The sequence below is a fragment of the Saccostrea cucullata genome, unplaced genomic scaffold, assembly GCF_032062105.1.
Source record: "Saccostrea cucullata isolate Sc308-1 unplaced genomic scaffold, CSIRO_AGI_Scuc_v1 ctg5745, whole genome shotgun sequence".
NCBI classification, from domain to species: domain Eukaryota; kingdom Metazoa; phylum Mollusca; class Bivalvia; order Ostreida; family Ostreidae; genus Saccostrea; species Saccostrea cuccullata.
The window spans coordinates 1-52,429 of NW_026932449.1; the positions used below are offsets into that span (position 1 = coordinate 1).

Below are 52,429 nucleotides of genomic sequence, written 5' to 3' on the forward strand. Positions count from 1 at the left end.
TAGTTTTTAAATTAATAATATTACATACATGTAATATCAGATTAGTCTATTATGCAATATCAAATTAGTTTTAATTGCTTTTCATCAAATTCATTTTAAAACTTAAGCTAGTCAACAAGAGCTATTTTTAATCAAACAGGCTTACCCATTTGCCCAATACTCAAGGGATATATATAACACCAATGCTCTGTCAGTTAACTCCTGGCACTCAAAACCCATTAATTTCTCTCTAATTTGACATGCAATTTTCTGTTATCAAAATTCTTCTTGACCAGTGCTTGATAATTACACTCATGGGAGAGGCAGGATTTCTCTGACATACATTATATTTGTTATAGATTGCTGTCAAGAATATGCTTAAAAAAAAATAAGTATTTTCTTGCTTTAACACTTTTTTAATAAGAACAGTGCAATACTCTTACATTATTTGGGATATGTAAATGAATAGTAAAAAGACATATTTTTTTAAAAAAAAATTCACTTAAATTAAAGGTCACAGTGACCTTGAAATAGGTCGCGACACACCTTCTACCTAAGATGCATAAACTGGCCAAGTTTGATGATTGTAGGTCTTATGGTTTTCTAGTTATGGGCCGGAAAGGATTTTTCCATATTTGGCTATAACTTCTTAATTAAAGGTCAGAGCGACTTACTTTTTGTGCGCGACACACCTTCTACCCAAGATGCAGCAGATGACAAAGTTTGATAATCCTAGGCCTAGTAGTATTAAAGTTATGAGCCGGAAACAAAAAAGCTAACAGACAGACGGACAGACGGATGGACACGAAGCCTATAACATAATACATCCCGTCTTAAGACGGGCGTATAAAAATTATTGTTTTTTCTATATTATATTATAATATATTCTTATTGAAAAAAAAAACTTTGTCAACTTTATAAATCAACACCATATTAGCAGAATTTTTAGCGGGGATTTATTTTTGTCATTATTAGCAAGGGCGGTGATATTCTAATTTATCACTTAGATATTCCATTGTATGCAAATTTCAATTCATCACTTACCAGTAGATTTTCCATGATATGCAAATTTTAATTCATCACTTAGATATTCCATAACATGCATATAACTAGAACTGTCCAATAGGGACAAATACCCCCGCTGGGTTTTTCGGAATAGGTGCCAATTCAGAAATATTTTATGGATCTAGTAAGAGGTGTTCACTATTGTCTAATAAAGTGCCCCGCCACAGCATGATACCCCCATCAAATATTGTTCGATAATCATAAATTGGTTAGGGTGCAAGAAAATCAAGTAACCTTGATTAACAGATTGACACAGATTTCAATGATCTAATTTCCATTTCTTATCATGCTTAAAATATTGTACATACATCTCTAAGAGACTTACAGTGTAGGGATTAATTAAAACAAATAATACATCATATAATTCTAAACTGGCTGTGTTAGAGCTTAACAAATATCCATCTGCAGATTTCAATTGTTTATTGCATATTTTATGAAATAATGGAAATGCTACAGTCTAATAAAAAAAATCAAAAATTAATTATTCTTTAGACTATAAAATTCTAAGTGAGACATGACTGCAATTTGTTGCAAATATATAAAAATTGAAATGTAATTTTTTTTTTAATGAACAAATGTATAATTAATTTTAATTATATTATTCAATACTAATTCAGTTTTAATCATACACTAAAACATCAATTTGTTTTAATTACATTACACCAACTGAAAGATCTTTATCTGAACTACAGCCATCAAGAACTCTTAATTAACACAAGCAACTATAAGGCCATTTCTTTTTGCCCAACTCCCAAGAGATAAATTAAGATAACACAGCATGATGCTCTTGTTAGTTAACTCCCGACAATGAACTCATTAATTTCCACCCTAATTTGACATGCACATTTCTGCTATCAAAATTTCTCCTTGACCAGTGCTTGATAATTATGCCCATGGGACAAACTGAATTCCTTTCAAATCATTAACATTTGTTACAGAATTTGCTGTAAAGTATATGATAAAAAATAAGTTTTTACTTAATTTAACATTTTTTATTAATAAGGATACAACTATATTTTTACATTTTTTAGGATTATGAAATTTAAAATTTTAAAGTCTTATTTTTTTTTTTTTAAAAATCACTTAAATTAAAGGTCACAGTGACCTTGAAATAGGTCGTGACACATCGTCTACCCAAGATGCATAAATTGTCCAAGTTTGATGATTGTAAGTCTAATAGTTTTCTAGTTATGAGCCAAACAAAATCACAAAATAAAAAAGAAAAAACGCCTGTAAAATGCAGAAAAATCATCCAATCATGATGAAAATCCCAGGTGCACACCTTCATATGGTGAATAATAAGTGTATAAATTTTCAGACAAATCCATCCAACAGTTTCTGAGAAACGGTCCGGACAAAATCTTGTCTACAGACAGACGGACAGACAGACGGACATGGTGATTCCAATATACCCCCCTAAACTTCGTTTGCGGGGGTATAATAAATATATCATCTAGATTCCAGAAAATGCATCAACTTACTGAGTTTTTCCGACTTTTCTTTCAGAATTTTTTCACAGAGGGTTTGAATATTCTGAACAATCAAAACTGTGTTGCCAAATTTTTCTACCTGGAAAAAATGAAAAGCAAAAATACTTCTCCTTACTATCAGTATAAATATCTTGAATATTTCTCAGGTTAGGACATAGAAATACAAACCTTTGGCTCTGATGAAATAAAATAAAAAAAAAATTCTGCAATTGCAAAAACAGATTTTAAGTTTATAAAATATTGTATCCATTAACAAAGCACATATAATAAATTACCAAAATATGTGTCATACAAGGGTTGTATTGAACAGTTTCTTTGAAACTGGGTTGGGCGCAATGCATGATGAAGGACAAACAGAAAGACAGACATAACAAACCCTATATACAATGGCTATATTCATGGTGAAGCATAAAAGAACAGACATAGACTTACTGATTTGTTGACGTTCTCTATGGTTCTCTCCAATCTGTTACAGAGGCTGACATCCAGAGGCTCAGGTAAATACTGGGCAGCTTTTTCTTGATCAACATCCTTCCACGTTAAAGGAGATAACTTATCTGGTTTCCTATGTGTAAATTTACAAAAAAAGTATAGAAAGATCTTTTCAATTTTAGTTAGTCTGATCTTATAAAAAATATGCCATATATGACTTTAACTAGAAATGACTTACTGAGCTTCCATTTCTAACACAACTTTATTGGAATCTTTCAGTAACTTCTCCCATTGGTCTGACTCTTCCTCCAGTCTGTAACAACATCAGTATTTATCATGTAATGAGTAATAAAGTTTTAATTTTTTTTACCAAAGTTATAAAGTGGTCTTCAGAAAATTTACTCTAAAGAATTACTCTTGTCAGAATTATTTTATGTCACAAAAGATAAATGATGAACATTACTACATACATGAAATATTCTGATACATGCAAATCAAGTCAAAAACAAAAGGTGTCCATTTAAAAGAATTCATTATTTATTTTATGGAAGAACATGTACATATATAGGTGCTTTATTGATTGTATAAGTATCATTAGAAATTGCTTTCTTAAAAATATAATCATGCCTTCTGTAATCAATCTGATATTTTGATATGTCTAATGAAATAAATTGTCAATGGCTGTGAAGATTTTTCACATACCTTTTGTTGTAGCTGATTAAGGCTTCAATTATTTCATCCATTTCTAAATTATGGGGGTTTTCTGTCAAAATTCTGAAAAAAATATCAAATTGACAGTAAAAGTAAATACATGTCGTTAATAACATATATGTACTGTAAAAGTACTTAATTCCACGGATTCATAATTCCGCGGAAACAAAATTTCTATTCAATCCGCAAGTATGAAATTACACTGATATCTTGGATTGTCATTTTATTTCCTTTATGAAACTGTAGTATGCTGTGACAAATTTCCGTGGAAAAATTGCGTTCGCGTAGATAGTGGAAAGAACAAGGTATGGTTTCAATACAAATTTTGCCCTGTGATTTTCTAAAAAATGAAACTGGTGTAAAAGTTGAAAACTTATGCTTTTCAAATAATTGAAATTCAATGCAGATAAATCATACAAATCATTTTTCTCACATGTGTTTTTAAATGCTAATTGTGACATCATAAACATGTGCATTTTCCCGTATTTTGTTCAAAAGTTGCAGAAGACACCAGTTTTCAATGGAATTTTCTTTCAGATAACATTGTCCACAGGCATTGCCCACAAAGATCTTGAGATATGTGATTTGTTATTGAATTTTGCACAAAATATCAGAAAATTAACATGGGCAACGGCTGTGGACACTGTTTTCTAAAGGAAAATCACCCTTGAAATGGGCCATTTTGAGGCTTTTTCTGTTGAAAATAGAGAAATGCTTCATATTAATGACGTCATATTTGCAGAATGGTAATCCTTTGTGCAATATTCTTTCCTGATTTATCACAGTCATATATTTAACTAATATTTAAGCCAGTTTCAAAACTTTTTGATGTCATTACACTTTTAGGGCGCAGTAAAGCGAAAACCATACCTTCTTCTTAATCCCACGTGGACAAAAGTACATGTACAGTATTTAAATTTGATAATCTAAGGCTATATTAAATTGAGATTCTGGTTCTCAGGCTCGCGCGCATCCATTTTGAGGTAGCCGCATTGCTAACTTTATTGTATTTTTGATAAAATAAAAAGTTGGTACTGCGGAGACCAATCTGGAAAAAAAGTTCCGTCATTTTTTCATAGTTTAGTATTCAACTATCACTTCCGGTAGCCATTTGCAGAGATTTTGGTCACTTCCTTTGAAAATACAATCGAAGACATTGCCTACGATGTTTACACGCTGATAAGCAATGGATAAAGCAAACAGACATGGAAAGTATATCTGTGAATAAAAAAAGTTATCTTTATCATGTTTATGTTAAAGAAAATTCGAAAATAAAAAAAGTACCTCCCTTATCTACTTTATTGCCAATAAAATGATAAATAAAATGCCTCCTGCCCGCATCTGCTTTGGAGAAAATTGGCCTGAGAACCAGAGCATTAAATTTAGATAGCCTAATTTCTAATTTAATTATTTGATTTAATTTTGAGATATATGCATTATTAACATACAAGTATTTAAACAATGACTGAGTATAATTTTACATGCCTGTCATTGTTACAAGCTTGTTTAAAAGTTCCATTTTCTTCTAATTCAGATATCTTTCTAAGTCCTTGGTCCAACACTGTAAAATACATTTTATAAAGTCTTGATCTTTAATGACATATATATATTACTACATGTATTACTGAAATAGTTTAACATCTTCCTTCTCAAATGTACAGCACTAAGCTGATTTTGATTACACTCTACAACTTAGTCTCACATCATCAAAGGACTTGTACTTTACAGGTACAGTCACTGATAGTAGTACTTAGTCCTATGTGTACTCTACAATAAGACCCCTGTTAATTTACACCTTACATGTTTTCTTTAAATCTTCAAGTCCTTCTAAGTTTGGATTTTCCTCCTCCAACTTCTGCAGTGTATACTACAATTAACAAAGAGAACATTTTGAACCAATCATGATACAGACTTTGATAATCAGAAAGTAACACAGAGAGTGGAAGCTTGAAGCACGATTTTACAAACCTCTAAGCATGTTCTGTGTAGGGCAGCTAGACGTTCTTCATCTGTTTTGTCTGGACTTATTATCTTGTAAAGATCTGTAGAAAGAACATATTTAATTAATTGATAATGAGAAGCATGAATAAAGAAGCTAGATATGGAAAGGTTAAAAAAAAAATTATGTCCTAGGACGTGTTAGGGATCAGCTTTCATACCTATTCATCAACAGTATGTCAGTAACTCAGTATTAAGAAATATTGTGCTGCTCCTGTATTTTGCCGCAAAGTGCAAGTTAAGTAAAAAGTAGGTAAAACGAGCTACCTGGAATAGGTTTAAATACAAGTACCTGTCAATAAAGTAGAAACAGTCTTTGGACTGGACTAATCTCTGGCAAAATATGTTCTTGGATTTTGATTGCATGGCTAAAAACCTGTTTCTATAATAACCAGGTCCAGTACAATCACTAGATTTAGCTATGTAGGTAGAATTGCCTATGTAGCTTTATTTACCTACCTCAGGTAGCTTTATTTAGGTACCCGGGTATTTCAATGCAACTTTTAACAATTCTTTTTCTTTTTATTAAAAAAAGACAAAAAATCAAAAGTAAATGACTATTAATATTTATACTAGGGAGGTTTAAAAAAACCCAATCCAAAGCAGATATAGTTTATACATTAAGGACCCTCTATACACCAGTGCAAAAGTTTTTTTGGACATTGAGAAAAATATATTGTATAAAGCAGTTAATATTAAGCTTATTTATTTAATTTTCACTATATGATGTGTGGCATTTACCCCTGGGAAAAATGTTCAAAGACAACACAGAATCAGTGAATACAAATCAATGTTAATTACTTCATTAGAGAAAATACATGTAAATAAAAGGTTCAGTTAATTGATTTTGGCCTTTAAAAATGTTAAGAATACTTGTATTCATTACAAATTGTGTAATATATTGTAAATTTCAATTTTTAGAATTTAGATCTAGGGGCAGATCACTCTAACTGCTGAAAAATACCTTAGAATCAGAACTCTTTAGTGTGCAGTGTAGAGAGGGTTCTTAAAGCATTTGTACAATTTAGAGCAAAACATGTAATTCTATTGTTTGGGTAACTGTTTCCTCTCTTATGTGTAGTAAGGCATGGATGAGTTTTACTTCACATCATGCTGAATAATTACCGATCTATTATCATGTTAACCAGAACTGGACTTCTTTGTAATTTCATTCAAGGAGTACCATATAATCCCTATTAACCGCCCCGGGCGCTTAGAAAATTGCAAAAAGGGGGCGGTTATTTTGGTATTCTCCTTATGATATCTAATGTCATATGTTAACTTCAAAAATCTTTTGAAAAAAAAAAATAAATACAAGGAACCACTAAAATAATGTCTAACTTTACTTAAAGTGAAGATAATCCACCCAAATTATGCTAAATTATTCATTTTCCACCGAGATATTGGGTAATAGACAAGTTTCATTTTCACTTTCTTCAATTTTTTTTTAAACCATTCTCTTTTATTTTAATCACTGTACAGCCTACAGGGGGCCCTTATTTCCTGACAATTGAAAAAGACCTAAGGGGGCGCTTATAGGGGCAGGGGCGGTTAATAGGGATTATACGGTAACTGTTTTAACTGTCCTATATAGCCTCAAAACTTTCAGAACTTTGATTGCAACTGCACAGAACAAGCTAATTCAGAGAATTCGTGTCCCCCGCTTAGGGAAAAAGTCGGCTCCCCCTGACTGAATTTGTAGAATTATTAAATGTATACATGTATACTGAAGGAAATAAAATACATGTATGTCAATATGCATATAAAGATTTGATTGCTTATTCTTTATTATGTGTATAGAAGATTTTTTCATATGGAATATTTATCACACTGTAATGATGATTTTATAACCTCATAAATTTTTCATTTCACATGCTGAATACTATCATTTAGTAAAAAAAAAAAGTATTTAAAAAAAAAAAAAAAAAAAAAGAACGATTCAACCGAGATTCGATCCCGGTACCTCTCACATTTGAAGCGAGAGACATAACCACTAGACCACAGAGTCGCTTTACGTGCAGTGAAGTATATGCAGAACCAAAGTCACATACATGTATATATTCATGTTTTCATGTTCGGTATTCTCAAAATTTTACACAATCCATGGTGTTTGATTTATTTAGCCTTTATTAAACAGTTCTAATAGATGTAATAAGAACACAAAGTCCGCCGAGAACCTGTTTTATACGCAATAACTCTCCTCATGCTCCTGCGCTAAAAATAGCGACATGTAATACTATAAATACTAATAAAACAAACGGGGCGGGGCACTTTGAGAGGGGCGAGAGACGTCCTAGGGAGTTTTGGTATAAAATTACATTGCATAAGCTCAAAATCTTCTTGAGATATCGCCCGGAAATGATAGTGTTACACACAGACAGAATGTATAAATTTACGACCTTGAACTTTGACCTTTTGACCTCAAAATCAATAGGGGTCTTCATTAGGCCACAGGGAGTTGTTATGTCAAATTTCATTGCAATAGCTCAAATGGTTCTAGAGATATCGTGTGGAAACGAAAGTGTTTTAACAGACAGAATTTGCTTATTTATGACCTTGACCTTTGACCTTTTGACCTCAAAATCAATAGGGGTCTTCTTTAGTCCATAGGGATTTGCTATGCTAAATTTCATTGCAAAAGCTCAAAGGGTTCTCGAGATATCGTGTGGAAATGAAAGCGTTACAGACAGACAGAAAGACGGACGGACGGACGGACAAACCCAAATTAATATCCCCCACTTTTCAAGCGGGGGACAAAAAGACATTTCTTCAAGAGTGATTTGCTCATGAATTGTTTTCAGATGAGTTCAAAGTTGAAATTGATCACTGCATCAAAATAAGATTTTCTGCACATCCTGAGAAAAATGCTTTTTTGTCCTCTGCTTGAAAAGTGGGGGATATTAATTTGGGTTTGTCCGTCCGTCCGTCCGTCTTTCTGTCTGTCTGTAACGCTTTCGTTTCCACACGATATCTCGAGAACCCTTTGAGCTTTTGCAATGAAATTTAGCATAGCAACTCCCTATGCACTAAAGAAGACCCCTATTGATTTTGAGGTCAAAAGGTCAAAGGTCAAGGTCATAAATAAGCAAATTCTCTCTGTTAAAACATTTTCGTTTCCACACGATATCTCTAGAACCATTTGAGCTATTGCAATGAAATTTGACATAACAACTCCCTGTGGCCTAATGAAGACCCCTATTGATTTTGAGGTCAAAAGGTCAAAGTTCAAGGTCGTAAATTTATACATTCTGTCTGTGTGTAACACTATCATTTCTGGGCGATATTTCAAGAAGATTTTGAGCTTATGCAATGTAATTTTATACCAAAACTCCCTAGGACGTCTCTCGCCCCTCTCAAAGTGCCCCGCCCCGTTTGTTTTATTAGTATTTATAGTATTACTTGTCGCTATTTTTAGCGCAGGGGCATGAGGAGAGTTATTGCGTATAAAACAGGTTCTCAGCGGACTTTATGTTCTTATTACATCTATTAGAACTGTTTAATAAAGGCTAAATAAATCAAACACCATGGATTGTGTAAAATTTTGAGAATACCGAACATGAAAACATGAATATATACATGTATGTGACTTCAGTTCTGCATATACTTCACATCTTGTAAAGCGACACCGTGGTGTAGTGGTCATGTCTCTCGCTTCGAATGTGAGAGGTCCCGGGATCGATTCTCGGTCGATCCTTTCTTTTTTTTTTTTAAATACCTTTTTTTTTTGACTAAATGATAGTATTCAGCATGTGAAATGAAAAATTTATGAGGTTATAAAATCATCATTACAGTGTGATAAATATTCCATATAAAAAAATCTTCTATACACATAATAAAGAATAAGCAATCAAATCTTTATATGCATATTGACATACATGTATTTTATTTCCTTCAGTATACATGTATACATTTAATAATTCTACAAATTCAGTCAGGGGGAGCCGACTTTTTCCCTAAGCGGGGGACACGAATTCTCTGAATTAGCTTGTTAAGAAATAAGATTGATTCGGTAGCTAAATAAAGCTACCTCAGGTAGGTAAATAAAGCTAAGTAGGTAAATCAAGCTACATAGCTAAATCTAGTGATCGTACTAGACCTGATAACATCGGAAAAATGTCTATGGTTTTATGGAAAATTACCAGTCGATATATTTCAAATAGTGTGCAGAGGTTTGATGCTTTTGGGGGAGATAAAGAAAATAAAGACAAAGAAAAAAGTGTCTGTGTCAGTGTGTGCCAGAGATAGGGTTCTGCTTGACAGAATATTGGCTAGCCATAAAATTTAGAATGTTTCTAGAATTACCCCGGTAGTTCTACCAAAACTGTCTATCCCAAAAGCACCGGTCCGTCAGACAAAACAGGTGAAAATCTTAATAGTCCGATGTACTAACTAGTAAAATCGGTCCGTTTGTCCAAGGTTTGTTTTGGTTGGGTTTTAAATTTTTTAATTTCCATTTCATCATATAGATGCTTTAACTAATACCAAAACACATTATTAGAAATGTTCTGTCGATCATAATTGTTAAACCTACTTCCGCCACGATGTTTCTAAAATATTTCGATAGAACAGTACCAGGGAAGAAAAAGAAATATTTCAGTTATAATCTAACGCCTTATTTGTTTATTGATTCATATATAAAGAGACATTGTTATGATCATTATATGATATAAGCTTTGGTCAATTGGACTCGTGAAAACTATTTTGGTCCTGTAAAATTGTTTTAACTGTCTGTCCGAATGTCCTGTGATGATTTTTCTTTTTCACTAAGACTGCCATGATTCGACATTTTTCTGCTAAATAATAACTTTCACCTTCTATGTTGATGTTCTAACTTTCACCTTCTATGTTGATGTTCAAACTTTCACCTTCTATGTTGATATTCTAACCACAGGAGTTCGCGTACCTATCAATTTTACCGCAAATTTCAGTAAATAAAAAAAATACGTAATCAATTTTACTGCAAATTTCAGTAAATAAAAAAAATACATAATACCTATAATAATAACTGCCAAAATTCGACATTTTACCGCTAAATAATAACTTTCACCTTCTATGTTGATGTTCTAACTTTCACCTTCTATGTTGATGTTCAAACTTTCACCTTCTGTGTTGATATTCTAACCACAGGAGTTCGCGTACCTATCAATTTTACCGCAAATTTCAGTAAATAAAAAAATACGTAATCAATTTTACCTCAAATTTCAGTAAATAAAAAAAATACGTAATACCTATAATAATAACATTATTGTTATTATTAAAGGTATTACGTATTTTTTTTATTTACTGAAATTTGCGGTAAAATTGATAGGTACGCAAACTCCTGTGTTCTAACGAACGTGGTAGGCAGGAATTAGCGACCAAGATGAAAGGAAACTCGCGTTAACACTACCATTAAAGCGGGAAATTCAAAATTTGATTTTAAACAACCAAGATAGAGGAATTATGTTGAAAATAAAAGTATGACAAAAATTCATCATATTTACAAAAATGACGGAAATACGTAGTTTAAAAAATGACAAAAATCCGTCGTTTAAAAAATGACAGATTTCAGTCACACCCCTGACCATGCTGACTGTTGACCCCAAAAATCGAATTCTACGGTTAAAAGTTTAGTTTAAAACTTCATTTTTAAACAATGTTTTTAACCGCATTTTCCAAAGAAATTAATAAATATTGTTTATTCATTGAAAAAATTGACAAAAAATAATTGTTAACGAATGCTTCGTGTTATTTCTTTCGGACTAAACCATTCTTCCATGTAAAAAAAAAACAAGGAAATGGCTTTGAAACTGAATTATGACCTTGCAAAATTACAGAAGCAACTGAATTTCTTAATTTATCTAAGAGAAAGAGTCACTAACCCTAATCTCTTAGACAGTATGCACGGACTAAGACATTTAGCCGAAATCCCGGGCAGATGCTACACTAGTTAGAATAATCTAACTGTGTCTCGGTACAGGCCCTCACCACAGTTAGAATACGTCCCATATACTTGCAATGTAGCAAATCGGAGCGGATCCGCTCCGAAACGATTTTGAAGAATATAAAATGATTTGCACTGGGAATAACTACCAAAATAATCAAAACAAACCTTCTTGAGATTGCTTATGCCTTTTATCCCAAAAAATAATCCATATAAATACGAAAATCCAATGAATTTTCTCAACGTTTTTCTCGCGATTCAAATTACCTGCCATGTTTACATTCGGAACTCTCTAGATTGTTCTTAATAAATGCACTATGCGAGTTATCGCCCGTGTTTCTTTCTGCTACATTACGAATACATGGAACGAATTCTATCGTTAAACCGGGTCCGTAGGACAATATCATTTTAACGATAGAACATTCTATCTAATGCTACACCAACCTTAATCAGTCAAATAGTAGTGTTAAATCTAAAGCAAACTAGCATGGCGCAGCGCCATGCCCCTTTCTCACGGCGCCATGCCCTTTTTTCCAGCTCCATGCCTTTTTTTCTAACCAAAAATTAATAAATATGCCTAGCAGTGGCAATATTTCTAAGCTGTACTGTTTATTTGGTGCATGCTGATAATCCCTTTGTTTATACAATCCAAGCAGAGGTGTGAATTCACGACAGGAAATCACTTCACGCTTGAACACAGACAACCACCTGACTAGGTAATTAACATGCCTCAGGCTGTCAGAGTAGAGGATTTAACTTGAGAAACTGTCATTTGATTGCATTGATTATGCAAGAATTAGCCTCATACAAGAGATAAATTAACTTGTAATTTATTATCTAATTATTAAACCAAAAGTAGAATAAAACGCATAGTTGATGAAGTCAACTGATATTTTATCTGAATAAAGGTAACTTACAATGAACAAAAACTGAATATAATATGACAAAAAGGCTTGAAAACAACAAATACGTATGAATGAAGTTAGTTTCTTTGAATGAATTTATAGATTTGACAAGCCGAGGGTCAGTGTTTCTAATTTAACTGTTTAAGACAGAAATTTTTTAAAACAAATTTATAAAATTTAAAGGCATTCATTTTTTTGTATGATACGTTTTCACTTGATCATGTTGGTATAATATTTTCCAAGTAAAGAGAATGGTCTTTACATTTATTTTTCAAGAAGCCCCCCCCCCCTCCCCTTCCCTGAAAAAAAATTTTTGTTAAAATTGACTGAAGTTTACAAATACATGTAACACAGTCCAAGCAGAAAAAAAAATCATACCTCCAAACTTTAATAATTCATGGTCTACTTTTGTTTCAGCTAGATTGTTACCTATAACTTTCTCTAGTGTAACCTTACTATTTTTTTTTTAATTCAAGAAATTGAATGTATGTTACCTTTTTTATAAATCATTTTGTTTCAATTATTGTTCTGCCAAGACCCTATCAAGGTTATTGGCCGCCATCTTGGACTGGGGGCAAACATTGGGGGCTGACGTCTTAATAAACAATGGCCGAATCGAGCTCCGCAGCTGACGATGCAGCGAATATAACCGCCGCGTATAATTTACCTGCGTCGTAACAAGTGTACCTAGGTGTGCAGAAGAGATCCCAAGGTAATATTAGTTATCCAGGTTCAATCAAGGGTGTACGGGGATTTACCCCGGGTTGTATTCCATACACCCTGAGGCCGAAGGCCGAAGGGTGTATGGAATACAACCCGGGGTAAATCCCCGTACACCCTTGATTGAATTCGGCCTCAGGGTGTATGGAATACAACCCGGGGTAAATCCCCGTACACCCTTGATTGAACCTGGATAACGAATTTATTTCCTTTGTACCCATAACAATGCTTTAGAGTGTGTCTCAACATATCGATTTGCTTTGTATTATAGAAAAACTATGCATTGTGACGTCACGTTTTATTTACACCCGGCTCAAGTCGGGTGCACGGATATTTACACCCGACTTTGTAACCAATCAAAGCTCGTGTTACAAGCTAGATAGGAAATAATGTTTTTTTTACCATAAACAAGTATTTTATCTTTGATTTACACTTTAATGACGTAAGTTGCATATTTACTCAAGGTTGTCAGAATCACGTGGTCGACGAAAACGCTTCCTGTACTTTGGAGGTCGGTCATGTTTTGCATTGCCATGGCTATATGCGGCATATTTCAGTACTGTAATTTTAGTGGTCTTAGGTGGAGATGATTTGGATGCTAGGCAATTTTTTTCCGAAGGTCTGAGACAAAATTTCATTTTTTTTATAGAGCTTTGAAATCGGCCAAAGGGGGGTGGGATATCGAAAAAATATAATGCATCGGTATAAGATGAGTTCTAATGAACAATATCCAAGATTGAACTTTATTTTGAATTAATATAATTAATATAGTATGAATAAATTATATTTTGTATATTATATATATAAATTAAGTGTTATTAATTCATTGCACCTTCACTGTACTTTACTAGTTACTAGTCATTCACAGGACAGTATTGACATTGTTTATACAGAAACTCTTGCAAGTACAACGGGGTCAAGAAATATGAAAGATATAAAGACACCTGGAAAAAAAGTATTTTTCCCCATGAAAATATTTTTTTTTTCATCACTGCAATTTTGAATACTTTTATTATAATTAAGAATATTGCCATAGCTATTTGCACAAAACTTTAAAATTGAGTGATATTTATATATATTTTATTTAACAATAATCAAAAGCCACGATATCCACGCATGGATTTTATCTCATCTTGATTAAATGTGGAGAAATCTCATACAGTCTATTTTGTGATAGAAACTGAAAGAGAGAGGGCTTTACATTGTCCTTTTGAATTTGCTGGGACGTTTTTTATGAACTTTAAATTAGCGCTCATGTACATATTTTTGTTGAAAGATGAAGTACACTTATTTACACAAATACTGATTAGCTTCAACTAAATAGTAAGGATTTAAATTTGCCATGGATATTTTAATTTTACCAATTTGACCAAGGTGTTTGCAGACTGACATATTTCTTGAACACATTATACATGTTATATTACATCTATTTGAAATACATGTACAATGTAAATACCTAGAGTACTTACTTTATTATATACAATCTCTTTGCATATATTTGCATGTATACTCAGAAAAATCAAATGCATGGTTTTTTTTTCAAAGTTGTTACAATAAGAGCTATTAAAAAAGGAAAGAAAAAAAAAATTGACATGATATTAAAACTTGTATTTTTATTTTAGCTTGTAAACATAGGTAATCAGAGATTACAGAGCTCACCTCAACGTGTGTTGTCTTTAAGTAAGGCAAATTAAGTCACACAATTAACCAACAAAAAGTATACATCCAAAAATGCAAAATTTATGCAATTTTGATACTTTGGAATAGACCTATATAAAAACTAAAAACCAGTTCTTCATCATGAAAATGTAATTAAAATCCAGCATCTGAAGAAAGATTGAGAGTTTTCATCCCTTGATGCATCATTTGTGCAACTGGTTTATATAAGCCTTAGTTTCTTGGTGATAGACTTGCACCCATAACTTTTACGAGGTCTTTTATCTGGAAAATGTATGTCGAATTCAGCATCTGAAGCAAGTCCATTAGTGTGCATCCTAAGATGTATCATCCATGCAAGTTTGGTCAACATAGGGCTTAAAGTTACTTGCAAATGAAACCTGTATAAAAAAATTAACCTTTCCACTAATCCAGAAAATGTAGGTCAGATTCAGCATCCGAAGCCAGCCTAGTAGAATGCACCCTTAGATGTACCATCCATGCAAGTTTGGTCATTATAGGGCTCAAAGTTACTTGGAAATGAATCCTGCACCATAAACTTTAACCTGTTTACTCGTCCAGAAAATGTAGGTCAGATTCAGCATCCGAAGCAAGTCTGGTAGTATGCATCCTAAGATGTACCATCCATGCAATTTAGTCATTATAGGGTTCATAGTACACTGTACCTTGAAAATGAAACCTTCACCAAAAACTTTAACCTGTTCACTCAACCGGAAAATGTAGGTCAGATTCAGCATCCGAAGCAAGGCTGGTAGTATGCATCCTAAGATGTATCATCCATGTAAGTTTGGTCATTATATGTCTCATAGTAACTTGGAAATGAAACCTGCACCAAAAACTTTAACCTGTTCACTCAACCGGAAAATGTAGGTCAGATTCAGCATCCGAAGCAAGTCTAGTAGAATACATCCTAAGATGTACCATCCATGCAAGTTTGGTCATTATAGGGCTCAAAGTATCTTCGAAATGAAACCTTCACCAAAAACATTAACCTGTTCACTCAACCGGAAAATGTAGGTCAGATTCAGCATCTGAAGCAAGGCTGGTAGTATGCATCCTAAGATGTATCATCCATGTAAGTTTGGTCATTATATGTCTCATAGTAACTTGGAAATGAAACCTGCACCAAAAACTTTAACCTGTTCACTCAACCGGAAAATGTAGGTCAGATTCAGCATCCGAAGCAAGTCTAGTAGAATACATCCTAAGATGTACCATCCATGCAAGTTTGGTCATTATAGGGCTCAAAATATCTTCGAAATGAAACCTTCACCAAAAACTTTAACCTGTTCACTCAACCGGAAAATGTAGGTCAGATTCAGCATCCGAAGCAAGGCTGGTAGTATGCATCCTAAGATGTATCATCAATGTAAGATTGGTCATTATATGTCTCATAGTAACTTGGAAATGAAACCTGCACCAAAAACTTTAACCTGTTCACTCAACCGGAAAAAGTAGGTCAGATTCAGCATCCGAAGCAAGTCTAGTAGAATACATCCTAAGATGTACCATCCATGCAACTTTGGTCATTATAGGGCTCAAAGTATCTTCGAAATGAAACCTTCACCAAAAACTTTAACCTGTTCACTCAACCGGAAAATGTAGGTCAGATTCAGCATCCGAAGCAAGGCTGGTAGTATGCATCCTAAGATGTATCATCCATGTAAGTTTGGTCAACATAGGGCTTATAGTTACTCGGAAATGAGACCTACACCAAAAACTGCACCAAAAAAGTTAACCTGCACCAAAAACATTAACCTGGTCATTCCTTTGCTGAAATTGCAGCATCTGAAACTTTGACTGGTACAATGAAACACACTAGCAACATCTTCCATGCATGTCTAATCAATATAGGACATAGAAGTACTTAAAAAGAAAACTGCTCCAAAAAACTTAACCTTAACCCGGGACGCCGACGCCGACGCCGACACCGACGCCGACGCCGAGGGTATCACATAAGCTCCCCCCAACTTCGTTGAGGTGAGCTAAAAATACATGTAATAATCATGATAAATAATAAATTTGTACATGTATGTAAAACTGTTTTCAATTGAGAATACTTGACTCTCTTTAGCACTTGATCATTGGGATGTCATGTGCTATATGTGAATGTGATTTACCCACATTTTAAAATTCAGCTCTAGATCTAGCTGCCAGGTCTGTTGAAGAAATTTCAGGGTGATGAAGGAAGGGGGGGAACAATTGAAAAGTAATGTTTTGACAAGCAAAAACAAAGTTCATATTAATAATTGGGGAGACACGACAACTTTATAGATAAGCTTATTGTATTGTGTGATGTGTATATATTGTATTCATTGGATTTAATTATTGAGGGGTACACGGTAACACCCCAATCCACAAATAGTTTCTTTCATGTCTACTTCATAAATTGCTAAACATTATACAGTGATCCATTGACTAGTGAATCAAAGAGTCTAATTTCACTAAAATTGTAATTTTTAGCTCTGCTGGTCAGAGACCAGAAGAGCTTATGCAATAGTATTGTGTCCGTCATCTGTCTAGCTGTCCGTCTGTCTATCTGTCTATCTGTAAACAATTTTTCAAAATGCTACTTCTCCTACAGTTTTGTTCTGATTTCAATATAACTTGGCACACAAGTAGACTATACTAAGATATACATAATTCTGTGCATCGGTCTTTATTTTGATGAGTGGCAAGAATCATTTTTCTATTTATTGCTGTTTTAAAGTTTCAAGTCCCAACTGCTACTTTTCTCTTCCTTTGTTTTAAGTATAAACCAGTAGAGCTACAGTCTCGACAGAGACTTCTGGTTTTTTCATACACTCCATATTTTAGGGGAGGGGGAAAGCAGGGGATTGTTGTACAATGATCATACAAAAAGGAAATTTAGGAATTCCTTGTTTTCTGCTGAAAGCAAATTTTTCACTTATTGTCGGACTGATTGATAAAGATACTGTATTATTTTTCCTTGTTTTTTTTCTTCAATCATAAGGATAGTTTGACTGTATATTCAATATAGTTTTCTAGTTATTAGCCAGACAGGATTTTTCCATATTTTGCTATAGCATCTTTGTTGCAAATATAAAATAATTGAAATATAATTTTTTTTTTCAATGAACACATATATAATTAGTTTTAATCATATCATACAATACTAATTTAGTTTTAATCATACTCTAAAACATCAATTTGTTTTAATTACATTACATCAATTGAAAGATCTTTATCTGGACTAGCCATCAAGAACTCTTAATTAGCACAAGCAACTATGAGGCCATTTCTTTTTGCCCAACTCCCAAGAGATAAATCAAGATAACATCTGCATCAGATCTAGAGATGCTCTTAGCTCCTGACAATAAACTCATTTATTTCTCTCTAATTTGACATGCAAATTTCTGCTATCAAAATTCTTCTTGACCAGTGCTTGATAATTAAGCCCATGGGACAAACTGAATTCCTCTCAAAGCATAAACATTTGCATTTTTTAATAAGCATACAACTATATTTTTACATTTTTTAAGATTATGAAATTTAGAATTTAAAAGACTTAGCTTTTTTAAAAAATTCACTTTAATTAAAGGTCACAGTGACCTTGAAATAGGCCGCGACACACCTTCTACTTTAGATGTATACGTTTGCCAAGTTTGAAAGCTCTAGGTCTAATAGTTTTCTAGTTATGAGCCGGACAGGATTTTTCCATATTTGGCTATAGCATCTTTATTAAAGGTCACAGCAACCTACTTTTTGTTCGCGACACACCGTCTACCCAAGAAGTATAAGTTGACAAAGTTTCATAATCCTAGGCCTAATAGTATTCAAGTTATGAGCCGGACAGGAATGGACAGCTAGACAGACGGACAGACGGACGGACGGACGGACGGACGGACGTGAAGCCTATAACATAATACGTCCCGTCTTAAGACGGGCGTATAAAAATTACTGTTTAAATAAATTTGTATAAATTATTTACTTTGAAGTTGCAATTTTGACATTGATATACACATGCAACATATTTTTAAATCATTGTATAATTTTACACATAGTTTATATTCTTATTTTTTGAATTTAATTAATTAAAACCTATTTAAAGTTGTCTAATAAAATAGCTAAAAACATTATATTAAAGTAAATATTATTTTTTAAGTATATTGGTCTATTTACAGATGTTTTTATGGGCTTTTATTCATTCAGTACTTCTCAATATTCTCATTTGGATCCGCCCGCGTGAGTGGTATAGATATTAAAGAAATTAATTTTAAAAAAATCATCCAAGTAACGATAAAATGTAAATGAGTGTTTTTATGCTTAAACCTTCTTTTGTTTTGATTTCCACAAATATTTTATGCTTAAAATGTAAGAAGAGGATAGATAGTAACGTAACATAAGCACTCTATCTCCGCACGTTTTACTTGATGCACGTTGTAATATTGCAGTTCATCTAAGGTAAATAAACACCAATTAATAAAGAAAATGTTCTTTTTTAGACTAAAATATGTTGCTTACAATACGTATACATTCAGTTCTAAATGACAATGACTGTGAAGCGATCGCTAGACGAAAATTGATGCGGTGCATCTGCATCAGCTGCCATTGTTTACGTTAATTACGATAGTCGCGTGATGCCCCCAATCCAAGATGGCGTCCACTAACCTTGAAAGGGTCTATTGTGTTGGCATTCTGTTCAAAAATGAATTGAACACAGATATATAAATTTAACTTTAAATTAATCTTTTTTTTCAAATAAAGATTTCAGCATGTTCACTATGAATTGATATTAAAAGTTATCAAACATGTTAAAGTATGTAAAAAATAGTAAATGTTTAAATTTCAAAGATTTTTACACTTGTTTAAAAAGTGCCCTCACAAGATGCTGTCACGACGCAAAGTGCCCTTTTGATTCTTGGATTACCATGCCCTTTTTAGGGTCTAGATTTAACAATAAATAGTGTGCAAGGACTAACCCTAATCTCTCGGATGGACGCAAGACTAACCCTAACTAGTCGAATACTTGTGCAAGGACTAACCCTTATCTCTCAGATGGGTGCAAGACTAACCCTAATCAGTGAAATAAGGTGCAAGACTAACCCTTATCAGTTGAGTGACTTATATGTTACTTCATAGTTCAATGAGTATGGGGTTCTTGCGGATCTGGGAACCAGTAAAGTAAAGTCTACCCACTGAACTGTCTTCATTTGTGTGTGCGAGAGCTTGACGGTGTGAATTATGATATACATCACATGTAGTTGATATATGGTCTATGCAAGCGCAAGCCAAGGAAGGATCTTACCACCAGATGAACTTATTTTTGCCTTCTCATACTGAAGTTGGATCCTACTGGCTGCTAAACTAGATCTTCTCTTACTTTTTCTTCTGTCTGACATGTTACAAAATAAAATTTTCTACAAAAAATCACACATCCATCGCTTTTGCGATTCGAAATGGGAGCCAAATTAATAAACCTACTTCCGGTTGGTATTATTGGGTAAGTCGGACAAAAGCTGAGTCGAATATATTGTGGACGACTGGTTGTCAAAATCAATCTCGGCGCGTCGATTTACCCAAATGGACCCAAATGGAACCCAAATGGACCCAAATGGACCCAAATGGAACCCAAATGAACCCAAATGGAAACACAAATGGACCCAAATGGACCCAAATGGAAATCAAATGGAATATTAAATATGTATTATCGTATTTTAATACTTATTCAAAATGATGAAAATAAATGAACTTACAGTTACAAATGAATTTTTTTATTATTAATCTCTAATATTGTATTTTGAAACATGAAGTTTTCATAGTATCCTATATACCGGCAAAATTATTTGGGGGTAGGGGGGGGCATGGCCTCCTCTCCCCCCCCCCTCCATTCGTTCCTACTGCCAAAGAAACTATCAAATATTTTTGTATTCAATTATGTTCAATAGTTATTACAAATAGAATTAAATCGCATTTTTAAAAATACAATTAAAGAAATTAATATTAAAATATTTTCTTTTTGTTTTAATTTCATTATTTTCTGTGTTTTAAATAAGTAAAAACTTGAGAATACGATATAATATATATATATTTTATATTCCATTTGATTTCCATTTGGGTCCATTTGAGTTTCCATTTGGGTCCATTTGGGTCCATTTGGGTAAATCGACGCACCCAATCAATCTTGGTGATATAAGCGCTTTGTAATTTTCGTAATTTTATTTTTGAGAAATTACTCATCAATTTCGGTACAGATATTTAGTTATTTAATATATATATCGGAACAATATTGTACGTATCTTTTTTATCACTTTGTTTTTAATTTTTTTTGTTATACTGATATCCTGGTTAAACATTTCTTGATTAATTAAGTGACAAAAGGTTATGAATTATCATCATGATCATTCCACAATTTGACCACATAAAAATTCAGGTGCCTGTGATTTGACTGTGTGTACTATGGTTAAAGAAATTTATATTTGTATTTCAGTTCTTGTGAGGAAAAGATGGACTGAAAAAGTCACATACTTGAGCACAAGTATTTGGTCTCAGAAGCTATATTTGCAGAAAATTGAACTGGTATGTTTAATATGAACAATATAATTGATCATGTGCGCAGTTTTCAATCTTCCTGATCATAATATAAAAACTGAGAAAAAAAAAATATTAGCATAATTAGGTGTGATCTGTTATTGCCAAGGTATTGGTATGTTGAATGCCAAAACAACCTTTGACTGAATTTACTTACATCCATTAAAATTATGTGTTCATGGTGTGGCTGTTAGGGTGAGTGCAGATACTAATTCAGTTTTAATTCATATTGGGCTCATTTGCTTTGCATAGACTCTGACGTCACATGATGTACAATCTAATTAAAATGAGATGTTAGATCTGCTTGCATACTCGCTACACTTAACATCCAACAACATCTCATAGAGGGTCACATCAGAGGTCAAATTCAGAACATCTCTATACTTTTCCACTTCAATTTCGTCAACAAATATACCATGATTTTGCAGGCGAAGATTTGATTGGTTGATAGAATTTGACCTCTGATGTGACCCTCTATGGGATGTTGTTAGATGTTAGTGTAGCGAGTATGCAAGCAGATCTAACATCTAATTTTAATTAGATTGCATGATGTAATATGTATCTTGCATTACCATATCGAAGTGTACACAGAGCAAATATTAATCAAAAACTTACTGGTCCCTGTGTATACCCTGAACACCTTGTTTGGGACTCGTGGCGATCTTCTAAATAACATTTGATCCTTTGATGTTTACTGAACATAGTACACAGAAACTGTATTACTTTGAAAATATTGATAGTGTTTGAATTATATACCGGTATACCTTTAGTATTCGAAAGGACTATTATAATATGCATTTTTTTATTTAAATTAACCTTTAGCGCATGAAACTTTTTTTCAAATGAAATTTTGATATTAATTTTAATATGCTAAATGGTAAACCTACAGTGGAAATGTTATTAATAAAGTCCAGAAAAGCACTATGTGAAGAAAATAAATTAAATTTAAAAATAATGTTTCCAATAATGGGTCACTTACCATGCTTACATGTATATTTTCCTTTTTTAATCAGATAAGAATTTACAAGCAATCTTTTTTAGCATGTTTCATCAGTCAGGGGCATAACTTAAACAAGTTATTTTCAAAAATAACTCAAATGAGTTATTTTTTTGTCTCAATGAGTTACTTCTCTTTGCTATGACCTACTTTTTCCCAGCCTTTGTAACTCAAACACGTTATTTTTCCAAAGTAGCTTCAATAAATAAATAACTTGTTTAAGTTATTTTGTGTCATTCCTCCCTAACTTCACATCCCGTGCACCAAAGGATTTTGCTCGTGTACCAAGACAAAAACAAATGTTTGACTAAATTTAAACCTTGCTCATTGCAGGAAAAGTGTTCAAAGTCTTGGGAAACAGTCCAGTCCAATACGAAAATTCGTAATATTACTAGTTATCGTAATATAAAACTTATATTACAATTTTTTGTAATGTAGTTAAATTACGAATACGCGTAATATAGCAGATTGTAAGAGACTATATTACGAGTTTTCGTAATCCAAGACAAATTCAAGAATTGCAAGAAAATGAGTGGTGCGTAGCAAAGTATTACGTCAGTAATATATCAGATTCCACGGCTACTGATAGCAGGCGGTCAGTTTGGTCAGTTACGCCTATCAGAAAGCATGGAAATTCAAGAAGAAAGTACCGCCAGCGATGGGTGAGTTGACAATTTCTTTTATTATTCTTTTATACGAATTTTCCCAAGGATAAGACCAATTTTCCAGTAAATTTCAATATTCGCTTAAGCATGTCACACTGGTCTATATCACCCGAACTCCCTACTTTTCTTCCGAAGTCTACCCTAAAAATCACACCCTCGTCTCATAATTCAACTGTTCGTGCAATTCTTATTGAAATACAAAGAAATCAAATCTCAGTAAGAGTCGTACAAGTTATCGCCCGTGACATCCCGTATTAAACGTCATACTTTGCTACCCGCCACTCAGTTTCTTGCAATGCTTGAATTTGTCTTGGATTACGAAAACTCGTAATATAGTCTCTTACATCTGCTATATTACGCGTATTCGTAATTTAACTACATTACGAAAAATTGTAATATAAGTTTTATATTACGATAACTAGTAATATTACGCTTTCTCGTAATCTTACGTTTTTTCGTAATATTACGAATTTTCGTATTGGACTGGACTGGGAAAAGTGGGGATTTTTTTTTTTATTTTATGATGAAAATTGGACATGTACACAATGTGGATAAAACCACAAAATAAGGTGTAAATGCTGTTTATCTCCACCTCCTCACCAATTCTCCATTGGAGTCGGTGAACTCCATCTAGTATTACATAATAGAAATAGAATCCCAAAATGCAATGCAAATTGGCAGGAAACACAAAATTTCCAAGAAATAAATGTCCAAGTAGGATATAAAAATAACTTATTTAAGTTATTTTTATAAAAAAAATTGTGTGGTTAAAATAATGTAAAATAACTTATTTAAGTTATTTTTTTAATAACTTGTTTGAGTTATGCCCCTGACTGTTCATGGTAATAAAGTCTTATTTATAAGGTTTGGGTAAACCTAGATATTTTTTTTAGTGAAATGTGGTTAACACAAAGCTCAACTCTCTTTTCATTTTATTAATAGATGGGATCCTGGGGATGAAGGAATTAAGTCTAATTTGGTTGTTACAGGAGTTGTTTTTTTAATCAACACATACATTAACATCTAAAACAATCTTTGTTTTAATAGTTGAATTTATAGTGTGATAAAATAATAATTTTTTAAATGGGTAGGGGTGTTTTCAAACAGTAAAAAATAAATCAATATATAATTGAAAAAAAACTTTTTACTACTAATTTTAAAATTGTCTCAAAATCCCCAATACAGGTAAAGTTTGACACTTGGGGTATTTCACTGTGTATTAAATCGCTTCCTGTGTATAGGAATTAGGAGACAGATGTCCCTGTAGACTGCTAGCCCCCAAGGCTTTCACACCTGTGCAGAATAAGCCCCTCCCTCACCTGGAATTTACCACCCGGTAAAAAATCTCTGCCTTTAAACACCCAATTTTATGTTAACGCCCCTAAAATCTACCTGATTCAAGATCAATAATTTACGGCCTGTCAATCATTAAAAAAACAAAAGCTTCTGATTTGATTGACAGGCCAGCTACTCGTGCTACTTGATAGTCTGAGTTTGTGTCTTTTGAAAACGATTGCCTGGTCACGCGTCAAACACTTTCATGTAGCCGCCTTGTATACACGGGGGTTAAAAAAAAGAATCTTGGTAATTTTTTTTTCAAAAACAATTGAGAGCAGATAATTAAAACATGACTTCATAAAATATTTGCTTTCAATCTCAACGGCTATATTGTATTTTAGGCGATATGTCGTCCAAGATATCTGCTGTAGAATTTAGAGCAGTCCGTGCACAGAAACGCTATTTGCCGATTAAAATTGGAATATGATAAATAAGAAAAGATATATTAGCACAAACGGCATGGATAAAAAATTCCTTTATCCAATGTTTTATCAATGTATATTTGAATACAATCTACACCATGTTCCGTTGTAATTGAAATGTCAGAAACATGTGTTTCGAGATTGTAACTTTTAGTTCGAATTTCCTAACGTCTGTCAATACCCAATATTCGAAGTTAAAAAGTGAATATATAAAGCCAAAGATCAATTCTTAAAAGTATAAAAGAAATCTTGCAAACAGTAAAAATTTTTAAACACACGAACACCCGGAAATGGTGAATATTTTCGACACTATTGTTGGTCAGAACGTAGGCAAAATATATACCTGCTGCACATTGTATATATGTTCACAAAACGGATAGGTCTATGAATGGAATATTTTATTATTCTTTTAAATTTTGATAGTTACACAAGTTTAATTAAAAAAGGAATGTTTGCTTTGTAGTTTTACTCTCTGTTCTTGTCTTTAATTTTACATTTTTTTTTTAAATAGAAAAACGATATTTCTTTATAACTTTTTTTCTTCATTAAATATCGCTGAAAGTAGAAATAAATAAACTTTATATTGAAATATTTCAATTATTTCAAGCAGTTTCACTCCGATTTAGACATGAAACACGGAATGTTGACCCTGATCACCAGACACAGACTTCCTGTGTAATGCTACGTGTATATAGATTTTTGACGTCTTGGGTATTGGGGGTCTCCAGGTAAATAACAGCACTGTTACTTGGACCACTCCCCCTCCTCAGGTAACCGTACGGTAAAAAAATTGGGTCTTTAATCTACATTTTATCTGCTATATAACCATTAAAATCCAGGCAAGTTAATTTTTTTCTCAACACGTCTTGTAACCATGAGAACGTAGTTTTGGACCACATGTAGCTATGGAAAAAAATCATTTGCATCAATGTGCAAAGTCAGAATTTTCACTAGGATGGGGTCAAAATAGAAGACCAAACTTTAACATAAGAATATAATTTAAAAGAATATTTAATGTAAACGTCTCTAATTATCTTTTAAAGCCATAATTAGTCATATAAATATGGAACATCTACATGTACTAAGTAAGTTACATTCTTATTTGTTCCAGTCAGGACCCCTCCCCTGCCTCTCCTGGGTAATGGTAAAATTTGTCAGTACATTGTAATGAAATGATCTCTGCTCTTCTCTAACCAATGTGCATGCTCAGTTGAGCAATATGGCCCATGGGCCTCGAATTAAACATTTACAAATGAAATGATTCTAGAGGTACGTACATGTATAAAAATTTGATATTTATTTTATAGGGGACATGGCAGACATTGACAGACCTATTACACAGGTTGCCATAGTAACAGATCCTGCTAGATGTCCTCCAGGATTTACTCTGGTAATTATTTACAGGATTTAATCTGGTAATTATTTACAGGATTTACTCTGGTAATTATTTGTATTATCCTGGTAATTATTTATAGACATTTAAATCTGACATAAAGCCAGTTTTTAGCTGTACTGGTCAGAGACCAATATGAGTATTGCTTATGGGATAGTAAGGTAGCTGCCTGTCCGTTCTGCATGACTGTGTAAACATTTTTCAAAATGCTACTCCTCCTACAGTTCTGGTATGATTTTGGTATAAATTGGCATAAAAGCAAGCAACACTAAGATACATAATTCAGTCCAAATTTTTTTGATTTCGATGAATGGTTTTGCCTTGGTAACTAAAAATAGAAATTTCTATTGAATACGTTCAAGAGGCAACTACTTCTACTGTTTTGGTCTGATTCAAAAATAATTTGGCACACAAGTAGACTTCAATATAAAATAGATTAGTCAGTGCATCAGTTTTTGATTTCATTGAATGGTGTTGCATTGGTTACCACAAATGGAAATTTCTTTGAAGTTTTAAATGCTACTCTTCCTACAGTCTTGGTCTGATTTCAGTATAACTTGACAGACTATACTGAGATTCTTTATTTTGGTTTTTGATTTTGATCTTTCCCAGGTTACTTAAAAAAAGAAATTTTGAAAAGTGCCTTCCACCAATAGTTTTAATCTTATTGCAGTGAATCATGCCACAAAAAGTGACTAAACCAAAGACCATTATTCTATTTCTTGCTGTTGCATAGTTTCAAATGCAAGTGCTACTTTTCTTTCTTTTGTTATAAATACAAATTGGTAGAGCTACAGTCTCATCAGAAACTTCTGGTTAAAGTATTATACTATGACGTAATCATGTATTTTGAGAAATGTTCAGAGTACATTGTATTATTTTGAGAATTGAATGTAAGGTAGACAAGTTATAGATCGACCGTACCTACGATTATTTTAGATTGACCGTACCTACGATCGTAAAGAGGATGCTGATTTATGGAGAGACGGTCTCTTCGGAAGAAAAGTGGTGCGTTTCCTCTGTGTGGAGAAAATGCCACCCTCACCGGTAATTAAAGTGTTTTCTAAGTTCTAATTCTATATGAAAATTTAAATATAGAGTAAATATGCTTATTTATTCAGCATGTTTAAATTCATTGATCCTAGATCCTAAAAAAAAACAGGAATGATATGCAAATACAATTCTGATCAGTCAGGGGCATGATGGAATCAAGTTATTTTTTAAAATAACTTGTTTAGGTTACTTCACTTATTTATGACTAAACAAAGAAGTAACTCATTTGAGTTCACTCTTAAAAAGTAGAATGCCTATCAGTTTTGCCAGAAAACATCAATGTGTTGAGTTTTCTGCTGATTAAAGATGATATAAGGCTGAGAAAGTTGTAAATATATGTACTTCTTTTAATAAAATCATCAGACTTAATATCTCCTCAGCAGATAAGATGATATTTTAAAAAAAAATCAAAGGAAAAATAATGACATTTCATGAACATTTCGGGGGTCAATTACACATCTTCCGCCAATTTTGCCAACACTGAGACTAAGAACTGGGTGCGGTATGTATAACAAGGCGGCCCTGTAAAATCGGCAAAAATTAAACGCACGATAACATTTTTTTAACTGTGTCAATTTATCGTTCAGGTTCCCCTTTGTGAAAAATTGGTATCAATTTTCTTCAACTCACGTGACTTTTTGTGTATATAACGTTCAAAACCGGTCAAATATTCGGGAATCACCTATTTTGGACGTTTTGCTCCTCTTCAAGTTAATATTTCGATGTGGCCGCATCCGAGTACATATGCGAAATTTTGCTGAAAGAACAAGTATACGTTGGTTACTAATATGCAAGAGAAAAACTAACTGTACAAAAGTGCGGCCACGTCCGTTTTTAAGAAAAACTGTAGTTGAAAATATTTCGTTTTTGGATAGATGTGACTTTTCCTCCTCATTAGAATATATACTTTAAAAGAAATTAAATATTGATGTCTGAATCTGAATGTGTTATCATCTAATCTATACTTTTACAGAAATTTATTGTTTAAATCTGTATCTGAATGTTATGAAAACTACCTAAACTTTTCTTCGTAAAATTTATCAAGGGACATTGCATGGAAATCAATGACGCAATACATCAAAACATGACGTCACAATGAGCCGGCATATGTTGAATAACCAAATTCTTCAGTCTTCCCTAATAAAATAATAATATGATAAATTTTCAATCAATATATACTGTGAAAAACAGTCAAACGACATTTTATATTTATACATGTACCTCTTATTAAAACAAGCGTCTCCTTCATATTGGACATGATATTGACTTTATGTTCAAGAAGAGATTTTTTGAAAGTTTTATTGAAAATTATTATGCAGCTTTTTTAAAATATGATTTAGATTATATATTTATCATGGTGAATGTTGACATCAGTGTTTTCAAGACAGATTTAAATGAAACATGCAATTCAAAGGCGGATCCAGGGCCGTTACGTCTCCCCCCCCCCCCATCCCCATCCGCCGTTTGATTTTTAAAAATTTATTTGTATTTTGTAAAACAAGCATGTAGTAATTTTTTCTTTTGTTTCCAGCATTAAACACAAACTTATCAGTAGATCTACACGTATGGTATGAGATATTCCGAAATATTATTTTACCGCCATGGCAATGTATTCTTAAATTCCAGCAAGGTGACGATTGGTTTTCTAAATCAAAAGGGGGGGGGGCACATATTATAGCAGATGTTCGTTCCCCGGCCCCTACCACGAATTGCTCCCAACCCCCATGAGGCTTCAACGCTGCTTCAGACACCCTGCCCTCAATACAACCCCCTCCCTCGTTATTAAATTCCTGGATCCGCAACTGTAATCTATAAGGATCGAGTTTAGATAATGAAATAATATTATTTTGACAAATATTGTATTGCTACAGTTGTGAGTGTTTTCAGCAATTTCTATGTAATTTTAAAAAGAAACATAATTCGATCAACTATTTATTTGTGTCTGAATATAGATTAACAGTTTCCAGTATTAATCAACTTTTTTCTTTACACAGACAAGTGAAGGCAATTTTAACATATGTGAGTCTGCTGTATATTTAAGAAATAAAAACAAGCATAATCATGCATAATTTTTTGACAAGAGACATGCTTTTCCCCTTCCGCTACATACAATCGATATATTTAGCTCGATTAGGACTTTTTTCAGAAATTAATTAAGTCATTTATAAGACATTAAATTGCTTTTTAAAAATTATCTGTGTTAAAACGAATGTATCAGACAAAATATTGTTATGATTTGAAAAAATTTCAACCAAATTATTCATGAAATAATACATTAAATATGTCATAGGATATCAAAATTGATACATTCATTCATTCATTGAATACTGTTTAACGTCCCTCTCCAGAATGTTTCACTGATATGGAGACGTCACCATTGCCGGTGAAGGGCTGCAAATTTAGGCCTATGCTCGGCACTTCCGGCCTTTGAGCAGGGAGGGATCTTTATCGTGCAACACCAAAATTGATACAAATGACATTCATAAGGGCTGGGGAGGAGGTGAGTGGTGTCCAGTCCATATCACCGTAGTGAAAATGGTACACATCAGATCAGAATTTTAAAGATGTCAACTTCCGTCTGTGATGATTATTCGTTCCAAAAAAAATATGAAAAGTATTTTATCGTTACTACAAGAACAAATGACGTAAAACATTGCGAAGACACCAGAAAGTGAATGTTTCCAAAGGAAGTGCGACAGGATTGGAATTGAAATTATAATTGTCACTGAAATCTATCAAATATCTATAAACATATATTTACATTAGGAGGTATTGTAAAGCATAATCAATATAAAAAAATGTCTATGTTTAAGCAGTTTTTGTCTCAGTAGATGTATAGTCACGTAAATGACGTAATAAATGTCAGCTGTTTGTTAGGTATATTTTAAAAGAATTTTTTTATTTAAACAACTTTCAAGGAAAAAAACAACTGTTTTGTTAGAAAGCTAATCTCGCTTTCTAATGGTAATTCGGGAACGACAAACCTTAAACTCTGTAAAAAAAAAAATGCACGCCGTAGTGACGGTGCACACACGACACAAAATAACATTAGTTTCCGTATATTAATAACATACATGTACCTATAACTGCAAAAGTATCTCAATATGTAGCTTATAAAAAGGTTAAATATTAATAAGAGGAGGGACTTGAACTAAGTTTTGATATTTTTAGATTATTAAGTGTTTTGTCATTCTGCATTTTGATTATTTGTATTTTGCTTCATTTAAATAGAAAAATTTAGTAGAAATGGGGGGTTGGGGGGTTGGTGGTACTGATTATCAAGATGTACAATTATGACTTCCATTGAACAAGTTTATATCAAGAATTTAATTTCAAAATAGAGACAGTCCTTTCCTATTTTCTGTTGATCTCCTCTCGACTTTGACCGTTGGTCGATCGTTTACAGCCGATATCAATGCAAGTGACTGCGCATTGCTTAGAAAACAAAACGCACAGACTTCTATAGCTGAGGTGGATAAACTATGTAAATCAAACACATAACATTTCAATATGGTATAATATTTATTTCTACAAGTCTAGGAAATCTTGCCTGTTAGACAGTACTACTATATTGTACTACTAAATTATGGGATCCCTTCCCATAAATTCGTGATTTTACCTCCCGCTTGAAAATCAGGAGGGTTATAGTAATCGATATGTCCACCCGTCTGTCTGTCTGTTACGCTTTAAGGGTACCCGTCTGTTATCCGCATATCTTATACCACTGAATGAAATTCAGTGGTATAAGATATGCCACTGAATGAAATTCAATGAAACTTTCACAGAATCTTAATAACATATTGCCATCGTGCACCTTTTATTTTACTTTTTGATCCGACACATGTTTTGGGTTTCTAACGGCAAAACATAAAAGAGAGGTACTCCCAAAGCGTAACAGACGGACGGACACCCCGATCTCTATATATATACCCTCCCACTTTTCAACCCAGGGTAAAAATCTAAAATCAAAGAAAATTGAAAGAGGCGTATCATATATAACCCCGAAATAGGGAGTAATTAATATGTTCATAAAAAAGACCCAACACTTATAGCGCCGTCATTTGTTGGAATGAAAGGGAGAGTTCTGTTAATATAGCTTTTTCGTTCATTGCCAAAAAAAATTTGCCAACTTCATAAAGTATACGTTCAATTTTTTAAGTACTCACATCATTTCATCTGGATGAATAAAGTTTCGTAGACTAGCGTGTTTGGTACAATCGTTTGTCAAAAAAAATAAATATTTCTGAAAATTATTAAATTATTTCAAACTATCAACGATGTATGATGAATTGAAAGATAGTTCAAAATGGTTTACTGGAATATTTGCAGGATTAAGTAAATAGTTCTCGGTTAAAAGAATTTACAGATTTCATTTCACGTAACGTTAAAATCAGTAACGTCGTGATGACGTCGTTACGTCAAAAGTCGTAACTATCGAAGAAAATGCACCATTTTCCCAAACCTCTGGCGGAAAAACGGTAAGAGATAATTCCAAAACATGAAATGATTTTGAAAGGACACATCGTGGGCATGTTTGTTAAAAACTTCAATCAAATTTAGAGACAGGGCCGCCCCGTTATACATACCGTACCCAGTTCTTTTCTAATAATCTTTGGACATTACTGTACAATCTCTAAGTCTTACATTTTTGTGCAAAGCTGTATATTTTTGTGCAAGAGTTCTGAAGTGAGGTGGGTTGAAGATGAAATAACAGAAATAAGTTATGATTTGTGGAATTTCAATGTGCTAGATTGTAAAGATAGATTACTTCTACTGTCATGAACGCTTTCCTTCTACTTAATAACCCAAGCACAGCATGAATAAAGCTTTTCAGATACCAGTAGGTTTACAATAATGAGCAGTAAAGTATCAGTAACTGGAATAAGTTACTGAAGAAAAGCATAATCAGGGAAAGATAACCCAAAATGTTGACATTTAATAACTTAAACAAATCATTTCAAAAATAACTTGTTTCCATGATGCCCTTGACTGCTGATACTACCTTGAAGTTGATAGAGTATAAAAATGTAATCTGTAGAAGTACATCATATACATGGACATGTAGGATTAGCATATGTTGTGTGAGATCAGAGTTAATAAGTCCTCCAGTTCATCTTGGATGAGGCTTTCTGTGTCTTTAATAACAGCAAATCAAATCTCACAAAGGTGGAATTTATTGTCCTTTTATACTCTCATACATGTAAATAGCAAATGACGAATTTTCTTTGAATTTTTTGGATGTTCATTAAATTACATTTTTCAACTAAAGCAAGAATCTTAGCTTTGTAATTGCATATTCTAGAGTATTTATCTAAATCTACAGTATTTGTCAGAGTTTGATTTCTTTCTCCAGGGTAGAGATATCAGTCTGTACAGAGTTTGATTTCTTATCAAACAACATATACAGTATTTGTCAATATCAATTTCTTTCCACAGGGTAGGGATGTACTGGTGGATGTGACGGTGATTGGAGAGAGAGACGCCATACCAGCTGGATTTACATGTGTAGATTTCACCAGCGATACACGTAAGAACATTGCTACCAAAAACACTTTGTTTATTTTTAGATTAAAGAACTCCATTCTGTAATGGATAATATCTGACAGCAGACTAAAATTCATCTTCCCAAGTCAAGAGTTTCTGATCTGCTCCCCTCCACATCAACCCTTGACCGAAAAGACGAAATTTTGCAGGGTTTATTGTCACGCCATCTAGTGAGATTACACATTTTGAACTCTGCTGACCTCTGCCATCGACCAATCAGAGTAAACAAATTCAACAAAGAATTCGAGATTATATTGGAAGTAGGTAATAAATTCAATTTAACTCAAAGAAAAAAGCTGAGACAAACCTTTAACTGGGCTATTTAATGAGAAAGACGTTATCATTGGGACTAAAACTGGCATGTTTTTCTTTTTGCAATTTTGTTTCAGGTTAAATAAAACAATGATTGTGATTGGTTTATGCAAACTAGCATGAGGCCAATCAGAGAACGTATTTCTTATCCCGTCAAACTTTGTCTATTCAATCAAGGGTTTATGTGGAGCGGAGTGGATCAGAGACTCTTGATTTGGAAAGATGTCTAAAATTTTGATGGAGAAATCTTTATTAATGATCTAAAATTGGAAAGTATTTGCAGACTTCAAGCATTAGATATTAGAGAGGTTTAGCAAGCTCACTTGTACGTGTACATGTACGTGTAAACTACAAGTCAGAATTACACGTACACGTTAACATTTTTTTCTTGTTTAGTAAAGTATAACCTGTACTTGTACTTGTACGTTTTTAAATGTAATAGTGGTTTACAATTTAAAATCATCCAAAAAGCAATGATTTTAATACGTATATCACCATTTTTATGACCATATTACATAAATATATGCATGAACTTATGAGGAAAAGATTTTACAGATTTCTTATATTTTTATTCGGTCAAAGCCTGTTTCGAAAATCTAGATGTTGTGATTTTAACTCTCTATAAATTATTATTTTTCAATTACTCACGTACAATTCTTTTATCAGTTATTTGCATTAAATATTCAGGTTTTGGAAAAACGCACCCTTTTTGAAAAATAAGCAGTAGTTTAAGAATTATAAGATACAAGTTTGGACTTACGTGTACTTGGCAATCTACACGTAACCTGCGTGAAAGGATACGTGTAGAAATTCGTCATTAGCAAAAGTGATGACGTAATGCACAGATTTCTGGTGCTACACGTACACGTAGGCGTACACGTTAGTTTGCTAAACCTCTCTATTTTCCCCAAAAATGACATCATAATTAGAGATATGACTTGAAGAAAATGATGTACATGTAATTCTAAAATTTCAATAATTTTGAAAGAAAATGCTTTACTGTGGTCTATCTTTGTGTGACTTATGAAGCTTTGGTGTCTATTTTTATTTTATGTATATCTTTTAAAAGGAAAATATCTGAGCACAGATCGCACTGGCATATAATATGTAGAATGATAATAATTATGTATGTGAATATAGTACTTAAACAAGTTTACGCTCTGTGAATACTAGCTCATGCAATTTTTGGAAATTTTGGCAAAAGTTTATTAAATGTTGCAGGTGAAAAGGCTGTCAAAAAGAAGATGCTTTGTGTGCGTTATATGTCCAGTGACTTGACCAATGATGCCATATGTGAACTAATCCTTCTAAGCAAAGGAGTGAGACGCCCCCCCAATGGTTATACACTGGTGGGGTAAGAATTCAGATAATGAGCTAAGAAATTGTGATGAAAAGTTAAATAGTTCTCTTACTGTTTAGGCTGAAAAGGCCAGTGCTTGATGTACCTTGATATGTAGAGTTAGGCCAGTGCTTGATGCATCTTGATTTGTAGGGTTGCATGAAGACCTCAATGTTTGGGAAATCTGATTAACCTGAGGGAAACTCATGTAAAAGCTAGTGACCATTGAATAAAATTTTAACTTGTTCACTTCAACTTGTTCAGTTATTGTAGTTTGGCAATTAATCACAGTGATTTTAATTTCAATACATCCACAATTTTTCATTTTATGCTATCATTATTTTTAAAAATGTTTCCTTGGAATTGAAACAATTTTTAGCTCACCTGAGCTGAAAGCAAAAACGAACTATTCTGATCACAATTTCTCTGTAGTCCGTCTGTCTGTCCATCTGTAAATTTTTCACATTTTCAACTTCCTCTCCAGAACCACTGGGCCAATTTCAACTAAACTTGCAACAAATCATCCTTAGGTGAAGGGAATTTAAGTATTTACAAATAAAGGGCTATGCCCTTATTCAAGGGGAGATAATTAAGAAATAGTGAAAATTTGGTGGCATGTTTTAAAAATCTCAAGAACCACTGGGTAGGGAAAGATGAAACTAATGTGGAAGCATCCTCAGGTAGTGTAAATTCAAGTTTGATCAAATCATGCCCCCGTGGGGTAGGGTGGGTTCACAATGGATGACTAAGAAATATAATATAGGAAAAATCTTTAAAAAATCTACTTCTCAAGAACAACAAAGCCTTGATTGGACATATTTATATGGAAGCATCATCAGGTAGTGTTTATTCAACTTTGTTCAAATCATGACCCCCGGGTGTAGGGTGGGGTCACAATGGATGACCAAAGTTTTACATATGAATACGTAGGAAAAATCTTTAAAAAATCTTCTCAAAAACAACAAAGCCATGATTGGTCATATTTTTATGGAAGCCATGATTGGTCATTTTTATAAGGAAGCATCCTCAGGTATTTTTATTCAAGTTTTTTTTCAAATCATGACCCCCGGGGATAGGGTGGGTCAAAAATGATAGTTCAAACTTAAAGGGAAAAAAGCCACAGTAAGTCAAAGAAATATGTAAACATTCTTTTTAGATTCAAGTTAATTCATATCATCCCCCCTTATACCTTTTAGGGGTAGGTTGGGATCACATGTATTTAAGCTTTTCAAAACTGGATTGATTTTTGCTTTTTTTCCTAGTCACAGTGCTCAGGTGAGAGATCTGGCCCATGGGCCTCTTGTTAGTATATGTATGGTTAAACTACATGTATGTGTATTACTTGAGGAGTGTTTCCATGAAAAGTTTTAATCATGATTAACTATAGTATATTTGAACAATTGCACAATTTCTAAGATTTGTTTTAAAAAGTTCTATTTAGGATTGGAATTATGTCTGACAATAACAACGAAATGCTCTGCTTTGAGCTGAATACATGTACTTACTTGAGGAATTGAGCAATTCAAGCATATTATATCTCTTATTAATTTATACTTTTTTTAACCAGAGAGCTGAATTACATGGGTCTGTGTTATAAAATGTCCAGCTTTCGTAAACCTGGGGTTCAAATGGATGCCCACCAAGGCCAGTCCAGTGAGCCCACCTTCCACACACAGGGCTACTCTACAGCCCAATCCACATCAATGAACATGTAAGTATTTATCACTCAGACGTACTCCATGTTACCTACTGGGCTATTCCACAAGAAACTCACAATAAGTAAATAACAGGATTTTGCTATCTTACACCTAATTAAAGTACACTTATTTTTTTCTGATATTTTCAGGTCAGGTCTGGGTTCTAATTTACCCTACAACCCGACTCCTTATAAGAATGGTCCATTGGAGAGAGGGACAAGTTTTGCAGAGACAGCAAATACCCTACAAGGTACCCCATCAGTGACAGTCATTTTATTTCTTACAACTAACTTATATGTTGTATATGTTTTAAAATTTTATTTTTGATTTTCAATTAATTTGATATTTTGATTTTTTAAAAGTGTTTCTTTGATGTTAGAGATGAGTTTCATGTTTTAAAGTGCACTTGTCAACATTCTGTTCTATAGACCAGCAGGCAGTTTCAGGTTGTTAGTCACTCTCTAGTTTAACATCTGGCTGATGCATGGCCTTCATTTATATATACAACTTCTCAATGCTCAGGCTGTCTTTATTTATTGCTTTACTAAATGTTTCTTTGACCTTCAAACTGTTGTTTTGTGTACATGTATGTTTACACATTTTCTCATAAATCAAAACTTATTGAATTTACATTTTAACTAAATTGAAAGCAGTATTTCTGGCACAGTACCAGGTTATTAATCAAAAACTTTATAAATTTGCCCTAACTTTAACATGTTAACATAGTAAACATAGTAAACATGTCCTAACATAAACAAAAAATTGTCTTTGCACATTAATAATACAAAAAAATTAGTTTCTGAGATAATAATATGCATATTTTACATATATTTAATCCAAAAATGCAATCTGCTTTGATTTGGAATACATGTTGGGTTATGAAATTTTTTTTTTATGCAATTGCTTTCTATCCAGCTTGATTAGTGAGCTGGCTGTAAATTTCTGAACAGCTGGCTTGAGCTGGGGGTAAATAGCATGATGTCAATCACAATGCATAGTATCGACATCACAAAAAGCAAATAACATTGTAGCACATAGTAAATCATAGTCTGAAATACCCCATTGATTGGACCTTTTACCCTGAGTTAGAGACTACCAGATAGTCCAGTGAAGCCCACAAGGAATTGATATGGTCCTTCAGCATAAAACCCAGGTTCAGGAGTGTTCTGCTTCATTTACATTGACCGAATCTAAAAAAAAAGTTTCAAACGACAAGTAGTCACTAACAGTTTTATTTACAATTTTTTAAATAGATGTTAAAACTTTCCTGATGTCATATTTTCTTTTGTCTGTTACTTTTCAAGCTTTAAATAGTTTTGATTATGGGGATTTAGTGAAGCTTTAAAACAATACATACTTTCTGTCAATTAATATTTCTTGATGTAATATACAAAATGATTCTTTCAGCATACTAAAATCTTCAAATCAGTTAAAAAGTCAAAGTGTCTTAATTATACATTGGTATAGAGTGTACAAAGGTTGTTCGAAAAGGTCGTGGACGATGTCAATCTTCGTTACACTACTTTTCAAGAAATTTAACATAAGCACTATAAAATGTGTAAAAATATTTGTTTTGTTCATATGTGAAGCTTCATTCCATTTGATTTAACAGAAATCGATTTACTTCATTTTATGATCAACATGTTTTGTGACAGCAGAGCACACCAACGGCAATGTAACGTCAAAAATAGTGTCAAGAATTTCTCAAAAATCCTATCCCTATACATTTCACACAGTATATAATCCACTACCTACTCATTAAAAACCCTTTTCTATCACTTGACATTTAGTTTTAAACAATGTTTCTTGTTGTATAGTTTCCTTTGTCAGTGTTGTAATTATGTTCCCCAAACGAAGTTGGGGAACATATTGTTTTTACTCTGTTTCTTATTATGTTCCCCAAACGGAGTTTGGGAACATATTGTTTTTACTCGGTTTCTTATTATTATTATTATTATTATTATTATTCTTTTTTTTCTTCTTTGTTCTCCGGTACTTTTTTGTCCGCGAGTGTTCTCAGAAATTGTTCACCCAATTGAGCTAAAACCTTTTTAGGGTTAATAGGTGTGTAGTGTAGGTGTGCAACACGAAGGTTATTTTGCGCGCATACGCATGCACGTGCGTGCGCGTGAAATGAGTGAATTGACTGATATACTTAATATAGCTATTACATTTACATTTTTTGATGAAATGATTTGAAACTCATTATATAAAGATATATTAATACTATTGATAATGTGACACTGTCAAATTAGCACGAACTCACGCGCATGCACGTGCGCTTCGCTCTGATTGGCTGAAACAAAAAGCTCAATATCTTTTCTGTTTTTTGACGAAATGCTATGAAATTTAAAACATAGGCATACTTTAGGATGTACTACAATATGATATATAACAATTGTCATGTAAGCACGCGCATGCACGTGCACTGCAATCTGATTGGCTTAAACTTTAAATGGCTATAACTCTTTTGTTTTTCAACCAAACAGGATGGGATTTAGAACATAGACAGTCATAATAGACTCCAACAAGATGGTATGGTCGTCATGCACGTGCGTGCACGTGTTCTTCACTCTGATTGGCTGAAACAAAAATCTCAATATCTTTTCCGTTCTTTGACGAAATGCTACGAAATTTAAAACATTAGCATACAATAGGATGTCCTACAATATGATATATAACAATTGTCATTAAATCACACGCATGCACGTGCGCTGAAATCTGATTGGCTTAAACTTTAAATGGTTATAACTCCCTTGGTTTTCAACGAAATAGGATGGTATTTAGAATATTGATAGACATAATGGACCCCTACAAGAAGGTATAGTCATCATGCACATGCTTGTAACTTGAAATGAGTAAATTAAAAATATGCTTGAATAAGTGTATTTTTTAATACTTCTGGATTTAATGCTTTGATATTAAGTCTATTTGAATATATATACATAGTGTAGAAAAGATGATATGATCATTACCCACATGCATTCACATGAGCTCGCATGTAATGCTAAAATTTAAATATATTTCGTAGTCTTCTAGGAAAACATTGTTTAAGTCTAAATTGCACAAAGTATGTCTTATTTGATAGAGTTTAAGGAAATATGGCACCAAAAGGGAGTTGGGGAGCGTTTGGGGAACATCTGTAACGGTCCCCGTTACAATTAGCCCTAGTTATTATTAAGGTCTTCCGACTTCCTTCGGAAGACCTTATTGTTTTCCTTCTGTTTTCTATTATTATTATTATTATTATTCCACTTTTCGTAGTACAGGTCATATCTCCGCTGTGCGTGGTTCAATTTGAACGATTTTTTCAGGGATGGTGCATCATGTTAATATCTCCAGGGGTGTCCCTCACTTTTTCGAAATTTACTTCCGTTCGCGTTTTTTGGGGAAATTTGTATTTTTTAAATGGAATTTTGTCGCAAAAAATTCTCGAGAACAGTAACAGATATAAAACTGAAACTTACGGACATGATAGAAAATCGAATGTAGATGTGCTGATCGACCTTCATTTTTCGTCGTTTTGACTTCCGGTCGCAAACGGAAGTGAATTCTAAAAGTCTAATTTTTCAACTTTTTTGTTTTCCACTATTTTTCTTTGGAAATCACAGGGTTGATAGAGTATCTTTTAAGAACTCTAAATATGTTTTCAACATTTTCATGCGTGCATTTATTGCAAAGATATGACCAATCCAAACTTTGTCTCACTGTCGGGGGTTCGAATCCCGCTGGGAGCGTTGCAAATTTTTTTTCTTTGTTTCTGTCTTTTTTCAGTTGCATATGTCTTTTCTTTCTTTTTTATAATGTATGGTAGATTTTGTCGATTTTTAAAAGCTATATTTTGAGATATTTTGTGGAATAACTAATAATCACGATCTATGTTGAGAGACTGCTGTCAATGAAAGTAAACGATAAAAATACATTCTGAAATCTATTTCATGGCCTGACGGAGCAGAGATTTCTAACGAAAAGTCGGGCGGAAGACCTGCTTGTTGCCCTAGCAACAAGAACGCATCTAGTTATTAAGGTCTTCCGTTTCCAACGGAAGACCTTATTGTTTTCGTTCTGTTTCTTTTTCCCTCTTCTTTTTTTTATTATTATTCTTACAGATTTTGTGCACGCGAGTTCTCGGAAACGGCTTGATGGATTTTCAGGAAACTTTCAGATCTAATAGATATTGATCTGAACCTTATTGGAAATTTTTTATACTGAGATTGCCACTTCCGGTCGTGAGATATGGACGTTTTTCTGATTTTCAGAGGGTCTGCTTGTCCTGGTAACTCCTCCTAAATGACTCGAGATAATGAGTTGAGATTTTCAGTGCAGATAGAGGATGAATTGTAGAAGTGCCATTTTGAGACTATATCTATCCAGTGCAAAAGGCACCAAAGCTCACCTGGGTTTGAAAAAATGGCTCAAAAATATCTCACACAATTTGGCACATTTTGTTTCATATCTTCATACCTGTTCATAATTTGTTAAAATATATTGAAGATAAAATGTGCAAAATCACAAGACCTTTCATTTGCTATCAAGAAAAAGGGACTGACCCCTCAAATTTGGGGCTCAGAGGGGCCAAAAGTCTTTCATCTTTAACTCTCTAATGATCAGTATTTTGTTATACATTACTGAAGCAAAAGTATTCATCTTAACAATTTGCAACAATATATCATAAACTTTTGATCATATGTTACGTAATTAGGGGTCAGAAGGGGCCAGAATGTCAAATATTGGACGCTCTATATCTCAAAAAGGGGGAATATTTTAATAAGCAATATTGAACAAAAGATGGTCAGAATGATGATCTAAACAATATGCAAACTTCAATTTTTTGTAAAACGGCCCCGTTAAGGACTTGTAGGAGTGGCCCCTAAATTTTTCCATTTAGCACATCTCAACAACGAAAAAAAATCTCTGAATAAGTGTTGAACAAAACATCTTCAAATTCACAAGACCTTTCATTTGATATCAAGAAAATGGGGCTGACCGCTCCAATTAGGGGCTCAGAGGGGCCAAAAGTCTTTCATCTTTAACTCTCTTATGATCAGTATTTTGTTATACATTACTGAAGCAAAAGTATTCATCGTAACAATTTGCAACAATATATCATAAAATTTTGATCATATGTTACGTAATTAGGGGTCAGAAGGGGCCAGAATGTCAAATATTAGACGCTCTATATCTCAAAAAGGGGGAATATTTTGATAAGCAATATTGAACAAAATATGGTCTGAATAATATTCTTAACAATTTGCATACTTTGAATTTTTGTAGATTGGTCCCATTAAGGACTTGTAGGAGTGGCCCCTAAATATTTCCATTTAGCATATCTCAACAACAAAAAGAAATCTCTGAATAAGTGTTGAACAAAAAATCTTCAAAATCACGAGACCTTTCATTTGATATCAAGAAAATGGGGCTGACCCCTCCAATTAGGGGCTTAGAGGGGCCAAAAGTCTTTCTTCTTTAACTCTCTAATGATCAGTATTTTGTTATATATTACTGAAGCAAAAGTATTCATCTTAACAATTTGCAACAATATATCATAAAATTTTGATCATATGTTACGTAATTAGGGGTCAGAAGGGGCCAGAATGTCAAATCTTTGACGCTTTATATCTCAAAAAGAGGGAATATTTTAATAAGCAATATTGAACAAAAGATGGTCAGAATGATGATCTAAACAATATGCAAACTTCAAACTTTCGTAAAACAGCCCCGTTAAGGACTTGTAGGAATGGCCCCTAAATATTTCCATTTAGCATATCTCCATAACAAATAGAAATCTCTGAATAAGTGTTGAACAAAAAATCTTCAAAATCACGAGACCTTTAATTTGATATCAAGAAAAAGGGGCTGACCCCTCCAATTAGGGGCTTAGAGGGGCCAAAAGTCTTTCATCTTTAACTCTCTTATGATCAGTTTTTTGTTATACATTACTGAAGCAAAAGTATTCATCGTAACAATTTGCAACAATATATCATAAAATTTTGATCATATGTTATGTAATTAGGGGTCAGAGGGGGCCAGAATGTCAAATCTTTGACGCTTTATATCTCAAAAAGGGGGAATATTTTAATAAGCAATATTGAACAAAAGATGGTCAGAATGCTGATTTAAACAATATGCAAACTTCAAATTTTTGTAAAACGGCCCCGTTAAGGACTTGTAGGAGTGGCCCCTAAATATTTCCATTTAGCATATCTCCATAACAAATAGAAACCCTGAATATGTGCTGAACAAAAAATCTTCAAAAACACGAGAACTTTCATTTGATATCAAGAAAATTGGGCTGATCCCTCAAATTTGGGGCTCAGAGGGGCCAAAAGTCTTTTATCTATAACTCTCTAATGATCAATATTTTGTTATACATTACTGAAGCAAAAGTATCCATCTTAACAATTTGCAACAATTCATTATAAAATTTTTATGTATTACGTAATAAGGGTTGCAAGGGACCAAAATGCTATATTTGGTATGCTTTACGTTTCGAAAAGGGGAGCATTTTTATAAGCCATTTTGGAAAAAAAAATGTTCAGAATATCATGATAAAAATCAGAAAATTTAATGAAGGATAACTTAATGGCATTCTCTTTTAACAAATACCTCAGTCAAAATCACATCTCATCTTATCGAGTAATTCAACGGAAGACCTACTCGTTGCTCGCAACGAGATCTCATCTAGTTATGTTCCCCAAACGAAGTTTGGGAACATATTGTTTTTACATTTTCTGAATTTTTTCTTTGTTCTCCGGTACTTTTTTGTCCGCGAGTGTTCTCGTAAACTACTCATCCGATCTAGGTGAAACCTTTTTAGGGTCACTAGGTATGTTATGTAGATGTGCGGAACGAAGGTCATTTTGCGCGCACGTGCGTGCAGGTGCGCGCACGTGTAACACGTGAAATGACCAATATAATAGATTTAGCCGTAACTTTTTAAATATTGGATGAAATGCTTTGAAACTCATAATATAAGGATATAATAGTAGTATAGACATGATGACGTGGTCAAAATAGCAAGATCTCACGCGCAGCAGGTGCCCTTCGCTGCGATTGGCTGAAACTTAAAGTCTAAATATCTATTTTGTTTTCTAACAAAATCCTTTGAAATTTTGAACATAGTCTTACAATATGAAGATCTACAGCATGATATATAAGAATAATCATGAACGCACGCACATGCACGTGTGCTGCAATCTGATTGGCTAAAACTTTAAATGCCTACAACTTTCTTTGTTCTCAATAATACAGGGTGAAATTTCAAATATGAATAGATATAATGATTGCCTACATTATACTACTATCAAAAGTAAATACATGGACGTGCATGCACATGCGACCGCACACAATGTATTAAAAGACTGTATACTTGAGTGTTTGATGTTCATGCAGAATTAAGAACTTCTAAATGTCAAGACATGTAACATACTGAAGCATGCAGATCTTTTTACCCTTGACCTTGAAACTTAGGTCAAGGTCACTGGTAACCTAAATAAAATGTTGATATTAACTATTTACCAAAATCACCTTGACCTATGAACTTGAAATCGACCTGAACCTTTGTCCTTCACCCAAGGGTAAAAAGAAACATGAAGTACATGTACATGTATCTAGAAACACCTTTCAGAGTTTATTTCGGTTGACAGGTTAGAAGTTAAAGAGGTGGTGGTTTTTAATGACCTTGACCTTTCATCCAAATGTCACAATCAATCTTAAGTTCTTGGAATAAGATACAAGATTCAACTCCAACGTTAACTAGGTTAAGAATAAAAATAACCCCCCTCCCCACCCCCACCCCTCCCCACCACCCCCCCCCCCCACCCCCACCCCACACATAAATAAATCAAATTAATGGCAACGTAGAGAATCACTGTTAAACTCAAATAACACATCGGACCCACATAAAATTTCAGGAAAACTGCAGAAAAGAGCTCGAGGAAAGTGTATTAAAATATTTCATTTGAGTTTCCAAAGTATATAGAAATTATTAATTTATACAGAAAAAATTACAAATCCTGTCGTGTTTAAAATTAAAGTGCAGATGACCAAAGTTGGCATATAAGCCTTTTATAGCCTATTTATTCAGATGTCGTTAATAGCATTCGATTCTACTGATTTGAAATAATATTTTAATACCAAGCATCCTTTGTTTAATTTACCTTTGGAATTTATTTAATTTTTTTTTTTAGAATTACGCAATCCCCAGAAATAGCGATTTTCGGTATATTAAAAATCAATATACATGTACGCTCCTTCGTAGAATAATCAGATATTTGCATTCATGAAAAAAATATTAATAAGAAGGTGTTAAACAATATAGGGCACATTAGCTGACACGAATGTCTTTTTAAACATCTCTTGTAAAACCCAGAGAGTAGCCCCCTACGCATTGGAAAAAATGAATAGTTCCGGTCAAAAAACCTTTATATATTTATTTACAAAGTATATAAAATTTACCAGGCACAGGTATCAGAGTTGTCAAAATGGCCTGAGAGGAAATATTAAAAAAAATTCTGAACAGAAAGGAAAATCCCTTTTCCATGTATGGAACTACTATTGAATATAACCAACCCCGAGCCCGATCTTAAAAACACGGTAGTAGAAAATTAGAATTTTGCTGTTTTATTAATTTTTTTGCTTTTAACTTCTTTTCTTGAAGCCAAATGATATGAAAACACTCAAGAAGGTGAAAAGACTTCATATTGTTATCTGAATTAAAATCAAAATTGTAATCTGAACAATTAGTCTCCTTATTATGTTCCCCAAACGAAGTTTGGGAACATATTGTTTTTACATTTTCTGAATTTTTTCTTTGTTCTCCGGTACTTTTTTGTCCGCGAGTGTTCTCGTAAACTACTCATCCGATCTAGGTGAAACCTTTTTAGGGTCACTAGGTATGTTATGTAGATGTGCGGAACGAAGGTCATTTTGCGCGCACGTGCGTGCAGGTGCGCGCACGTGTAACACGTGAAATGACCAATATAATAGATTTAGCCGTAACTTTTTAAATATTGGATGAAATGCTTTGAAACTCATAATATAAGGATATAATAGTAGTATAGACATGATGACGTGGTCAAAATAGCAAGATCTCACGCGCAGCAGGTGCCCTTCGCTGCGATTGGCTGAAACTTAAAGTCTAAATATCTATTTTGTTTTCTAACAAAATCCTTTGAAATTTTGAACATAGTCTTACAATATGAAGATCTACAGCATGATATATAAGAATAATCATGAACGCACGCACATGCACGTGTGCTGCAATCTGATTGGGCTACTTTAAATGCCTATGCCTACAACTTTCTTTGTTCTCAATAATACAGGGTGAAATTTCAAATATGAATAGATATAATGATTGCCTACATTATACTACTATCAAAAGTAAATACATGGACGTGCATGCACATGCGACCGCACACAATGTATTAAAAGACTGTATACTTGAGTGTTTGATGTTCATGCAGAATTAAGAACTTCTAAATGTCAAGACATGTAACATACTGAAGCATGCAGATCTTTTTACCCTTGACCTTGAAACTTAGGTCAAGGTCACTGGTAACCTAAATAAAATGTTGATATTAACTATTTACCAAAATCACCTTGACCTATGAACTTGAAATCGACCTGAACCTTTGTCCTTCACCCAAGGGTAAAAAGAAACATGAAGTACATGTACATGTATCTAGAAACACCTTTCAGAGTTTATTTCGGTTGACAGGTTAGAAGTTAAAGAGGTGGTGGTTTTTAATGACCTTGACCTTTCATCCAAATGTCACAATCAATCTTAAGTTCTTGGAATAAGATACAAGATTCAACTCCAACGTTAACTAGGTTAAGAATAAAAATAACCCCCCTCCCCACCCCCACCCCTCCCCACCACCCCCCCACCCCCACCCCACACATAAATAAATCAAATTAATGGCAACGTGAATCACGTGAATCACTGTTAAACTCAAATAACACATCGGACCCACATAAAATTTCAGGAAAACTGCAGAAAAGAGCTCGAGGAAAGTGTATTAAAATATTTCATTTGAGTTTCCAAAGTATATAGAAATTATTAATTTATACAGAAAAAATTACAAATCCTGTCGTGTTTAAAATTAAAGTGCAGATGACCAAAGTTGGCATATAAGCCTTTTATAGCCTATTTATTCAGATGTCGTTAATAGCATTCGATTCTACTGATTTGAAATAATATTTTAATACCAAGCATCCTTTGTTTAATTTACCTTTGGAATTTTAATTTATTTAATTTTTTTTTTTTTTAGAATTACGCAATCCCCAGAAATAGCGATTTTCGGTATATTAAAAATCAATATACATGTACGCTCCTTCGTAGAATAATCAGATATTTGCATTCATGAAAAAAATATTAATAAGAAGGTGTTAAACAATATAGGGCACATTAGCTGACACGAATGTCTTTTTAAACATCTCTTGTAAAACCCAGAGAGTAGCCCCCTATGCATTGGAAAAAATGAATAGTTCCGGTCAAAAAACCTTTATATATTTATTTACAAAGTATATAAAATTTACCAGGCACAGGTATCAGAGTTGTCAAAATGGCCTGAGAGGAAATATTAAAAAAAATACTGAACAGAAAGGAAAATCCCTTTTCCATGTATGGAACTACTATTGAATAAGTTCATTTTGATTGGTTAGGTATTGGCGTGATACCCTTAGTCGACTTTAACCCTGCCTTGTCGTCGGAATAAAACCAACTTTGAGCCCGAGGTTAAAATAAGTAGAGAAATAAAATGTGAATCGATATATTAAAAATATGAGATATGCTTGAAAAATGGTAAATTTATATATGTATTTTTTTCTTTGATTTCGTGATATGTTAACCGCTTAATCAACATTTAGAAAGATATGTTAACCGCTTAATCAACATGCCATAATCATCTTGCATATGCATGTACATGTACCTGTGCGCGCATGCAAAACGTTAAACAACATATCGTTGATAGTTGATATCATTGTAACTTTTATATTCTTAAATGAAATCTTGGGATACTTAGCATATTTATTAAAAGGTCTTAGAGGAATAAGGCACGATAAGGGACATGGGGAGTTTAATATAGCCATAACTTTAACAATTTTCGATGAAATGCTTTGAAACTCATCATATAAGGATATATTAGTAGTGTAGATAATGTGACACTGTCAAATTAGCAAGAACTCACGCGCATCCACGTGCGCTTCGCTCTGATTGGCTGAAACAAAAATCTCAATATCTTTTCTGTTTTTTGACGAAATGGTATGAAATTTAAAATATAAGCATACTTTGGGATGTCTTACAATATGATATATAACATTTGTCATGAAAGCACACGCACGCACGTGCGCTGCAATCTGATTGGCTTAAACTTTAAATGGCTGTAACTCCCTTGTTTTTCAACCAACCAGGATGGGATTTAGAACATAGACAGACATAATAGATTCCTACAAGAATTTATGGTCATCATGCACATGCATGCATGCGCGTGCACGTGCGCTTTGCTCTGATTGGCTGAAACAAAAATCTCAATATCTTACTTGTTTTTTGACAAAATACTTTGAATTTTAAAACATGTTCATAATCATACCTTAAGACGTCCTAAAATATGATATATAAAAAGTTTCAATAGACTACGCCCATGCACGTGTGCTGCGATCTGATTGGCTTAAACTTTTAATGCCTATAACTTTTTTGATTCTCAACAAAACAGGATGAAATTTAGAACATGAATAGATATGACGGATTCCTACATTATGCTACCATCAAACTTGAATGCAAGGACATGCATGCACGTGTGCGCGCGCAATGCGTTAAATGACCGATTTACTTGATATAGTCGTAAATTTTTGATGAAACGTTTCGAAATTCAAAGAATAGAAACATGTTAAAAGTGTAGTCACGATGATATGGCTTTCATGCATTGCACCTGCGCGCGCGTGCAATGATCAAATGACTTGTATACTTGATATGGCCGTTAGTTTTATATTTCTTTATGAAATGCTTTGATGACCTTGACCTTTGACCTTGACCTTTGACCCCTTGACCCAAAGGTCACAATCCAGCTCAAGTTCGTAAATGTATTTACAAACTCACTTTAACAAATGCTAAGAAGAAATAAGTCAACACCCCCCCCTTCTCCTTAAAAAAAAAAAAATCAATAGCAACGCAGAAAATTTCTCTGAAACTCAATCAACACCTGGAATCGACATAAAATTTCACTTAAGGTACAGAAAAGACTTCATAGAAAGTTTCCTGAAAGTTTTACGGTAAGTCTCTAAAGTATATAGAAATTATGAATTTTTACGGCAAAAATTACAAATTCTGTCGTGTTTGAAATTTAAGTGCAGACGAACAAAGATATGATATAAACCTTTTAAAGCCTATCTCTCCAGATGTCGTTAATAGCATTCAATTCTACTGATATGAATTAATATTTTAATACCAAGCATTCTTCTTTTATTTTACCATTGAAATTTATCTGAATTTTTTTTAGAATTACACAATCCCCAGAAATAGCGAGTTTCGGTATATTAAAAAAGCAATACACGTTTCTTTCCCGTAAAACATCAGGTGTTTGAATTCATGAAAAAATATTAATGACGGGGTGTTAAACAATACCTGTCACCTTAGCTGACACCAAAAAACCAGGGTACGTACACGACATTTTCTGATTTATTTGCATCTGCAAACAGGGCTACCCTCAAATCCACGTGTTTTCAATGTCTTTATAAACATCTCAAAAGCACCCCAGGAAGTAGCCTCCTATGCCCTGGAAAAATAGTTCCTGTCAAAAAACTATTTATTTACAGAGTAGATAAAATTTCCTAGGCACAGGTACCAGAGTTGTCAAAATGGCCTGGAAGGAAATAAAAAAAAACTCTCAAAAGAAAGGAAAATCGGCTTTATATGTATGGACTACAATTGACTAAGTTCATTTTGATTGGTCAATTACCGGTGTGGTACCCCTAGTCGCCTTGAACCCAGTCCTGTCTTTCTGAATAAAACCAACTCCGAACCCGATGTAAAAATCCTAGTAGAGAAATGAGAATTTGAATTTTGCTGTTCCCCAAACGAAGTTTGGGAACATATTGTTTTTACTTTTTTGAATTTTTGGTTTCCGGTACTTTTTTGTCCGCGAGTGTTATCGTAAACTACTTTTTTGTCCGCGAGTGTTCCGATCTCCAAGGTGAAACCTTTTTAGGGTCACTAGGTGTGTTATGTAGATGTGCGGAACGAAGGTCATTTTGCGCGCACGTGCGTGCAGGTGCGCGCACGTGTAACACGTGAAATGACCAATATAATAGATATAGCCGTAACTTTTTAAATATTGGATGAAATGCTTTGAAACTCATAATATAAGGATATAATAGTAGTATAGACATGATGACATGGTCAACATAGCAAGAACTCACGCGCATGCAGGTGCCCTTCGCTGCGATTGGCTGAAACTCAAATTCTAAATATCTATTTTGTTTTCTGACAAAATCCTTTGAAATTTTGAACATAGTCTTACATTATGAAGATCTACAGCATGATATATAAGAATAATCATGAACGCACGCACATGCACGTGTGCTGCAATCTGATTGGCTAAAACATTAAATGCCTACAACTTTCTTGGTTCTCAATAATACAGGGTGAAATTTCAAATATGAATAGATATAATGATTGCCTACATTATACTACTATCAAAAGTAAATGCATGGACGTGCATGCACATGCGACCGCACACAATGTATTAAAAGACAGTATACTTGAGTGTTTGATGTTCATGCAGAATTAAGAACTTCTAAATGTCAAGACATGTAACATACTGAAGCATGCAGATCTTTTTACCCTTGACCTTGAAACTTAGGTCAAGGTCACTGGTAACCTGAATAAAATGTTGATATTAGCTATTTACCAAAATCACCTTGACCTATATATGAACTTGAAATCGACCTTAACCTTTGTCCTTGACCCAAGGGTAAAAAGAAACATGAAGTACATGTACATGTATCTAGAAACACCTTTCAGAGTTTATTTCGGTTGACAGGATAGAAGTTAAAGAGATCGTGGTTTTTAATGACCTTGACCTTTCATCCAAATGTCACAATCAATCTTAAGTTCTTGGAATAAGTATACAAATTCAACTCCAACGTTAAATAGGTTAATAATAAAAATACCCCCCCCCCACCCCCACACACACACACACACACACACACACACACAAACAAATCAAATTAATGGCAACGTAGAGAATCACTGTTAAACTCAAATAACACCTCGGACCCACATAAAATTTCAGGAAAACTGCAGAAAAGAGCTCGAGGAAAGTGTATTAAAATATTTCATTTGAGTTTCCAAAGTATATAGAAATTATTAATTTATACAGAAAAAATTACAAATCCTGTCGTGTTTAAAATTAAAGTGCAGATGACCAAAGTTGGCATATAAGCCTTTTATAGCCTATTTATTCAGATGTCGTTAATAGCATTCAATTCTACTGATTTGAAATAATATTTTAATACCAAGCATCCTTTGTTTAATTTACCTTTGAAATTTATTTGAATTTTTTTTTAGAATTACGCAATCCCAAGAAATAGCGATTTTCGGTATATTAAAAAATCAATATACATGTACGCTCCTTCGTAAAATAATCAGATATTTGCATTCATGAAAAAAATATTAATAAGAAGGTGTTAAACAATATAGGTCACATTAGCTGACACGAATGTCTTTTTAAACATCTCTTGTAAAACCCAGAACAGCCCCCTATGCATTGGAAAAAATGGATTTTCTGGTCAAAAAACCTTTATATATTTATTTACAAAGTATATAAAATTTACCCAGGCACAGGTATCAAGTTTGTCAAAATGGCCTAGAGGAAATATTAAAAAAAAATTCTAAAAGATAGGAAAAGGAAAATCCCTTTTCCATGTATGGAACTACTATTGAATATAACCAACCCCAGCCGATCTTAAAAACACGGTAGTAGAAAATTAGAATTTTGCTGTTTTATTAATTTTTTTGCTTTTTACTTCTTTTCTTGAAGCCAAATGATATGAAAACACTCAAGAAGGTGAAAAGACTTCATATTGTTATCTGAATTAAAATCAAAATTGTAATCTGAACAATTAGTCTCAGTTGGGGAACATATTGTTTTTACTCTGTTTCTTATTATTATTATTATTATGTTCCCCAAATGAAGTTTGGGAACATATTGTTTTTACTCTGTTTCTTATTATTATTATTATTCTTCTTTTTTCTTCTTATTTCTTCTCCGGTACTTTTTTGTCCGCGAGTGTTCTCAGAAACTGTTCACCCAACTGAGCTAAAACCTTTTTAGGGTTAATAGGTGTGTAGTGTAGGTGTGCGGAACGAAGGTCATTTTGCGCGCATACGCCTGCACGTGCGGGCGCGTGAAATGAGTGAAATGACTAAAATATTTAATATAGCCATAACTTTAACATTTTCCGATGAAATGCTTTGAAACTCATTATATCAGTATATATTAATAGTGTAGATAATGTGACACTGTCAAATTAGCAAGAACTCACGCGCATTTACGTGCGCTTCGCTCTGATTGGCTGAAACAAAAATCTCAATATCTTTTCCGTTTTTTGACGAAATGGTATGAAATTTAAAATATAAGCATACTTTAAGATGTCCTACAATATGATATATAAACATTTGTCATGAAAGCACGCGAATGCACGTGCGCTGCAATCTGATTGGCTTAAACTTCAAATGGCTGTATCTCCCTTGTTTTTCAACCAACCACGATAAGATTTAGAACATAGACAGACACAATAAACTCCTAAATGATATATAAAAGTTTTCAAGAAACCACGCCCATGCACGTGTGCTGCGATCTGATTGGCTTAAACTTTAAATGCCTATAACTTTTTTTATTCTCAACAAAACATGATGAAATTTAGAATATAATAGATATGACGGATTCCTACATTATGCTACTATCAAACTTGAATGCAAGGACTTGCATGCACGTGTGGGGCGCAATGCGTTAAATGACCGATTTGCTTGATATAGTCGTAATGTTTTTTAATGAAACGCTTCAAAATTCTAAGAATAAAAACACATTAAAAGTGTAGTCACGATGATATAGCTTTCATGCATTGCACCTGCGCGCGCGTGCAATGATCATATGACTTGTATACTTGATATGGCCGTTACTTTTATATTTCTTTATGAAATGCTTTGATGACCTTGA

The 52,429-nt window shown here is 33.4% G+C and overlaps 2 protein-coding genes across 2 annotated transcripts; one reads left to right on the top strand and one right to left on the bottom strand.

Moving 5' to 3' along the window:
* Nucleotides 1-2,525: 2,525 nt before the first annotated feature.
* Nucleotides 2,526-20,335, bottom strand: LOC134235161 (uncharacterized; the record flags this gene model as incomplete). The annotated part of the gene is made up of 8 exons (XM_062717258.1): nt 20,170-20,335; nt 5,646-5,719; nt 5,478-5,544; nt 5,163-5,238; nt 3,669-3,740; nt 3,205-3,279; nt 2,967-3,099; nt 2,526-2,613 (listed from the first exon to the last, which is right to left on the bottom strand). Coding segments are annotated over exons 1-8 (679 nt in total), but the record flags the coding sequence as incomplete, so codon positions are not given.
* Nucleotides 20,336-21,291: 956 nt separating this feature from the next.
* LOC134235160 (multivesicular body subunit 12B-like) lies at nt 21,292-36,512 on the top strand (the record flags this gene model as incomplete). The annotated part of the gene is made up of 7 exons (XM_062717257.1): nt 21,292-21,440; nt 26,182-26,264; nt 27,207-27,314; nt 32,757-32,847; nt 34,398-34,530; nt 36,083-36,226; nt 36,362-36,512. Coding segments are annotated over exons 2-7 (705 nt in total), but the record flags the coding sequence as incomplete, so codon positions are not given.
* Between the last annotated feature and the right edge of the window lie 15,917 nt (nt 36,513-52,429).